Here is a 71,864-nt window from a genome sequence, read left to right on the forward strand (position 1 = left end):
CAGACATGCTCTGCGGTACAATGGGGGGGCTTCGCATGGGGGGGGTAATTCTTTACTTTCCATTGGATTTATAAAATGAGATTATGGATGGGCAAAGCGGATCCTACTGGCTCCAGATCTCAATCAAACTCATGACAGCTGACTTGAGAATTTGTCTTGGCTTTTTGTGCCCCGTAACCCTGGGGACTAACAAGGCTTTTCCCCAAATTCACAAAGATCAGTCCTGGCTCAGACTGAATACCTGAATTACATCAAATGGGTTTCTTCAGACGCACAGATAATCTGCAGAAACCTCTGGGGAATCTGAATTTTAGCAACATAAGAAACCCAGCCTAACCCCAGATCATCTAAATTCAGGAATAGCGTGTCATTATTTTCTAATATCACAGATATTCCTTAAATATTCCTTAAAGTAATTTAGCCGGGGGAGATTTTTACAAAATAATTTCTTAATGGAAAACAAAAGGTGTTTTTTGAAACTAGGGGACAATTCTGGGAGTAAATAGAGGGGACAGAAGCCTCAATCAGGGCTGTTCCTTAAAAACATGGAGACCCCCCTCATCTACATGAGCGGTGACCATCGTACCCGAAAAAAACAATCAATAAGACAGAAATCCCAGCCTGCTAGTAAAGGAGCTTTTCTTCCTAATTATTCGGATATCACAGCAGGATCAGGATCAGGATTCGAGGATCCCTCAAACCTATTGTCAGCTTTGAGACAAACCAACAGCAAGTCCTCATGTGAATGTGCCGCACAGAAGATAAACTGCCCGCTTTGTTAGATAACTTCCCAATATTTCATCAAGTTTTATGGGTGTAAAAACATCATAAATTATTGCTGTTACTAGAAGTGAGAATCACCCCCAGCGCCATCAGATACAAAGTATGGAAAGACAATTTGCTGACGGCTGTTGGCCGTATATCAAATAATCCCCCTTTTTTTCCAAGCTAAGCGTTTGCTTAAAAGGATAGTATGAATGATTGTGACATCATGCGCAAAACATTTGTCCTTTTTTAATGTAAATTCTTTTTTTTTCCACGTTGCTCCCGGTTGCAGAAATTTGACTTTATTTTTTCACTAGACGGAGCAGAACTCACACTCTGTTTGGTTTTGCATTGATCACATTGTGTGTTTTTTCACATAACTAAGAATTCTTTCAGCAGTTCAGGGGCATTTTCAGCAGTAATGTGGCGTTGTTGTAGCAACTGTTTTCTGATACGTGAATAAAGGAGAAGCCGCTCATGGTGGCGGAGAAGTAAAGATCCCTCAGCACTCAGATCTCTCTCTGCCCCGGCAAGTCACTGAGATGATGGCTTGGCTCTCACACTCATTAATTACAGACTGAAAATGCATTTGTACATGTCGCTATTAAAGAAACTGATATGCTTATACATGCTTTGAATTTTTCTGCATTTGCCAAAAGTTTTCTTAGCCAAAAACAAAGAATGAACAACAGTGTAGATTCCTGGAGCACGTTACACGCGCTGGATACATTTATAACTCACAGATACTTTTAATCACCGTGTCGATAATCCCACCTTACAGCTTTCTCTTTGTTTCTTTCTTTTGAACCTAAAAAAACCCAAAATATTTTCTGAAGTCAGGTACTTTTGGTATGGTTCATGGCAATTAGAAGTGGGGGATTATTTAAGAAAGTGAGTTTGGATAATACTGAAGGGTAAAACAGCATGGGGTAAATCCTTAAAGGGGATTGACAGGGGTATTTATAGAAGGGAAGACAAAAGGAAGGTTCAATACGATTTGAGAGCTTTTACGTTAATTGCATATTCATATTTTATGCGGTAGAAGCAGGTGGCTTAGTCTGTGGTCCTGTTGAGGTTGACGAGAGCATTAACATACTCCCGTATTGATTATTGATTGGCAATCAACGTCAGGGGTGAAAAGGCTGGAAGAGGCAAATGCCTTTACAGAGACATCGCTGTTCCTGGCAAGTGGGGAATTTAGGCAAATGTTCCGCAGAAAGCCAAGAGGTGCCTCTTCCTGTGAATGGTTACCGTGCCTCCAATAGAATTAGGACATAAATTGAGATTTGGTTTCTTGTAGAGATTTTGAGGAATATTTTGAGCTCTGGGAGCGCCGCGTGTCCCATTATTCTGTGTGACGGAGCGTGGAACGGGATCACACCACAGACAGAGATGCCAGCTGGACAGAAGGGAGATCTTCAGAGACTAAAGAACAGCTCAATGGCAATATTTCTACTCAGTGTAGCATCACCTTCGCCTTGTAGTCAGACGATAACCTTGTCTGGAGTGTGGACCCAACTGAAAGCCACCAAGGAAGGGAGCGGTGGGTCAGCGAGTCCAGACATAGCCGAGTTCCCCTTCGTTTATCAGCTTCCGGAAAGGTCTCCACCATTCCATTAAGGGGTAACATTATGTACCAAGAGAACACAATAGGAGGTGGGATTGTGCACTCTTTTGGGTTAAAGTAACATTTTGGTTTGGTGCATCAGGCTGCAAATCTGAATTTCTAGAAACCTTCTAGCTTCATCGTTTACGTTTCAATTTCTAGCAACATATATCATGTTCCAGGTGTGAAGTAACACGGTTTTTGTATGTACCAATGTTTTTGTATGTCACATTTCCCTCCAGTGTGTCAATAGAAATGGCCAATAAATATGATCATCTCTTACCACCTTTTGCTCCTGCAGCTTGGCATTGAGCACTCACATCTTTATATATAATACATAATTATATGGCAGATATGGACCTGGTATTGGAAAGCTCCAACACACGCACAATATATATATTATATATAAATATATATATATAACACAGATATATATATATACGTTAATTAATATAGTTATAAATACAGAACAACAACAAAATATAAAAAAGCCAAAAAGTCTTTCAGATCCAATTTTTATTGAGACTAAAATGTGTTGAGGAATTGATATCATTATTTTCACCCAGAATATAAATCTTCACCCAAGAAGAATCCATATTAGTTATTTGATTTATGACTCAAATTTACTGCAGAACAACAGCTATAACCATTTTAAATAAAATATATTTGGGATAGTAATGTGTGCATGCGCGACATTAACCAACGCACCCCTGCATAAAAATAAAATCAGCAGAATATCACAGAATATCGCAATGCTCTCTTCCCAGAACTAACAGCGTTTAGAAATGGCTCTCATTTTCTTACAAAGCTTTTCTTCACTTTTTTTTCCAGTAGTTATCAAAACAAGAAAAAAAAAAACGTTATAAAAATAAAAATAATTGAATTCTTATTTTTCATTAGTTCAGTAGTTGGACAATAAATTAATTTTATCTAAAATCTAAATTGACGCTTTTTACAGGGAAGGATTCTTGTCTAACACGTTTACATAAAAATGAGTTTTTGTGAAATCTGATTTGGATTTTTCTAGATTAACTGTAAATATGGGGGGGGGCGGACAGTGTAAGCGGTGGAAAGAAATCCGTAAGCTTTGTAACTTATCTGTGAGAATCAGACATGCCAGTTTTTATAACCACAGTCTACAGTCTGTCACTGATAAAATCAAATTTGACAGTAACACAATATAGAGGTTTAATGGGTAGCAAACGCAGCACATTTCCAAAATAAGAACCCCCCCGTTTAATGACCGACGTGCGCCGAAAGCAAATTCAGAGGTTTTTTCCAATCTTCCGGGTCGGACCGACGAGCGACTGCGAAATACTAATAATGAATTTAAAGTTTGTAACGCAGTGGATGCTGTGAGTTCTACGGCAAAAAACTGATTTAAGAAAATACACATAAATAGAAACGAGTACTTCATTAAAACAAAATCACTGAGCGTCTGGAGTATTAATCGATAACGCGGGAATCAGTAAAATCCATTTCACTGCCGTAATGCCTAATGTTATCGCGCTAAAGCAGCGCTTCTCTATTTAAAAAGCCAATATTTGCAAATCGAATGTTTTATGTTCAAAAACAGTATGTTTTAGAATGATACAAGCAGACATAGTATAAATAAAATATTCATATAAAAATATTCTCTTACAAAATATACTCTTTTATCCTATGGTCCATTTTCCAAAAGATGAAAACTTTGTCCTTCTACGGAATCCAAATTGTTTCTTAATAATAATAATAATTATAATAATAGTAAAAAAACCTTAACCAATCAAATATTGAAATGATGATGAAATTATTCCAGAATAATAGCAGCAAACAGAATACAAGTATTTAATAAAAAGATGTCTGCTTATCGGCCTTAAACACCTAGAAATACCAGAACAGTCCCACCGCCTACTGCTAGCGCTGATATTCCGTTAATCCAGTTTCCCCAACTGTGTTTAGTGCTCTAATAGAAAGTATTTTTTTACATTTTATTTTCAAGAAGACTTGCAAAATGTAGTAGTTTTCCTCCATAAAATAAATTAATATTAGTTTACTCTATAATAAATTGTTAAATATTGTTACTGTCAACAAAAACAGTCGCAGGAGCTGTCTGTATCCGCGGAGCAAAGTTTTTGAGAATGGAGAAAAAGTTCGAAAAGCGGTAGCTTTTCACAACCTAAATTTGTAAAATTCACACTGTAAGCAGAAATGCATGCGAGCTTCATGTCAGCCCATCCCAGGGATGTGTTAGTCGTAGCCGCAGGATCTTTAATAACGTCTACTTTGTAGCGATACAAGTTCCAGAACAACTCTAGAACAACTCAATTTGTTCTTGTGAACCTAGAACCTCAGCCCAGCGAAGAATCTGTGTTATTATTCCTAGCTTTGTGTCCGCATGACTTTTCCCCCCATAGTTATTTCAGTGAGAGACTTCAGTAGGGTCCATGTATATGAGGGGGGCATTTCTTTGTTGACCCTTTAAGGGGTGGAGAGTTTTTGAAGAGCGAAACGTAGGGGCTGAGAGAGCTGCGAGGTTCCTCGATCTCGCCCTCACTTACAGGTGAACACCTCAGTCCTTTCGCTGCAGGTGTTACACTTCACATAGCAGCACCAGTGGAACTTGCAGTTACACTGCCACACGCGGGAATACTGGTGAGTGTTGTACCCCCTCCCGCAGCACATCAGATCGCAGCCGCTGGTGTGATGAGCCGTTTTGTTGCACATTCGGCCTTGAGTTCCCATGCTGCCGGTCAACGGGTCCTCTTCACAGTAATTCGGAGATTTCTCGATATACACCAAATCGGTGTCCATAGGCTTGCGGTAAGACAGGGGCTTCTTAATTTTGAGGAAGGTTGGCCGCTTGTTCCTGGTCGCCCTGACCGGTTCAACTTGAACGGCCTCGTTGTATTTTTCTTTTAGAATAAAACCCAGCTCTCGGAACTTGGGCAGCGTGGTCCAACATGTCTTTGTGGTGCAGGACCCAGAAACGCCATGACATTTACACTCCAGTTTCATGTTTTCTTCCAGGATCTGAAGGAAGAAGCAGATCAGTGATAGATTTATTAGAGGACTAACCAAATACAGAATGCAGTCGCGTTCAGTAAAAGAAACTTACTTTGTAGTTAGAAAATAGTCAACAATGTTTAACGTATTTTTATTTATTACATTAAGCTACTGATCTTATGTTTATGACATTTACATTTTTCCCAGTTTTTGGCATTAAATCTCACATGTCGACCCGCAGCTCACAGACACCTTCGCTATATAGGTTACGTTTCTTGTGATGTAAAGACATTTATGGAATATTTCTTCAACACACAAGATAAGGGATGGATTCCCCTCTGTCCGGCACGGCGTGTAGATGTTTGGGTGTCTTTGGACAGAATTATTATAAAAAACTTCTATTGATAATTTTGGCAGGAAGACATACCGTGAGCTCTCTACTGGATCAGGTTCTATTTGATCGTTTGAAGAGTCTGAAGGACCCAAAGAGACGAGAGCACATGGGGAGCATATCACCATTCCATCACTAATTGTCAACTGCTGCTGGCAATGACATTATATATCAGCTTCCCGAGTTCATGCGCATTCACACCCATTCAGTGATTACCTTGGAGGTAAAAGTTTTGTTCCCAAGGGAGGAGACACGTGCCGAGGGGGCAAAATGTTGGTCACTGTGGCTACACGTAGCCAAGGATCAATCCACCCAACCCTCTATCCGTCCATCAAACTCTGAAGGCACCACATTTGTTATAGAATTCCTTCAGTATAGAAATACAATCAAACCCCCCATGATACAAAGTTACAGAGTCCAGCATAAATCATTACTGAATCGTTACTGAACCCCCTAAAACATGTTTCTGTTCCTCCCAAATAAAGTCGTTTTGTGCTAATGTTATACAGCCATGCGCTATTAAACTGTAAAACATAATAAAAAAGAACAAACTGCCAAGATCCATCTAATTCCTGGCTGAGCTGCTATTTTACACAATATTTTGTCTGTCGTCCCATGTGTTTAAAAATATGATTCTCCCCAACAGAGTAAGTTTCCTATCCGTGTGTTTCACGATCGGCCAAGTTGCAGACAATGGTAACGAGCCGAGGGAATAAACAGCTCGATTGAAAACAGCTGAGTTTGCTGGTCGAGGGGATCATAAGCCTACGAAGCGGCTGCCCTTGGAGGAATAAAGAATGGATGCACAATATGTCAGCTGACTCAGGAACTGGCTGAGCTGCGAGCATTCTGGTCCTCACATACCTGGCAAGGGCACTCATCTGTGGATTATACACTGCGGCTAAACGGATAACCGGCCGGTAAACCTCAGCCGGCGCTGCCGGTCCCTGCGGACTCACTGGGTGTGAAAACTGGGGGCAAAGTGTACCGAATATTTCAGTTTTAGGGAATATTTGATAACAGCCTAAAACGTGTTGGACATCATGCTTTTTAAAGAGCTGGCAGGATCGTTTTGGCCTGAACAGTCTGACCGATTCCATCGGTCTCCCCAATATCATCCCATTTGGCATAAACCGCTGCTGCATTTGCATGGCCCGGTTTAATGACATTGTAAGCACCAAATGGGTTTAAGCTGGTTTGGTCTATGGCAGAGCTGGAGGGTCTTTGTTAGTTGCCCCAACTACTTGGTTTGGGGCTGAACCCATTGTTTCCACATCCAGTGCATTTTGGAAACCTCTAAACAAAACTATCCAAAGACTCTTCCATCGCTGGACATATTGTTTCCCAACATACTATGTTATACTATATAACCATAGTATATCTGCAAATTTCTGCATATTGAGAAATATGTCATACATCTCCCTTAAAACAAATTAATATTTCTTAATTGATAATTATGAGAATATTAATTCCTTTCATATCAATAGAGAGTATATGAAACGGTCGTCCCGCACCATGCAGGTTTCACATCAGTGGCTATGTAAATCTGGGGCAAAGTCCTAAGTTTGGAGAATTTGTCATGGGATTTGATCATGAATTGATCTGTATAATCGTAGCCCCTGGAATTTACAGTTAATATATGAACAAGCGGCCAGCGTTTGTATCATGTACCCCGCAGCCTATAGGACAAAACCCAACACTAGGCTCGCTGTAGGGTGGATGCGGCTTCGTAAATAAAGGTCTGAACCGTCTGCAATCCTTTCATGGAATCGTATTCTTATATTTCCCGTTCTAATTAGTTTGTTACTGGGCAGTAATACGTGGTTACAGGATAGGTGGTTACAGCGATACATTATAACACATCACAGAGACTGACTCGGGATAACAAATGAGTTTAATGGGTAACATCCCACCTGGAGCTGCAGGCGGTATGTGTTTGATATCCTGGTATTTCCACTCACAGTGTAAGTAGAACACATTGTTCCTTTATTCTCTTATCTTTAAATAAATCCTATCATTCCACGAGGCGCAGGGAGTGTATACGCGCTATAATCACGGCACAGAAGATAAAAGAGCAAATATTAACTAAAGAGAACCGCGGCAACTTTCTCCATCTTACCCATCGCAGAGAGATGTTCCAGACCTGGAGATATATCGCTAGGAAACGCCACTTCCTCAACCCCCCCGTAATTAACGGATTCCCATGAATCCCCTCTATGGATATCCAGGCTTATGCCTTAAAAAACATAAACGTTAACAAACTGTCTTACGGATCCTCTATGTTTTACAAGCTCTGAACCTGCCGGTTTTAGGAAGTATTTTCCACGATCTCCGGGTCTTCCTGCTGGAAAGTGAGACCAAAACATTATGGTTTCCAGCCAACAGAGCCATGCATGTGTCCAGTCGGAGAGAAGGGTATGGGGGGGCCACAAACGACCCCTATGGGGTATCTATAATGTCCTCCCTATTAATCATGGCTGGTGTAGTAGGGAAGGAAGGAGAGATCTGAGCCTTTGTCGCCACATATCTTTCTACTGCCCCATCGGTCATAGTGACCAGTGGCGCGTGTGATGACCCAATGCCCAGGGTCTCCGCGGAAGCTGTGAGTATGTGACCTGGGTGACCCTAATACCCCCTTTACCAAACCACAGGGAGTTCTACGAACCATGGCGTGATTGAGGAATATAAGCAGCATTTATCGGCTCCTAGAAGATACAATGAATCAAACATTTGTCTCCTTATCTGCGCCTGATTGCCGTTCATTCTCATACATACAGAACATTCTTCTTTAAACCTCAACTAAAAGGGAGGATGAAATTAAATGTGGAATATGTGTATTCACTTGTGTGATTAACTGAAACTGATAAAACTGACTTAATGCAAAACTTATCCTCGGGATTTCTGCTTTTGTTCTGTTGAATTCTCATCCATAATTCAGAACATTAATGTCGTGTAATCTTTGGAAAGTGAGAAGACGCAGAGCGTATCTGTCAAAGCTAACCCCGCTCTATAATGCAATCTAAGTGTTCTTCGATAAGACTAATCTCCCCGGGAGATCTCGTCTTAAAACAAAATATATAATGTATAATCAGCGGTGTCAGAATTTTATCTGATCTCACACAAATCCGTCTTCACCACCTTTCAGGGGGAGTCATGGAAAGGTGCGAATTAGAGGCATGTTTGGGCTTAGGTTGCTATGAAGCGTCTCACCCGACACATGAAATACTCTCTGTAAACTTGGAATACGCATTAACCCTGTGCCCCGGGTGCTTTTAACACAACGCAGGACGGAGTGAGATCACGGTGCGGATATGTAGTGAGAGATAAACACTGGTGGAGTATACACTCATGGAGCGTGCTCACTTAGCCTCACACCGGATAGGTTTCCAGCTGGAAACTCAGTAGCTACAAAGTTAAGCTTTTAGAACTCTGTAGACCTCTCTGCAGACTCCTCGGCCGGATCCGCTCCCAACACCTTTTTGGCAGGTTGTAGGTCGGCTGATCCCAGGACGAGAGCCAGCAGGAGGACGTACGTGTTTGAAAATAATTAAAGTAATAGATTAAAGCCTGCGGTGCTTCATACTAATTTTTTTTTTCATTCATGGCTTTTTTGGGGTTCCTGCCATTCAGTCCCCCAGAAAAAGCAACAAAACCAGATATATTGCAGTCGCTATTACTGCCCCCCCAACATATTTCTAAATTAAACAATAAATAGGCATCATTAGTGATATAAAGTAGCATTTCTGCCAATAAAAGCTGTGAAGAAGAGACATTCCAATAGGGTGAGGCATTTATTAGACGTCCCACACATAAGCTGCGTATATTGTTGCGGTCCCGGCTATGGGGGGGCTCCCGCTGGCACACGGCTAAGGGCCCCACGTGTGTTTCATAGTCCCAGCACACAATGCAGGGTAGTAACGTGTGCATCGCGGCGCAGCTTCTGGCGAACGTTTCTGTCACAGAATGATAAATGACTCTCTCCCCGCAGCCATTGTTGAATGTGACTTAGAGCTCAGGAAGCGATGTTCTCGACCCTTAAGTAAAGCCAACTCCCAAACTCTAAATCACTTGGCTTATAAACTTAGCAAGAAAGAAATATGTATTCTTAGTGTTTAACAATTAACATAAAAATATAACATTTTCATTATATGAAAAGTATCTTTCTTTCCTAATTTGGTTGGTATAAAGCAACAATGTACCCAATAAATTTTATATATTTATATATATATATATATATATAAAGTAAAAGTAATCCGAACAACTTTGACCCTCACAGGCACCTTGTGAAACAGAAATGTGGCTGCAGCTTTAAGATAGGACCCTTGCCAGGAGTTTGACAGCAAACATACCCTAAATAGACGCACATTATTTGCCCCCTGCAAGCTCATTCACTCATCATCACTTTAAAAGGCAATGGTAATGGAAGCCGCCCTGCTGGTGAATTGAGAGAATTGCACGTTCACGATGTGTTTGTTTTTACATTTTCACTTTGTAGTTCTGATAACGGTGTTTTTCGCTTGTATCATCTTCTCCCCTCCAACTCCCAATATGGCACCTGACAGCTGACAGCGGTACCCCAATTTACTGATCACTCACTAAGCCCTGGGATGATCTCCATACCTTGCGTCCAGCTTCGTTATTGTGCAAGTTCATGAGCGTCCGCGCATTCTGCTTGATTTCCCTGGCGTCCACAAAAACCTTGGAAAACCCAATTCCGTATCGGATGTCAGCGGAGCAGCCCCCCCATTTCCATCCTTCCTCCCTGTGGAACTGTCCCTGTTTCTCTTTATCGCAGCCGCAGTCGCTCATGTTCCCCTGCGTGCAGGCAGAGGTGATGGAGTGCGCCACGCCGGCAGCGATGATGGCGTATGTGAACGCCGCTTCTCTACTTCCTGAAATAAAGACAAATGCAGAGAATGAAATAATATCTAAATACCAAATTGTTACTTTCTGAGAAATGGATTAAAGAGCACTATACAAATTACTTGTCGGTAACCATTTATAATTTAGATCATGGCTGTCCTGGGGAAGGCCCTGGGGCCAGCTTTTTCCATAGGAGATCCTTTTTTATACTGTCTGTGAGGCAAAAAACTCAGCTTGAGAACCGATCATCAAATTTTGGGTGAAATTGTCTTTGTGACTTAATAGAACTCCAAAAAGTGGGCAATTATGGCCGGATGATGCCGGAACGATTTCCATGACCCTAAAGCTACTTACGGTAAATGATACAGAAAAACTATTTGGGTGTGTGTGGGGGGTCACAGGTATCCAAAACTAGGTAAAAATTTCCAAATTTGATTTCAATAAAACAAAGAGAAAGGGATTAAAGGCCCAACCAGTTCAGACCATGAAATCCCAGTATTATATATTAGAGTTCATGGGGAAGTATCTGCACCTCTGGAGGGTGAGCATTTTAGTAAAAAAGAAAATCCACAGAATAGAAAAATTGTTATTGATCGCGCTGCGTTCCACTGGCTGAGTACTCAGGATAATCACCAATGATTTCCCAAACAGCTATAGTGAAAATTAACAAATATTCATTTAATTTTAGTGAAAAGAATCATGCGACATTCACACCGAGTCCACCCAAGTTGTACCATAATAAGTAGCACAGAATATATTTTACAGAAAACATTCTCAGGCCGTCTGTTCAAAACAAGTTTCAGGAATTGAGTAGAATTACCAAGAAATGGAGCACAGAAAGGATCAATATCACATTGAGCCTTTATTACTGTAGACGCCCTGGTGGTTACATGTGGAAATGCAGATAAAAAAGCCTTTAGGCACTGGCCCATAAACTTTAAAACAGGGCCGGAGAGAGGACAGCTGCTCCCCAATGTTCCCTTGCCAGTCCTGCCCTGAAAAAGGTGTGATTCATATGCAGGAGTGATCCTAGGGTTAATGGTACCTGAGCACAGTATTTCTGACCCCCTCCCCACCCGTAACAACACACACACACATACTAACACATATCTAACTTGCTCTAACACAGGCACAATAATGCATGCTCACAACATCATACATTTACACACACGCACTCTAACAACATACCCTAACACCCTCAAATACTCTTTAACCCCATATGCACAAACACCCACCTAACACTGTTCATTAACACAGTCCATATATTCATTCTAACACCATACATACATACACACTTACACCAAACACACACCATACATTATCTCACACACATGCTAACACTAACACACCATACACCAACACACAATCAAACATCATACACTCACAGACTAACTCTACCTCCATACCTTCTCCTTAGTCAAGGACTCCCCTTCCTCTCTCTCTCTCTCTCCCTCTCTCTCTCTCCCTCCCATCACTCACCATTTCTATCTCCTTTTTACAATGCAGCTTCCATAGTTCTCACTCTCTGGAGTAGTAATAATATTAATAATTATACTGAAAAGTTTCCCCAAATAATCATTTGTAAATAAAAAAAATGCTTCTAAGATTTACAAATACAAAACTTCCTTCAAATACTTCACCGGTTCTGTCTATAACGATATCTTGTATAAAATGTTTTATATGAAGCCTCCGGCTCAGTAAGGATTATCACTCACAGGGGTTCCCTGGTTCCCTATTATTTTCCGTAATATCCCAATCTGTGAGTTCTGTATAATCTGGAGTCTGCTTAGCTTTTCAGAAGCTCTCAATAGCGACGGATAAATGAGGCTATTTAAAGCTTTATCAAAATGCGAGAAAATGCCTTAAAAAAACATTGGGCCAAAGACAGCAAAAAAAGGATTGTTCTGAAATGAAAATCAGATGTCCAATGAACCTTTGTGGTTTGTATTAGAAATTATCCAGCAGACTCGGTGGCATTATTACAAAAATTAGACAATAAGATGAAATCTTGTTAAGATTGGTACAGAAGGAGACAAAGGCTGTTCTTGGGAGCTTACAATCTATTAGGAGCTTCCAGCAGATCTCGCTAACCATTACTACTAATCCATCAATGATCAGCTCAGCCTATCCCGGCTGGGATCAGCAAGAAGATCGGATAGGCTACTCAGCTGCGTCCGGTAACGAGACGCGTCCAATGCCAACACCGGAGAGACTGCCAATACTGGGCCCGTTTTGCTAAAACAAAGACATAACTTAGAGGATTCTAAAACCTCTGAACCTCACTCAAAAAATGTAACATTTCTTATCTGGAACAAATGTAACCATTTCATATATCAAAGAAACAGAGACTTTATCAGCATCTAAAAAGAGCCACAAACACAATGTCCCAACCACTCAACTGACTTAATTAGAACCTGGTGATGCGTCTAAAGGTTCAGACCAAACCCCTCTTGGTTTTGCTGAAATCTCTTTTCCTTAATAAAATATTATTTTGTATTTATTTTTTCATAAAATCCCCAGGATTTTAAAGGCTGGTAACTGAATGCAAAAAGAAAAATACAGTAAAAATGACCACAATTGGTTTGTTGATTTCTGGTATAAGCCGATTATTATTTTTGTGGTATTGCCGGTGCTGTCCCATTACCCAGACCCAGTTTTGCATTTGATTGACAGGACAGACCTTGTTTATTATTCTGCTCTTTGAGGGTCCCGGCCGGGTTAGTACAATGTGTAGGGGCCACAGCCCTGCGCGATGCAAACACGATGAACGTACCCACTTTCAGTTCTTTTCCAAACACCGTTCTCTCTCCCAGGGCCGAGCAGTTCCACCTCCCGTGCCGAAACTGGAACTGACACTCGTTGATTCCCATCTGAGCCCCCTCTCCGATCACTATGATAGCATCAGGTCGGCTGAGACAGATCGCCCGCTGTCTGGGAGCCAATCCCGGGATCTTGCTGCAGATAACGCTGGCCCCCAGAGCCACCACCGAAGAGAAACCTCTGTTATAAGGAAGACACAAAAAAAAATGGAAAACAACATAATTACTGGGAATTTCCAGCAAATTTACAATCTTTATAAACTCCACATAATTTAAACTGAACGGGGTATATTTGCATCGTCGCAGGGTCTTTCTAGCAAAGGATCCGAGGTTTTAATCTTATTATAAAAACAAGAGTTACCAAATGTTATTAAATATGATGCAGATATCACGTAGAAGAGGTTTCTAAAGAAACAAAAATATCAGCTGCCTTCCTAACAAGCAGAATATTCACTCGCCGGTGTGTGCTGGGGAGGGCCAGCGATGTTCAGCCCCGGGGTAATTCCAATGTCCCAGTAATGAAGTAGCTTTAAAAAAATGTTCGGCAGACATTCTAATGCAATATTCACCGCTTACAGAACAAGACCGAACAGAAAACTCAGAAAGGGACCACAGAAAGGATCTGGTCAGTGGGCGAATGTTGGCTATGGTTCTTGCTACATTAGACGCCCTGGAGGTTTTATGTGGAATTAGATGTGAAACAGCTTTGGTTGGGGGGGGGGTGTGATCTAACTTGTGCTGCAGTCCTAATGAACCAGCATTCACTAGCCGGGGGCAACTTATTCTGCTATTTACAGACACAAGTAATGAGCGATTGATGCCTTGGAACATTCTTCAGACAGTATGCAGAAGTATTTGCAGATAATTTCTATAAGCAAGAGTATTTAAAAATCTAAAAGTAAATCTTTGTGATGATGCGCAGCGTACATAAACCCCCCCAAATGTGCCTTAAAATAATTCCCCCGGAGAGAACATGTAGCGCCTGTGGCCGGCGGCATCGGCCGACTTACCGACACGAGCTATAAGTGAACCGAGTCATAGAAACAGGAACGTCGGAGTTTATACGTTAGAAGCTTATCTCTCCGTCAGCCGCATCTGCCAAAACTGATCCTATTTACCTAAAAACCGTCCTTCTTTCTGTAACTAAATCTTACAATTTTAGGCTCGAGCGTCACAGACCACCTTCGTTTATTTCTACGCGTTTTACGTGTTATTTTCCCAGATCATCGTTCTTTGCATTTTAATGGCTGCCAGGAGATATCTGCTAAACACACAGCCAGGTTAATCCCTAAACCGCTTCCCGTATCGATTGCCCCGAAGCCGAGAGGTTAATTGACAATACAAATATTCGTGCCCGGTGCGACTCCGCGCAGTGCTGAGTATCTAAGCAGCCCCGAGGTGTCCCTTTCTTTCCTAAACACAGACCCTAATAACCGACACGTGACGTGGAAAGGAAAGATTGTGTAAATTCTGTGGCCTTAAAAACCGCGCCTTTTCCTTATCGGGTTTTTTTTGCTATAATTATAACAGAGATAAAAACCTCGCGGCTTCTGCCAAAACGTGTCCGAACATCCCGGGCCATAAATCAGAGCTCAGAAACGCAATGGAATGACAGGCTCGTCGGGGGAAAGTGGACAGGAGATTTCACGGCACCCCACGGGGCGAAAAAATACCAAATCTGCTGAAATCACCAATAAAAAACATTAAAAACCAGTAGGAGACGATGATTAACGCAATAAAGCGAAGGCTGCTGGTATCAGATACACTTTAAATGTGATATTCCTGCCCCGACGAACACCTGATACCGTATCGTTTGGACCAATGGTTGGAGGGGAAACAATTTAGGGAATCTATGGGTCGTCCAATCCGAGGTTTATAGATCCCCCCAAAAAGGGACCCTCGCAATGTCACACTAGTCACGTGTTTACTATAGGACCACTCAGTAATTGCCAAGTGAGACGCGAGTGCGACAGAGAGGAATCCACCGAGAGAGATAAGCAGAGAGTGCGAGGGAGAGAGGGGGACAGGTGAGGAGGTGCAGAAACCTACTAACCAGAAGAGCTGACATTCTAATGCTTAGTATATAAGAAGAGGATTCTGTCTCTGTAGAGATATTCAGACATGGACGCTACACGATGACGGTGGCTCTTTGGCCGTAATGTGACTGCATCTCCCCCATTCTGTCAGACGGACCCCAAAGCACTGAGCGAGCCAAAACGCAGCGTTCCCCGGTCCCCAGCATGCGGTGCCCGGACTGTATCTACGTTTCCATCCAGTCATTCATATAAAGTGTTTTATATACAGCGTTTTATATACAGTGTTTTATATACAGTGTTACATATGATCAGATACAATGTTATGTTTTAAATGAATTTATTCTCTCACTGACTCTCCCTAACCAGAGGTGGCCAAGACCTTCATTCTGGCCCCTGAGCGTGGCCCACATCAATGTCCCAAAGTTCTTGGCTCCTTTTGACTGGTCCCTGTCACAAACCCCATTACTAGCCACTTCACTAGCTCCATACTATTGCTTAACACTGACCGCCATCAATAGCCCCATCACTAGCCTATGCTGTGTGGCCAGTGGCCCCGCTTGTCATGTTACTCACCCAATCTTAATGTAGACAATCCCCAGACTGAGAATGATGTGGAGTATCCAGCGTCTTGTCTTCCTGTTCATATTCCTGGATTGCTGGCTCTGCGAGAGCGGACAGATCTGGGGGGTCCTGCTGCTCCCAAACAGGGGGGTTCAGGGATCAAAGGCGAGCGCCCCCTGCAGTGCTGTGAGCGGCCGGGTCAGTCACTGAGTGTTTGTAAATCCCAGGGGAGGGTGAGCATGTCCGGCCGATCCCTCACACCCCCCGATCAGGGGTCCAGGGGATTAGTATGCGGGTCACACGGGGACCTCGGCGCTGGCAGCAGCCACCAACACCCCGCACACAGCTCCGTGGCCACGATCAGCAGAGTTTGGGTTAGTAAAATAAAAACTTATTATAAAAAGTAATAAAATAAAAAAATATGTAAAATGCCAGCACAAGAACCGCAAATTCACCTGTTACCTGCAGCGAAGGCAGAGGCGCTTTGCGGAGCCGTCATGGCGCGCAGGCACACAGCAGCCAGCAGGAGATGGGGTGCAGCACCCGGAATGCCCCATCCTGCTTCACTCGCCACCATGCCTGCGCATCTCCCTGCCCTGCGAATCAGTGGGAGCTGTGAGAGCCGTCAGACATGGAGCTGCAAACTTTAAGCTTCGGATGCTTTTCCTGTTTGATTCTGCATTGTGCTCGCGGGGGGGGGGGGGAGGTTTTATCAGTTTACCACCCAGCTAACTGCCCCTCCCTTTTTTGACTACTGTTTTACCCTTTAATTTTCTGGATACATGTGAAGGATGACAGAATGTGCCCTGGTGGCAGAGGCAGGGTGGGGAGGCTACCTACCCCCCCCCCGGACTGTACACATCTTATCACCATTTATTAAAAATGGCCAGACTTTCGGACAGCTCCGTACAGAACAGACCATTGTTGTCTAAACCACTTGGTTTTTATCGTTTAGTCGTCACTGATTTATTTAGGAATCAAATGAAAGACCATTTGAAGTCCCCCAAACACCCCTGCTTCGCACCTTGTGCCCCCGTCCCTTCCCCAGCGTCAGGCTGAATACCTGGGCAGGTAATTAGTGGGGTGGGGGTGTTCAGGTACAGTAAGCGGGGATTATTCCAGCCTCTGACCCTCTAGTGTCAGATTCCGGTCTCTTGTAACTTTTCTCCTCCTTTGAAATAAAATCGTAACAAGAAATTCTGTTTATAAAAAAACTTACAAAAAAAAAAAACACAAAGCGAGAACAAAGAATAGAGAAGACGCGGGACTGGGGAGTCAGCGGAGCTTCCAAATTAAAACTAAAAACGCTCCATAATATTAAGACAAGTAGAAATATATATATATATGCAGCTTGGGGCAGCCGTGATATTCAGGGGTGTAAATTGTAAAAGAAAATGAGCCGTTTAATATAAAATATATAAAGTATAAAATAAATAAAATAAAACATTTTTATTGGACTAAATTTCCATTTTAAGGACGAGAGAGAATCATCCTCGATTTCTTAAGTCTAAAGCAATACTTTATAAAGAGAGGATGAGTCTCTCGAAAGTTAGTCCTTAAAACGGGAAGTTAGTCCAATTAATAGGTTTCATTTTATATTAAATAGCTCTCTCTCTCTCTCTCTCTCTCTCTGTCTCTCTCTCTCTCTATATATATATATAAAATGCAGGATAGCCTGACCTGAAGAGCTTACAATCTGAAAGGGTATTTGGTATCTTAGAAAGAGAATTGTGTCTACATCGCTTGGTCACCGATAATAATATTTGCTGAAGGAACCTGCGCTGCGGGATAGAAGAAAATGTTCGTAAATGACAAAATGAAAAAAAAACCCTCAAATTAATGTTAAAATAGATAAAAGATAATTACACATTTTGTATGACAGATTTAATGATTTCCGCAGTTTCCAGTATAGATATATTTATTGATTATTCGCGGACGGGCAGCGCTGCAATTTAATGCCAATTTAAGATTTTTTAAAACAATCCGGATTACAAATTCTGCGGTCATTAAGATTCTCGTATTTTCAGACCTGAGAGTCGTGTGTGAATGTGAGCAGTTCGGGCAGCCGAGACGTCCCAGGCACAAAGTGGTTAAGTTGTATTGTCTTGTCGGTGCGCCCCCTGCTGGAGACGAGGGGGGGCTGCGGCTTCTGAAACAATGGGAGGTTTGTAAGAGTGTCCGGAGCCGTCACTTTCTCCGCATTGATCGCTTCTCTCTGTATCCATGGCTCTCGGCTGCAGGAGTCTGGAATGTGTTTCATTGTTGAACAAACATTGTTGCAAAAATAGTTACTCGCAACAACTCAATTAATGCGATTTCTCGATCAGCAATAACATATCGTCATATAATAATATATGAGAGGCAGGTCCCGGGCCGTCCCGCCGCTGATATGTTTTTAAACCATTGACCATCCTGAACATATTTTAATTACAGATTTTTGAGGCTCATGATGCTCTTTGGGCATTTTGGGAACTCATTTAAAGCTCCTCCTCCTTCCTGTATTCTGCACCAATTATAAAACAAGATTTATTATTATATAAAAAGGTGATGATGACCCGGAGAGGCCAGGAGGATTCTGGGAAATACTGGGTATTGGAGACAGGTAACAATGTCACAAAGTGAAAAATGCATTTAGTAGATCCTGTAATGAGACGCCGATCACATCTGCTTTATTAATAATTCCCCCCCAAACCGGGCAGAGAATTCACACGGAGACTCCGTCCCATTCTACTGCCCCGGAGCAGGGCCGTCTCAGGCATTCATTGTTACCCCCCCTTCATCGTGATGCTCAGGTTAGGACTGTAGGGCAAATAGCTTACTATGTGTTCTTTTACCATCATGAACATTCACACATACATGTAGCACATCCATGTATCTATACATACACACGCGCATACACACATACCTACATACACTCAGACATACACATCCTTTCATTCATTCTCGTTAATAGGACCATAAGTTAGATATTATTTGTTAGCCATTTCCTTTTAGACAAAGAGAGATCAGTTCTGTAGGATTTCATTGAAACAATTAAAATCAATACATCACGTTACTATTTGACTTAGTGAAACAGTTTCCGTTCCTGTAGATTTCATTTGAACCCAAGATGTTTATTTTCAGATCAGAACTTTAATGATCTCCACGTCGGGTTCTATACATGGATACGGCTTGAAGTTGTTCAGAATCGGATTTTTTACCGGGATCTTCGTGCCGCGAACACGTGGGCAGAATGGTGCGCCCCCCCCCCCGTTCATGGTGCTTGTACGGTGTATTTTGGGCAGTTTTGTCAGTTGCCACTTTGTGTCTTGTCCACCATCCTAAGACAACATGATCAGTTTCTTCATTTCTGTGACAAAGTCCTTGTGACGCGACGACGCGAGACGATAAAGCGGGTCCCGGACAGAGCAGTTATGATTGCGTTGGATTTTGGCCAAACGCTCCCCAGTCTGGCCCACTTTCCTGCTGAATGGCTTTTGGCACCCGTGGAACCCGCGGCCTTCCCGTCCCAAAACCGCACAGACAATGAGGATGATCCGAAACAGTTCATTCAGCTGATTTTCCAGCTTATGTCCATCCATTGTGTGCCTCGTAACCGGAGAATCAAAAAGGGATCCGGCTAATCCTCATTCAGAGCATCATCCTCTCCGTATCTCGCCGCCGCTGCAGCGGATGTGAAGCCGCACTCCCGCCTCACGAAAAATCATTCGCTTGTACTTTCATTCACAGAATTATGCACTTTATGGTAATTCATGAAGATGAACGGATCGAGGCCGAGGAGATGCGGGATCCGTCCCCCAACAAGCATCCAAAAGGCTCCTTCTGGGTTCCAATTCCCTCTCAGATACATTTTTATTTATCGATTGATAAGAAGCTTAACGTTCTGTGCGTCGTTTGGCCATTTTTAAGACACAAAAACATCCTGATATTAAACTGCAGCCGACTCCGATTTCTACAAATTTTTACATTGAAAACGCAGGAAAATAATTCAGGATTTTGTCTCCTTTTTTATATTATTTAGAAAACAAAATATCTTCTCAGAATTCTGGCAGAAAATTCCAAACCCCAAATGAAAATGATCGCACCCGATTACCGGAAAGCCGGGGCCGGCCAGCGCTCGCTCTTTAGGGGTATTTTGTGTATATCGGCCCCTAAACTACTCACCGAGGTCTGTGTAAAAACATCTGAAGAAGCAGAACCATAGGAAGAAGCTGACACTGGTCTGAGAGAATAGAGTGTAAAACACAGAAAATGGTGCTTTTAACAAACAAAAACCCTTATTTTAGTGTCCCTTTTAACCCGTTAACTGCCTTTCTAGAGTTCCTGTCAGCGTATCGAACTCCCTGCTATCTACAATCTGTGTCATCCCTTGCGATTCCACCTTTTCGCTGTGTTTTGGTCGCTTTGCTCAAACATTTCCTATAAACCTGACCCGGCGCTGACTCCGCAGACAGGAAGTTATGGAAATAAAGATCATTCCAGATAGAACTTCAGACTCTTTTTGCCAAGTTTTAGGAAAAGTAATAATTGATCTTCGCTGTGATGCGTGTCGGAGCCGTACGCTCCCTGTTGGACCGACTCGTTAACTCTAAAAAAAGTGCTAAAAAGTCTGCTACAATTGGACCCGGAGCTTAAAGAGTTAAATACAAATGAACAAAATTCTCATCATCTGGATGATTAAAGTAAAAACTGTTGGGTTTCTCCTTATTTCTGCTGGAAATATATTCAGTTTTTATTGAAAATTAAAGGGGGGTAGATTTTTTCAGAGTGAGGGGCAGATTCTTGGGGTTGAGGGGTAGATTTTTTCAGAGTGGAGGGGCAGATTCTTGGGGTTGAGGGGTAGATTGTATCGACTCACTGATGTTGGAACACCTTGGGCACTGCAATTGCCCGCTCAGTACAGACCCTCCATGTAATTAAAGGGTTAACGTTGTGATCGGCCCCGGTAAGGAAGTCCCGTCTGTGTAAATGATCCGGTGGGGTTGAGGAAATCATCTTAATGACATTAAATGAATTGTTAAACCTTTTAGGCCTTAATAATGGAGCCGAATCCCATCTGATAACCGCCGCTGGTATCCTGTGGATCGCGTCCAAACTGCGCCGTTTGGGAAACCTTCTGCGCCTGTAAGTGGATTCGGCCCGCGGTAACAATACGCTCTTTATTCTGTAAATAAACTTATTCAGATTGGGGCAGATGTTGGAAAGTCACTAAAACACTCGGTTATTTTAAGGGAGACCCGAGGAAGACCTTTGAAAATCTGAGTCAAAACATTGGCTCGATGCGGGGGATGAGATGCCCGTCTAATAACCAAAAACCTCACCCTTCACCCGGAAGACTTTTTATCCGTTTACTTTCCGTTTATCAGAAAATTCTCCTGTTGGGAATAAATATAATAAATGAAATAAATAAATAATGAACATATACATCTGGAGCTGGTAGAGAAGTGGAACAGCCTCCCAGCAGAGGTGGTAGAGGGTAATACAGTGAGGGTACAGCAGGGGAAACGGGCGACTGGACGGGGGCCCCCGGTGCCCTAAAGAAGTCCGCACGGAGATCTCAAACCTATTGTTATCCATGGGGTTGTTTAATCGTTAGAATGAAGTCAACGTTGGATTCGCTTTCCCGTTCACCGCAATTACTTCTCTTCCAAATGATCATTTTCTGCTTCGTACATTAAAAAAATATGCAATTTCTATTCATATGAACTAAAAATATATCAAGAAAATTGCAGGATATAAAAGCAACGCCGGGAGGAATCACAGTCTTTAAATAGTTTGCCTCTGTATTTACAAGTTAAATTGTTTTTGAGGGTAAAAAAAGGGTTCGTTTTGGGAAAGAAACTCCAAATTTCATGCATTCTTGGCTTACGTTACTTTGCTCCGTGGAATATATTCCGTGTGTCGGTCGCACGTTGGAAACCCCAGCCGGCGGACATCGTTTCTGCTCCGTGATAAATGGTGTTTGAGGGAGCAGCGGAGCTGGCGCGTCCTCGTCGGCCTCCATGTGACCTCCAATTGGCGCTTATTTCAAAGGCGTAATTTTAGGGTATTTCGCGGGGAGAAGCCTTCGCGCTTTAGACGTAATCCCTTAAGTATAGACTATAAACAGCTTGGCTGAGTTTAAACATGTACTTCGAAATAAAACAGCATTTTGGAAAATATTTGTTGGAATGCAAGCAATGTATTTAACAGCAAAGCTGCGGCCTCGGAATGCAGAGAAGTGACGGCGCGTTTCGCTGATGATATATTGTGATTCTGATGTAATGAAACATTATGCAGATCTGCCCCACCACACAGAGGGCCGGGGGGTAATTATTATTAACACAATGTGTTTATATAACATGATATACTCTGTCGCGTTTATTAATTAAGCCGACAAAAAGATGAAGAGGAAATTATAAAAAGAATAAAGAATCGAGCAAAAAGAATTTCTGCTCCTGCCAAGCGCACAGGTTCTCGGTCCGTCACATGACAAAAACTCTCAGCCAATCCCCAGTCGGCGTATAACCAGGAGCGTCAGGGAAAGGAAAAGAGACGATCACAAGAGATCTATAATGTGAGCACCGGCCGGACAGCAAACAGTTAACCCTTTGAGATGCCCCACAATTCAAAGGTTAAAGTGCCTTCGCATTGGTATCCATAAGCTGTCATTTTGTAGCCCCGTTAAAAATCGCAAACCTTAATGAAGCGCGAATTCTTTTCAGGACGGCGCAGGATTCAGGTAACTTTGTATTACTTTACTGGAAAAAGTTGTGAGTTTTGCTCCATTTCAGCTTTTAAAGAAATGAATAAAATATTTTGGACGTCGGATGTTATATTTCAGGCCATTATCTGGATGTTGACAAAAGGAATGAGAGTCGGAGCGTCACCTGCCTGCAGATACATTATTAAGGGTGAGAGTGATCATTCTCACATACTGAGTGCGAGACAAGCAGAGTATACACTCAGTAAATATAGTTACAGACAGCTTTATGTGATGGGAGTTATCGTTCTGCTTTTATGTAAATGAATAAAATCCAGTGCAAGCCGAGTGACTCGGGTTTAACTTCTTGGAATTTATACTTCTTACCAACTCTTTAATCAAAGAGTGACTCAATATTGACAATATTCAAAATGACAATAATATTAACACATGTTTATTTAGAGCCTAATTTGAGGGGCACTCACACTAACACACACAGACATTCATACTAACACACACAGACATTCATACTAACACACACAGACATTCACACTAATACAGACACTCACAATAAAACACAGACACTCACAATAACACACAGAGACATTCATACTAACACACAGACATTCATACTAACACACACAGACATTCATACTAACACACAGACACTCACAAATCCACTCACACACAGACGCTCACTAACACACACGTAAAGACACTAGCACTAACGAAGCAACGTTTACATGACCCAGCTGAATCTCGTCTCCTCTTTGAAATTAGGGACATAAAGAGGTAATTCCAGGACTCTGAACTAATCCTTACCCCTCCCTTACGAAAAAATTACTGCAGTTTTTCTAAAGTAATACTGCAGTTTTTTGGACATGAAAAAACTGCAATACTGCACTTTTACTGCAGTATTACTGCACATTTACTGCAGTTTTACTGCATTTGTACTTCACTGTACTGCAGTTGTACTGCAGTTATTTTTGTACGGAAGTACAATTGCAATAAAGCTGCAGTACATTGAAGTACAATGCAGTATAATTGCAGTAAAAAAAAAAAGCGCAGTAAATGTGCAGTAATAATGCAGTACAGTGAAGTACAAATGCAGTAAAACTGCAGTAAACGTGCAGTAATACTGCAGTAAAAGTACAGTATTGCAGTTTTTTCATGTCCAAAAAACTGCAGAAAAACTGCAGTAATTTTTTGTAAGGGCTGGAGCATGTTGCCATCTTTCTTGGTCAGAGGCAATTGTCCCTTTGCCCCCCGAATCGCCCCATGGGTACAGAAGAAGAAGAGGGCACAGAAGGAGTTTACTGTCTATTAGACTGCGCTGGAAACTTGTCGCAGTATCTGGTAAACACCAATTTACTGACCCTGATGTCTCAGAATTATGGATCTTTATGTGTCCAGGAATGAGATCTCATCGGCAAGGTCTGCATTATGGTGCTTTTATGGGGGTGGGTGGATCTTAAAAACTCAAGATGGCCACCTACACGTTGGGATTCTGAACTATCATATTGTTTGTTGAAAAAAAAAATGATATATTTTATTTGCCCCCTAGAGCGCCGCTGTGCATATGGTCTCTGTTGTGTTAACTGTTTCAGTCCTGGGTCCCTGGGGAGACATGCTGGTTTTTATCCTAGATAATTGCCACTGTCTCTCGGCACACCCACACCCTGATTTTTGGTCCGCCATCCCAGGACCGTTTCACCGACGGTTCACTGGCCGCACGTTAAGCCTCCGCGAGTCGGGGATCAGTTACAGTTTATATTGTTACTCTGAAAGGGCAGTTATCGGAGCCGATCCACCCTCAAGGTTTTTCCTCAGGATAATGTTTGTTGCGATGATTCATCTGTGCAGTCCCTGCCCTTCCGTATTCTCACAAAATACCCTACTCCCTGCTCCATTTCTAGGTCAGGCTCGTGCCACACACGTGATTTCCTTCTGGAGCGGAGACAAAATGTTACAAGCCAAGGGTCATACTTCCCTCTCCTGGGCTGTGGCGGAGGCTTGTAGGTCACTTCATGCGCAGCTAATAGGATGTTATCAGATCATTGATTATATTAAAGGCTCGGGATGAACCTTCCTGTCTTGCTGGAGGTCTTCAGTATCTAGTCGGGGCAGAATCCGTGCTGCAAACTCCCCAGGTCCCTGCGTTTTGGGAAGGGGGTACTTATCAGCGGCACATCCTGTCATGTTACCCTTCTCATTAATTACTAAGAAACGCACCATAAGCATGTCGCGAGCTCGGCGAAGGACGCAACCCTTGAGGAAACGAAATACACAGATGTTGGCGAAATCCTTGAGGACTTTGGCCCAGTTAAAGCCAATAAAAAAAGAGGAGAGCGTTATCAGATAATCCCACCGCATCCTCACAGTCACAAATTCAGCCCTTTTTACTGGGAAATATACTCTCGCTAAGAACGTTATGAGCCGTGAGGAGGATTTTCTTGTTCAGCTTCCGTCGGTATCAGAGATTAGTAGATCAGAGACGCAGCAGATCCCGCATTATTCTACTAGCCGATGATCCGCGTAACAGAATCGGCCCCGTTTTAGGCATCTTGCTCAATGTTTTGTGATTGGTTGTAATTCACAGAGGGGTACGGACAGGCCAATCACATTCCTGCAGCGGCTCCAGGACCTGTGCCCAAAACTTTAGAGCAAACCTGAGGCTTCGAGACCCAACATTAATTTAAGCCGCCTCATTTTTCCTCTCTAGATCAGACACGATAAGCATTTTCTGGATCAGCAAGGGGGAACTTGATGGCTCCATGTGTTGCCTTTAATGGGGTCTCAAGGTATTTCGATCGTTTCAGAATGACCTCCGGTAATAGTTATGGAACAACGGAGCGACTGTGCATTTGGCTACTCCGTGGCAGGGCTGTCGCTGGAAATGGTCGCCCCACGGTGCCGGCTCTGAACAAACGTCATTGGTGGGAATAATTATATAAACGCTAGAACAGGAGCATACATCGGAGTCCACGGGGGGTAATTCTGCCTGGATTTCAGTAAAAAGTACAAAGAAGTAAAGTGTTAGTATTTATAGGGGACTGAGAGGTGATCGGATATTTAAAGGTAAAATATTAGAGAAATGTATAAATAAGGGTTAAATGCAGAATATATATAACGCCTCCGTGGTTAGTCGAGACTAAACCGCTATAACATTTGTCCGGTTCCATAAATGTGACCCGTATGACATCTTATAAATATCTTCTGGAATGGAAGCCGTCTCTTTAGGTGGAATCCCAGTCAGCGGGGACCCATCACGAGCCGAATGCTGGAGAATCCCCGGTGTGAGGGTCTCGTGAAGCCCCTCCACGGCTGGAATTCACTGTTATTCTAGCCTCGTACAGAATCCTGTTAAAAACGCGCCGTCCGTTCAGCTACAAAGTGATTGATGGTCAGCGAGGGGCAGCAACGTATAGAAAGCCCCCTGCCCAGGCCTTAATTACAAGCCTTTAAACAGCCCCGTTGTGTGAGGACGGTCTAAACCGGATACTATTCTTTTCACTGCCATGAAACGGTCTAATAAAGCGTTTGGAGAGGAGGTCTCTACATAAAATCCCACCGTAATTGTCTCGTGAATGAATCGACAGAAGTGTTTAATAATCTCGATACGGTAAGCGGGGGGTCTTGTGTGGAATTAAAACCCATCATTCACAGGGATAAAATAACATTCTTTTCCTGAAGGCTGCTGAACGTAAGGAAGCCCTGATTCTGCCCTTTCTTTGGGGCAGATACCATGGATTTCCAGACGCTTGGTGGAGGGCACAGGGGGTAGTAATCATCGGTTGCCAAACTCAGTGAGTGGGAGCAATAAAACGCTGGCGCCGACTATCACGCGGGGGGGGCATCAAATTATAGAGGGGGAGGGAAAAGCTGGGTGGGCAGGTATTGTCCTCTATATTAACCCCTGTGTTCCCAGGCACCCCCATCACTCTGAAGAACTACATCAGCTAATATGGTTCCCCTGGAATTAGGGGGCTTCTCAGAGGGACATATATGGGGATCATACATTTCCGTGTTTTCTCGGGGTCTCTACTGGTGCGTTTAATGAAACGCTGCTCCCCAAACTTAGTCTGCCCCGACCTCCAAGTTCATTAAATGCTATTAATTATCCTTAAAACACAACCCGTAATTCTTCCGTTTCTGCCGGACCTGACGAGGATAAACGTTGAAAAGATCTGAGGTTTATTTTTACTGAGCGTTGAACATCGGGAGGAATTCTGCAGCGATCCTTCCCTGTAAGGATTTAACGTCATCGCTCGGAATACGACCCGTTAATCAGCGGGTTTTGGTGCGATCACCGGAGTTCCGTTTGTCGCGTGTAAGCCCGGGATAATTTATGTGATTGTAGCCAGTTATCCATCCTAAGAGCCGGGAGCCGCTGATCCAACGCGCCGCTGGTTTGTGTACCGAATGTTAGCGGGTAATGAGGTAGAAAATGTTTAGATAGAAAGATCTCTCGTTTCATCACCCGCCGGCCCGGCACACAACGCTCCGCTTCCTAACATCCCAAGTGCCGGAATCTGGAAAAAGCGTAAGCGGCTCGACGCTCGTCACCGGCCCGCGAGCTCGAGACAAAAAACTAAACAAAAACCTAACATTGGAGCACAAAGAGCGAGTCGCGCAGACCCAAGAGTCGCTCCGGCCGCCATCACTGAGACAGAAGGAGACTAATTATACCCCGTTTGTTATTCTGTTTATTACTATTATTATTACTATTATTATTTCTTACGGCCCTCACAGGGACAAAAACCTCCGTTAACACAACGTGGAATTTAGCGTCACAGTGAATCCAGTGTAATGCAGATTATTCAGTCGATATCACTGATAAAAACGAGCGACGCTCCTTTTACTGGTTTATTGGAGTAAAAATGTCCTGAAACACGGAAAATGCACATTTATGACACAAAACAGGCTTATAAAACACACAATATACTGAAACGGCCTGAGAGTCACTCCGCTGCAATAAGAGAATCTAAGAAAGGCAGCGGGTTGTATAGTTACCTCCTTTTGGGCAAAATTGCTGCCCGAAAACTATGCAACCTACTACCTCTTCCCAGAATCCCACGCTCTTCAACATTCCAGGCACCTGGAGAACTGGCAGATAATGGGTTAAATGACCTGCTATTAATGCACAATGTGGAAAAGTGATTCATGAAACCAACAGAGCGTTCCTCCTGCACATGAGTGACATTTCCACCAGGGGGCGCCATATATTTCAAGCGATGTTCTCGCAATATGCACACATATATTATATATTACACATTATATATATATATATATATATATATATATATATATATATATATATATATATACGTGTATATGTAATATATATGTGTGTGTATATGTAATTCCACACACATATATAATATCACATATACACACACGTTTTATATTACATATATACACACATATATTATACATACACACACATGTAATATCACATATACACACACTATTACTGATAATGTAATAAAATTGAGAATAGAATAATTACGCGTTTCAGAGCTTTATTTATTTAGCAGGTTATGCTGCCGCGCTCTTTGTATTAGGTTTCATATTATTGTTTTTCCCCCCCAAGAATGCTTGTGTGATTATAATATTATCTGCTATATAACATTCATTATTATATTATTATATAATATTCTTCACTCGGACATGGAAACCGACGACCTTTACATTTACTGGCACTAAAATCACACGTCCAGCAGAGGGCGCCATAACCCAAACGCAGAGAGGCAGATTCATTCGGCGTTGGCCTCCTGTCCTCTCCCGATGGTCGGTCATAATTATAAAATGTATCATCTGAAGAAGGTAAATTTAATGCCCCCACCCCGGCAACCAGGGGCAGAAAAAAACAAATCGTTCACAGAAACCACAGATTAGGGCATTTCTGCTCTTTCCACGTCATGAATTTGATCCGAGGGCCGACGGCTCCCAGCGGAGAGGAATTGTGAAGCTTTTCTGCAACTCCAGGAAAGACAGTAGATTGTATAGTTATCTCCCAGCGGTGGGTGTCCCCAAAAACTAAACAACCTACTACCTCATCCCAAAATCCAGAGCCTTCCGCGGACCCTCTCGCTCCGCAGCGGACTTTTTCCTGCGATCCGGAGGCCTCAGCGGTCGCCACGGATTACCAGCCTCCAAACAACCGGAGTCTGCGGGATTCCCAGCGCCATTTTATCCGAGCCGCCGCCGGGAACGCGGCCAATTCCCCCGGCAACAAACGCTCCGCAAAAAAAATATAATTCCCTGCGAGGCTTTTCCTGATTCTTTACTAAATATTGTCTGAGACGGTAAAACGATCTCGCGTTCTAACGGTTCCAGAAACTCCCGGATTATTTCTCTCAACGGGAATCTGTGTTTATATCTCGGCAAAGGGCTGCGTAGATAATTAAATAAATAAATTAAATAATAATTAAATAAATAAATAAAATAAAAAACACAAAACGGAGACAAAACGGCCCGAATTCATTAAAATAATTAAAAAAAAATAAAAAAGCGGAAATACCTGCCACGAGCAAAACGAGCAACGGCGGCTCCAGCTGCTCCTAAAAAAAAGAGAAAAAATTAAAAACCTGAATATGCGTCACACGGAATGGCTCAGTAACCGCTTCCCGCCGGTATCATTCGGGTAACGCCGGGTAACGCCGGGTAACGGGGGGGGGGGACACCGGGTAACGGGGGGGGGTGAAACACCGGTTAACGAGGGCTGGAACTGTATTCCTGCTTTTTTTTCCAGCCTCAGACAAAAGCAGACGGCAGGAGAAATCCGCAGAGGGCCCGTTACATCTGCGCTGAACAAGACGCTGAATCCAGCACCGCCGCCCCGCTGCCGCCGCTCTCCGGATTTCGCTCATTCTGCCAGCGATTGGCTTTTATCCCAGAAGTGATTTCTCGAGCCGGGCGCCCATCATCGCGGCCCAGGCTGCTCCGGCACAGATGGCTACCGGCGAGGGGCCAAAACAAGATGGCACCGAGACAGAAATGTGCGAGCTGGAAGGGGCCAGCGGGGGGCCGACGCGGGATCCGAGAAACAGATTCAGCAGGGTGGCCGTAAAAACCCCTAAATACAGAGAGTGCGAGCTGTCCCGAGGAAACCCGGCAATGCCCAGCGCCTGCTGATTGCTCCATGACTCAGCCTACGTCACGAAACACACGGCTGTCACATGTCCGGCCACAGGATCACGGCTACTTACTGCCAGCAGCTGCCAATCACAGACAGCGACATAAAAAAACACTCCAAAAATACTAGTTATTTTTCATAAAAAAATGCAAAATGATGATTTCAAAATTAACAGGAAAAAAACAAAAGACGCGGAAAGAAGATTCCGTGAAATTCTCCACGTTTGGCCATTACCCAAGTGTGACATCACAGCACCTGGTGCAATAAAGGTGACATCACACAACTGGATGGGAGGGGCAAAGAGCTCTGTGTGATAAAAGACAACCATGTGGCAAAGGAGTGATTACATTATAACTGGGGGGCAGTGACTGATACCATACGCCCCGGTACCGACTCCTGTGTGATGTCATGAGCACCGCATCACTAACGGGTTCCGGGTTCAGACGGTAAAGTTGTTGCCGTTACCATCGTCACCGGCCTCAGAGAGAAGCGGACACCCCTACCAACCTCCATGCCACTCCACTACACTCATCAATCCCAGCCGCGCACAGACCAGGAACTGCTGAGCACCTGCGCTTCCCTGATCACGGCGTATTTAGTAAGCACAACGAACACTTAAGTAGTGACGTCTGTTGAGGCTTTTCCTCTCCCGTGTGAATCATTATAACATATAACATTCTGTCCCAAACACGTTACCTTTAACCGGAACACGGAACAGCCGGCTCCAGGTCACGGACAGAATTCCCGCTCCGCTCGCTTTTCGCAATCTGTGTAGAAAAAAAAAAGGAATTATCAGCGACAAACGGCGGGACATTCGGCAGGTATGTAGCGAAGCGCTGACAGCTCCAGGGCTCTGCGGGTCGGGGTGTCACCTGGTGATGGTAGAGCGGCCCCAAAAAATTAGGCCCCAAATGAAAACGCTTCGGTTAGAACCGGACCCCCCCAGCGGAGCGGCAGGAAGGGTCTGCGTCCAGGCAGGGGGTCACTTTTGAGTTTATTGTTGGAAGGAGCAGCCGGTGATTAAATAAAATATCTCATTGGCGTGAGGCACTTGGGGGCTGATCCCTGCCCCTACTACTCCTGGGGCATCTGCTGGGGGCTGAGCCCTGCCAGTACTCCAGTTCAGCTCTTCCAGTCTCACACACTTGCAGAGCAGAAAGTGACGTCGTCCAGGCAGCCCCGCCTCATGTATAAGCCAATGAGCAGCCGTCTGGTACAGAGAGCCAATGGGAGCGCAGCAGGCAGGTTCGGCTGCACCCGGGAAATGAGTGACAGTCACAGCATTAACCCCTTTACCGCCAGGAGGAGCCCAGGCTGAGCCATTAACCCATTCAGTGCTGGAAACATTAACCCCTCACAGTCCCTGCTATGAAAAAACACAGCTTCATTAAATTAACCCCTTCACTGCTAGACTCCCATACCCCTCATTAACTCGTCCACTGCCAGACTCCCCTACTGACACATTAACCCCTTTACTGGCACACCCCCCAGATATTAACTCCTTCACTTCTCAGGTTAACCCCTTCAATGAAACAACCTCTGCATACTCATACATTCCCCCCCCCTCGACACACATTAACTCCTTCACTGCTAAACCAGCTATACTTATACATTAACCTCTTCATTGCTAGGGAGTGTTAACTCCCTCACTGCTAGAGACCCATACTTGTACATTAACCCCTTCACTTTCAGAGCCCCGCACATTAACCCTTTCAGTATGAGGCTCCCATGTCCATACACTAACCCATTCATTGCCAGAACACCCGTGCGGTTACATTAAGATGTACCCCATGATGCCCCCGGCCCCACTCACCCCCTTCCTGTCAGACCCGGCGGCCTCCGCCTGCAGAAGGATCCGAAGCCACTCAGGGCGTGGGAGGAGCCGCGTGCCTCACACAGCTGCGGGGGGAGGGGCCGGGGCAACTCCAAGCGTGACCCCAGCGGAGAATCTGCAGTCTATGTGATGTAAGCACTGCCCCGGGGGAGGAGCATCACCTGGGGGAACCCCCAAAGTGTGGCCCCCACACGGCCCGCTGGGCTCAGGCCTAAAACGTGTTCTGGGGCAAAATTGAAACGAAAACCAATCCATAGAACTTGGTTACTATAGTGATAAGACTTTGCACCAGAATCACTTCCTCTGTATCACCCCCACAGTCTCATTAACCCTTTGCTGTAGCCTTCCCCCAATTTATATTACCCTCAAGCTGCCCAATTGCCCCGGCTCCTGCTGAGGAATCGCTGAAGAGGGATGTTACTTTTTGCCCCAGGCTGTAGGCAGATCCTCCCTCGGATTCATGGTGAGTAGTTGGCGTTGGTACATGTTGGGGCAGATGCCCGCGCCGCGGGGGTTTCTAATCGCTGTAAGTTTGCCACATGATGGGTCCAGAACCCAAAAAGTGCCTCAGCCGGCCTCCCGTGGCGGTAAAATTAACGTTAAGATCCGAACGTTTACGGGTCCCTCCTGCCGCCGGCGGCATGCTGTTTGGCATGAGGGATGTGTGTGGGGTATGTGGGGCGCGTCCATCATAGAGAGGATGTGAGATGTGGCATTTTCTCTCTTAATTCTTTGAGTCTATTCACTAAGAAGTTGCTCCCTCGCGCACTCACACTAACCTGCGAGCTGCTCCTGACTGAGCATTTTGTGCGTTTCAGATGAGGGGGTGTGACGCGTGAACTCGCATGTCCTCTCCTGAAGCCGGCAAAATACCCCCTTCCTGGGAGGTCTAAATAATGCGAGAAATAATGAAATAATTACTTTCTTCGTCTGAGTGGAGATTTGGTGCCTTCTGTGACGTCTGGGGGGGCATCATGTTCTACGAACGCGTCCCCCGCAGGTCCCCAAACATTAAAATAACGGCCGGAGACGCGGTTCCTCTGATCGCTTTTATTGCTGCCTCTCACAGGAAACGTTCTGTACGATAAACCCGTGACCCCCCTCGTGATTCTGTGACATTTCAAATCATTCTCATGACATAAAATCACACATTTCTGGACTTCTGCTTCTTTAAATAATTTGCCCCCAAGCTGCGATATCGGTAAACATACTGACCCAAATGCAATGTTTTCACAAATAAATCTCTTTATGAAACGATCGCGGTAACAGCCGCCGTCTTGTGGTCTGGCTCTCATGGGGTGGATCATTACGCCCGACATTTTACCAACAAGCAGTCCCATCAGAGAGCACGATCAGGGCAGGGGCCACATTTATACCCCTACATAAATGGGGGGCAATAGAGATAGCTGATGGAAAGGGACCCCAAACACATGCGCCAGGTCCCCCCATACCTGAGTGACATGTATTCACCCTCCAGCTACTGACGTCCTGCCCCAGTACATCCAGCTTAAGATGACAAATGGCATCTCACTGACGAACTATAAAGAAGAGCCCCACGTGGCTTCCCGTGTTATCAGACCGCAGCAAGCCCGAAGACCCACTTAAAGATTAGCTGAGGGGGGTCAGAGGACATGAGGGGGCCGCAGAAAGTACAGTTTATATGCCAAGTCACAGACTGAACGGGACTGGATTCCTACTGACACCCGGAGCACGGATGGAGTGGAGTATCAGGAACCTGCACCCCCCCCCGCAGAGCGCCCTATAAGTGGCCCCTGAGAACCGCACGTGGGTTAGAAGGTCACAAACTGTAAGGAATGATAGAAACCGCCGTTTATTATACAAAGCAGACAATATTATCCAACATTAGGAATGAAGGCAGCGCATGTGCGGAGAGCGCTCCGATCACAGTGGTTATTGAATATCCCTCGGAAATAAATCTGCTGTTATTGGCACCGCTGGGTGTAGCTGCCTGGTAAAGACAACTAGCATTTCCCCATTACACGTGGTCTCCTCGTAGGAGAAACTCGCCCCCTTATAACAAACCATGAATGAGCTAACGTGATTTTCCCTCTCACCATTTAGTGAATAAAACCCATAAACTCTTATTCAAACCCTGGCTATTCCTGGTTGGACACTCCTTCGGGGCCACGCATGACGGGGGGAATCACGAAGCGCATGGAGTTGGGGGGATTCAAGGCCATCGTCTTCCTGTGATGGGCCCCCACACCCTTCACACGCTGGCGCCCGGACCGATGAAATGGACTGCGATGCGTTCTGCGGGATTGTTGGGCTGCTTGGAGGAGAATAAAACCCGGAACTGGATTATTGCTAATAGTAATTAACCCTTTACACAGTCCTCAGAGGGTGCAAAGCCCTTAGTAGTAAAAGTACAGTAAAATGTCATCCCTGTTATCCCTGATAATCAGACCTTATCCTAAAACCGATGGCTTAAAATGGGCGGGGTTATGTAAATGAGACGTGCGTGAGGACAAAAAAATGATTCAGGCGAATTCTTCGCTTCGGATAAAATTTGGGGGCTTTTTTATATCCAGAAACGAAATCTGTTGTCACGGTCACTCGCTCTCAATGATTCTCTACCTTCTCCGAGGGCCACTCCGTCTCCGCGCCACGGGAAAAGCTTTCCGCCGATCGGAGCTGCAGAGGAGGAGAGGCGGAAGTGGCTGTTGTAGAAGGGAGAGAATGAGAGATGTTTTTTCCTTCCTCGTTTTTGGGCATTTGTACGAAATAAACAAATTTAATGAAATTCCTTAAAATTTGTACGAATTTGCACCGGTGTATTTATCATCGCGAGACCACTAAATAAATACTCCCTGCGCCTAATAACTCTGCAGCAATCCGTGGGTTAACGTTTATATGATTTACCTTTACGGGGTCCGTAAAGCCATAAAACACGTCACAGTGCAGCGTGAGGGAGGGTCCGGCGTGAGCCACGAGCCGCCTCCGAATCATTACAAACATCGACACAGAGAACAAACCAACGAGGAAACCACGAATCACATTCAACAAAACGCAGCGAGAGAAATAAATAACGAACGCGGAGATCCGACTCAGACGCGGAGCGAGCCCTTAACTCGGAGAGAAACGCCGCGGGCCGGACGCGGGGTCTCCGGCTCTCCAGCCGCTGCGGGTCACGAGTCCCACGAACGCGGCCACCGTCCACATAAAGAACTCCGGTGACCGCCAGAATCCTGTTTTGTGTTTGTCGGTGAAGTCGGTTTGGAGATATGGGGGTATTAAGTCATATTCTTGCTCAGGAGGCCTCCCCATCGTCACTCAACTAATCACAATGCAGCTCTCGTATTATTCCTCCCCTGCAGCTGCCAGGAGTAAATCCATGGGGAGCAATAACTTAAAAGGAAGGGTAATTGCACAAGACTGGGTCCGTTACGGGGGCATTTTGGAAGGTGACAGATTCGCTTTCAGTCCGTGTGATGCAGGGGGTATGATCGTCAGACGATTGGCTGCCACGGTTTGCGAGAAATAATAGCAGCGCTTTTGTCGACTTCCCGGGGCCTGGAGTGCGAAGACGCGGACGGCGCGGGTTCCTTCCCTACTTCCGAATGTCGGCCAGGATCTGCTGAAAGAGCCGGCTGAGAGTCCCGTGAACCAAAGGACCGTCGGCCGAGTCTTCTGTGACCTTAAAGAAAAACAGTGTAAGCTCAGCACTGAGAATACCGACAGCGTCTTTAGCATTCCATCCACTGAACAAAAGGCTGTCCCTTCTTTAGATGTCCCATACGTAATGATGTCTTTATATCTGAAGAAGGGACGTCTGTGGTCTGAGAGGTTATGTGGCTGCAGCTGACTTTTATCTGATTTTCCCGAATCATGGTAATAAATACCATGCAAAGCGCCCTCCAAAAAAAAAGCAAATGCTGATCTTACCATGGAACTTACCCCGGCACAGAGCAGAGGGGTACACGCACACCCACTGGAACTTACCCCGGCACAGAGCAGAGGGGTACACGCACACCCACTGGAACTTACCCCGGCACAGAGCAGAGGGGTACACGCACACCCACTGGAACTTACCCCGGCACAGAGCAGAGGGGTACACGCACACCCACTGGAACTTACCCCGGCACAGAGCAGAGGGGTACACGCACACCCACTGGAACTTACCCCGGCACAGAGCAGAGGGGTACACGCACACCCACTGGAACTTACCCCGGCACAGAGCAGAGGGGTACACGCACACCCACTGGAACTTACCCCGGCACAGAGCAGAGGGGTACACGCACACCCACTGGAACTTACCCTGGTGAAGGCTTTAATGATCCGCGTGAACACGGCATCCCGTAGCTGCGGTGGCACCGGCTGCAAGTTAACGACACACTGCAGGACGCACAGCGCGGTCTGATGTTGGGCCTGCGGGTAACAAACAAACGATGTGCGTGACCTGAGGCAGACCGACCCAAACACCAAGCCCAAGGCTTAGAAAAAAGCAACTTAGTGTCTGCACTTTAGTAACTCTAAACTTTCTTATCAATCATTAAAAACGTACCTTTTCCAGCAGGTAGAGGGCGCTGTCCATGTCACGGCCAAAGTTAATCAGCAGATCGACGTCCTCCCTCCTTATTATCGGCTCCTTCAGCTGCTCGATCCACGACCACATTAGGCCAGCCAAGACGAAGGGGTCCCTCTCCGCGCAGAGCCGATCCCAAGCGGTCTCCCGGGAATTCAGCTCCTTCTAACAAAATAAAACACGCAGATAGTATGGCAACCCTCGGCCCCCTCTCCATGTTTAATGTTCCTCCAGATTACGAAGGATAGAAGCAGCTCTGCACGGGACATTTTCAGGCCTAACTAGTTCCAGGCTGGACGGCTCATCTTAGAGATCAATGTGCGGGAGAGCCGGACGTGGCGGGAGAGCCTACTTTATCTTTGGGAAGCTTCTTAAATAACCATTTAGTTTTACCGACACAAAATGTCACTCAGAAAGAAGGCGAGACCCTCCGCTTACCAGCACGTAGGGCTGATAATTAGTACCCAGTCATAAGTCACGTGAGGGGCTCTGTCTGTGAGTGGACTCACCTGCCAAAACTGCACCTTCTCAGTCACCCCTTCCACGCCATCCATGTGAAGTCCCGCGAGGGCTTTAGCGGCCTGCAATCTTCTGGCCTCCGCGCTTAACTCTGACTGCGGGGCGGCCTCTGATTTCTCATCCTGATCTTGGCTTCCATTCCCCAGGTAAAACATGGCTTTAGGCAACATGTAGTCTTTATCCTGCGGGGAGGAAGCACTTCTCTCCTCCAGCACATGGATGTTCTGGGGACCCCCTGCGCAGTCCCTGGCACTTTGGGCACCAGCGTCTGACTTAACCCTGCTTAGTAACTCAGAATCAGGTAATTGTGTTTGGCCGCTGTCTGACAGCGATGAGTGCCCCAAAGAGAAGGTATGGCTGCGCTGAATGTCCCTGGGGAGCTTCCTCCGGTGGAAAAGCGGAGAGCCTTCCCGCTGCGCCTCGATGCTGCCCAACTTACTTTGGGTCCAGAACGAAAAGGCATTGTGCACAGAAGGCTTGTTCTCAAAGTTTGGCTGGGGCGTCTGCTGAGCTAGATCGTTACTTCCTGAGACGAAGCATTGTTTAACGGTTACGTACTGATTGAGTTTATTTAAGAAGGATATTTGGGTCGGTTCTGTCCAAGGAGTCTCCCCTTGCTCTAGAAGGAATTCCGCCTTCTTCAGGTCGGAGTCGCTGTAGCTTAAACGCTTCTTCAGGTGGGACAGAGGCTGAAGACATTCCACGTTCCTCCTCTTCCAGAGAGGGTCGAACTCCTGCTCGCTGGATAACACCGAGTCCTGAGTCAAGTAACCGGTCGCGGTGGTCGCGGAATGGCAAAGCGGATCTGCTGGCACGATGTCCAGCACTTTATCCAACTGGACGGTCGGCAGCTGAGACACCGTCTTCTCTATCTCGGCAGAAAGATCCGGCACATCCAGGACCTTCCCCTCCACCACCTGCTTATTTTCAACCAAGTCCAAAATTAACTTACAGACCAAATGGATGATTTTTGGCACGTATTTCAGATATCGGGCTTCGTAGCCGTGGAGTAAATGTTGCTGCCGGATCAAGTATTGGCTTAAAGTCACGGCGTGAGCTTTAGGATCGCAGCAGGCGAACACGTTACGCAGCGGAGTCAGGAACTGGGTGAACTCGCGAACGCAAAGCAGCTGCACCCGAGTCTGGATGGCGTTGTGACGCTTCGCCCGAACAAAAAGAATCGCTTGGTCTGCCGTCATTCTCGTTGCAAAAATTAAATAGCAGGCGATCAAAACACCTGGGAAAGCGGATACATTTCTGTTACTATTCGGATATATTGGATATTCAGCAGACGTTTAATACGTGGGGAGTAAAGGGAGGCAGCCGTGGTGGCAACGACCAAACAGGTTTAGGAAACACATTGAAAACATCCAAATTACTTCGGTGGAAAAGGTGTTGGTTTAAGTTACGTTTTCATTATTTATGCGGGAAAAGCGATCATTTCAAGTCGACTTTTCTATGTACCCCACGATCTGTATTTCTAGTTTATTTTTTTAATGTAATCCGTTTTTTATTCTATGAATTTATACTTTGATTTCATATATTCTTTAAATGTATTTGCAATAATACATATTTTTGATGGGCATACATTTTTTTACTGAACATGTGATCACCCAAACTGTAGGAAACCGGGTGAATTTTTTCTGCAGAAAAGTTAAGTTATCAGGCGTTACCCGTCCGGCCGAGGCCCGCGTGGCAGTGAACGGCTACTTTGCCTTCTTGCAACGCAAAAGCCATGACTTTAACCATATCGAGAATTGTTGTCAGAGAGGCGACCCCATAATCCTTCCATCCAAAATTATAGAAGTAAACTAAAAAAACGGGAAAAAAGCGTTAACATAGTAATTAGAGTAACATTTCCACGTCATACAATAATCCAAAAAATAAATTAAAGCAGGCGGCAAAAAACTTCACATTAAAAACTAAAATATTCAAATAAAAACAAAACATGAAAAATCTGCTAAATCATCAATAAAAATCATTTTCAATAAGTGCAAGCAGCTCGTCTGTACAATGATGGCTGTTACCGGCAGGCAGGATATTTAGAGCCGGAATGTTATGTACGACCTGCAGGAGCTCAGCGTGGCGTCTGCGATTCATTTTAATTACTGTTAAAAATAAGTGGCCCGACCTACTAAACGCCACCATTACACCCGAGTTCAGGGTCACCCAGCGCGCCCTGCTAGGGACAGCCACGGGGGCCCATTCATAATTAATAAGGACAAGCAGCAGGTTACACTGACTTTCAGCCTCCATAAAGACCTCGGGATGGTAGGTGAAGCCGCTGTCCTGCTCCAGAGGATTCCCGCAGCTGGCGTGCTCCCCGGGACGCTGCAAATTAATGACGCTCTTTATACCGAGCCTGGAAAGAGAGAGTCCGGATTAACCTGCTGCATTTTATCACCATTTAACCCACAATCATTCCCGGTTGGCACCCTTGCAGACATTTTCATTCGCTTTCAAAGTTTCTAAATCTTTGTCGCTGGTTAAATTACTGGTGCAGGACTCAAAAAAAGCCGTCGAAACATTGTGAATCCCTTTGCACATTAGCTTGTTACCCCAGCGGCACGCGCGCTCATCATCCAGCCCGGGGCAAATATATTTAATTCACAATGTGACCGTTAATGGTGCCAATAATTACCTCTGGAACTGTTCAATGATATGATATCTCTCAATGATTTCTGTTGAAGGCCGTGCCATGGCCAGTATGTTGTCTGTAATCCTGGAAACAAATAGTTAAAAAATGGCTGACGTGGCTTTCACAGAAATTCATATACAGGAGGTATTAGAGGACATTACCAGGGCTACCGCTTATTACGGACATTTTCATGGATATTTAAAGTGCTTCTATAACCAGGAATGACTCCGGGGCATCACCACAAACACTCTTTATTCCGCAATCTACGGCTCGGGAGATACTTTGAGGTTTAAGGATTTTAACGCCAAGGAACAGGCGATACGTTTTGGCCCAAATATCTTGTCATCCGTTATATACATTGTGCGCAATCAAAACACAACAACAGGCAGAAATTCATCTGTTATCATCTGGTGATAATTTGTGACCCCGGCAGCCGTTAGTCCGGCCGGTGCATTTATTTACCAGGAGGAGTAAAGTCCTTTTACGGCTTGATCCTCGTCGTTCCACCGGGACGGGTTCTCGTACTTACAGGCTCGCCCTCCGCAAGTCATGGAGCACTGCATGTGTCCTGGGATAACGTGGCGCAGGCGCTCCCCGACCTTCGTGTACTTTGAGGTCGGCCGTCTGCTGCTTCCTAACAAAAAACAGACCAAGATTTAGACTGAAACTCTCTGATTAAAAGCCAACAGAACGTCCCCCGATAATATAAGGGAAGTTAACACTCACAAGGCTCCTTGCAACGAGCAGAACATCTAATAAGTATGAAAATGAATGGAGCCGGTTCATCCCTGCATCGGACTTTCAAGCCGCATTGTCTCTTTAAAAAGGAGCTCGTCAGACACTGAATAATGCGGGTTAAGAGACTCATTTTTCTTGTGCCCATCCAAACCCTCATGGGTCCTAGTGCCACCAAAACCACAGAGGGCCACGGGTGTGCCAATCCCTCAGCCCACTCACAATACATTTTCCACTCCCTGCCACAGAAAGTAAAAAGCATCTCATTCTACATTTACAGAAAATACAAATCACCCAAAATGCCTGAAACCGTAAATCAGGAATTTACACAGAATGTTGGCGTCACAGTTAAAAAAAAAAAGAAATGAAGCCCCTAAAAGAACAAACACACGGGGGGACAGTTCCACTTCCCCTAAATTACACGAAACAGTAACTGTATAACGGGGAGGAAACCTCGGAGATTCCCAACTTATTCTACGACCGCTCAGCACAGCGTTCACAGAAGGCGGCTCCCGGTGATCTGCGCCGAAGGTTACTTATCAGCCGGGGAGAGACGAAGACACTCTGATAAACCACTGAACCCAGTAAGAGACCTTCTGCCTCTCGCCGAGACGCTCCAGAGGAACAGACGCTCCATCAGCCGCAATGCAATTAACCGACGATAACTCCGTTTCTACGAGAACAGAAATGTGCAGAATAAAAGAAGGTCTTTACGTGTTGTCGCAAGAAGGTTTGGATTCGGGTCGCTTGTGCCGACTGCGGCCACGGCCACCATTACCCTCTGCGTGGAGGAGGACAGCACTTCTACCGCTGAGCTGCGCCTGCGCTGGATACGGCTGAACACGTCGGATGCCGAATGTCTCCGGCCATGGAAAAATCTGCTTAGACCGTTAACGGCAGAAAGTCGCCGGGGGGGAGCCTGCATGGCAGGGGCTGCGTTGCCAGCTGAGTAAGGATCAGGTCTAAGCGTAACCAAACCCGCTGCATGCGCGGGGTGCAAATACAACTTGCTCTGCTTTCAAGTTGTACAGATCTATGTGGCTGAGTTTGTAGCCTCTAACGGTGCGATAGGCTGAATGGTTACTATAGAAACAAACAGCGTAAGTCACCGATATTACACCGGATACAGCAACAGACGGATAACTGGACAGCTGCGTAAATCAATTAACCCTTCCAGTGCTGCATGCAAAAGGGGAATAGCAATTACATTTTTTTATTTTTTTTTTGTAAAAAGAAAACTGGAATTGTGATCAAAAATCTGTCTGTCGTTGGCTGTCGTCTCACTCAACATTTCTGATGTTCGGAGGAGCAATGTTTAGGTGAAACAAAGCCATTCAGCGCTGGTGATGTTCACACGATAACCCTTTTTATTATTAAAGCATGAATCTAATGATCTTAAAGGAGCCTGACGTCCCGCTTCTCCCGGGAGCTGAACAGATAAAGCGGTTACCTGAGCTGGTGGCTGCCGGCTTGGAGACGCTCGCTGGCGGGTAGTTTGGGAGCTCATTCTGTATCAGCAATCCGGACGCCATGACGGGACCTGCTAGAAAAACCCAGAGACAGAAAGCGTTAACCCCATGGTGCTAAACGGCATGCAGGCGGCTTTATCAAACACTCGCTGCCGGCCCTCCAGAAACCACCACCTGGCACTTTACTGCGTTTATTAAATTACAGTTCACTTTTAAAATGTTTTTGGGTCTTCCTACGTTTCAGTCTCTTCTTTAAAACGTTAGAGTGAAGTTGGGGAGAGAGCGGATTCCACGAACCGGGATCCTGTCTGGACCATTAATCCTAAAGGAAATCTCCTAAATCCTATTAAATGTGTCGCCCCCTGCAGTGCGATGAAAGAACTGAATCCGCATCATCGAGACCCGGCCGAGGGAAGACATTCAAAGTCTTTAGTGTTCAGCGAATCCCATCCAAAAGGGGTTATCATCAGCACACGAGGGGTAAAAAGGCAGATTTCTATCCGCAAATGTTTAACAAAATGTTACAAAATACATGAAAATTCGGTTACTAAAGAGCACGGTCAGACATATTTTATGTCACTTTATATCAGTCAAATTAGAATAAAAATAGAATACAAAGGGACCCCAAAAGCTTCCAGTAAACAGACCAGAATTGTTTTGGCGTTGGATCTATTTTTCTCCGCAAGCCACGTTTCAGTAAATCACAATCATTTGCCACCTAGAGAATAATTCTGCCACCACATCAGCAAATACGCCTCACTACACGACGAACCCCTTCCCATCTCCTGAGTATTTTTAAAAGCTCCCGCTGAAAAGAATAAATACATTTCTGGATGTGCGCCGCCTCACCCGACTGCCTGCGCTTTGACGATGACCGGCAATTCAGCGGCAGGAGTTTTGAAGCCATCGCTTGACGTGTCTGGTGCTCAGAAGATTGAATTGCATTTCCAATTCAGAGAGTTGGAAGACGCTTTTAGCCCAGGAGGCAAACAATCCCGCTTTTGTCCTCAGCCTTTTCGCAGAGGAATCAGGATTTTTCTACCCAAATGCAGATTTGAGTGGATGCAAGAATGTGACGTTTGGGGCGAGAGGTAAGCGATAACTCCTACACTCCGCGATGGAAATGTCAGAGCCTGCGCTGAGGCTACCGGACCTGACCCGGACTGCGAATGCGATCAAAAGTCAGATTCCAAAGACTCCTTTCGTCTGCACTTTACTGCCAAACAGTAAGTATGATGGCAGAACCGGAGCTACCCCGGGGCAAAGCGATGCACGCAAAGCAATAAGAAACCCATAGCCGCGGCCAACAACCCTCCTCGGCCCCTTCTGGGTTATATAGAGCTTGTTACAAAGACTTACAAGCAAGGAGGCTGTCATGTCATTGACAGCCATGTCTCTTTGTTTGACCTAAATTACTGTGTTACTATGTTACTACGATACAGTCGTATGTTCTAAACATGACGCAAACAGGAAAGAGCTTACGAAAAACAAACACTTTCAAACAATGCCGCCACCATTTTCTTCACAGCTATTTCATGCGGTTCGGAATTCAGTTCATACAGAAAAGGCACAAACCAAACTTCCATTCACAAAAATATTTATTTCCAGCACAAAGTAATTTGTTGCATTTTCATACAAATCACACAAAAAAAACACTTTATTAGAAATCCGAAAAAAATGAAGCCCAGCTAATTTGCCGATATGCGATTGCGGACACATTGAGACGATATGTTAGGTAGTCTACCTGCCCGCAGACAATCTTACGGATTCTAGGAATTGGAATTCCTTTAAACGGTTCCCATCGCTCAGACTTTTCAAATCACCTTTAAAAGCAAAAATACATGCAGAGAAAAAAAACCCCACAAGGCCTCCATCTATAAATGGTTCAATGCTCCCGTTTTAATGCCCAGTTCCACTCACCGCAAGTCAAACAAACCCTTACGTTGAGTTACTAAGACCCCCCACCCTAACTCACACCTCGCTACCCACTAACGTCGATGCCCCACAACGCTAGCCTCTTTCAGTTTATTGTCCTTTACACGTAAGCCACATGGAGGCAGTTTAACGGCACGGTCGACAGTTTCTTGTGTATGGACTTTCCTCCTACGAAGCCCCCTGAGATGGCACCGGTGGGTCCTGCTTCTCGGGCTCTGGTGGAGGGGGTGGTGGGGTTGGCACCACCTCCTCCTCCTTTTGAGCAGCGAGATACTCATGGATGGCCTTTTCAATCTGTGGGCGGAATATATGATTGAGTTTGGGGTCTACAACTTGGGAAATGATCCGATCGACCCCGGCTTCCAGCATGCCGGACTGGATAACGCTCTGCCTGAGTCCGTTGCGCAGCTGGTTCTTGTTCATACTTGCGTTCCATTCCTGCTTATCCAAGTGAGTGGATACAAAGTTATCCACTTTCTGCCGAAGGTTTTGGTAAGCCGGCTTGGTGTCAACGTCAGCCAAACAGTCTCTCCGAAATCCGTCAAACAGCCCACGGCTTTTCAGCTGCTCGACAATCAACGCGATAAGCTGCGCGTCGCCAGGCGGGAGAGAGGCCGGATTTGTGACGCCGCCAACCGAAGAGGTGCCGCTGCCACTCTCTGCCATAGCTGCTTCTTGTGTCACGAGGACTTCGATACTTTGAATATTCCAGAAATCTACAAAACAGAGGGAAATTTACTCAGCATTGTGAAAAATGATAAATAATAATAATAAAAAAAAATGATAGGTTTGAAAACTAATGAACACTCTTCATCTTTGTGCTGCGGGGTAACACCAGAAAGCACGGGGGGAGAAGAGCAACTTTCAAAGTTCCTAAGATAAAAGAAAAATATTTTATAAAATAATTAAAAAATGAAGTTATTCAGAAAAATAACTTATCACACAGTTATGGTGTCCTGTAGATATGAGGTTTATGCGATTCCTGTGATTGCGCAGGAGATCTGTCCCAGGGCAGACACCGGGTTCTTGACATATCAGGTTCTTGACATATCGGGTTCTTGACATATCAGGTTCTTGACATATCGGGTTCTTGACATATCGATCAGCCTGGACTGTAATGCATCATCAGACTCCAAAACGAGCCCCACAGAGGGTATGAGCCGGGAATGGAGGCTCCAGGACCAGCAATCGTCGCTTTCGGGCATGTTACAAAAATCCTAGATTACTGGGCCCTTTTGAATATGCGGCCGTTTGGTAAAAAGATGTAAAGATCAGGAGGAGTCTCCATTTTGTAACAAAAAGGTCAGTTTTTTTTTCTCTCTCAATTTTATGAGGCCATGAATGAAGAGTCAGTAAAATGTATTAAACAAATTCACAATAACCCCAACGTCAAAACAAAAAGGAAAGCACGGCCAGCGTGGGGACACCCAGCGTTATCGACTCTCCAGCTTTATGCATTTCATAGCCAGGAGGTCCATTTAAATTCACTTGCTGTTACCCTTGCAAATACAGGGAAGATGCTGAAGAACAGCCCCCCGTATGCGTTTGCTCTTTTGCCCCCCGTTTAACTCACCTGTGGTCAGACCGTGTGCAGTTTCTGAGCTTTCGATTGGCTCAGCGTTCCTCCAAACAGAGAACGTCGAAGAACATGCTGACATCTGGAAGAGAGTGGGGAGAAGTGACTTCACAGATCCGAGGCACAGAGGCAAAGGCGGCCGGCGGAAACTGCAGGCAACAAACGCTGGTGGCCGGCGCCGAGGTTTCGGAAAGCCATATTCTTGCAGAGATCATAGAAACGAGTGAGCAAGGACTGCTTAGCAAGCGAAAGAGCGAAACATCAAATAAAGCCACGTCTTACTCATTATCCATGCATCGCTGAAATCGCATCCAACTAATGATGCAAAAAGAGCTCCATTGTGGTCCTCGTGCTGCCTGAGAGTGCCGAGGGTGGCAAATGTCATATCAGACAGAGCTGAGGGACCATGAAGGAGCTCAGACAGACCTCACATTTTGGGCTCCGGCCCACAAAAGAGACGGCACTTTCTGTGATAAGAGCTAAGCAGGGAAAAGCATAAAGCAAGAAGAGGAGACGATGGGGGCGAGTGAGTTTAAAGACTCGTATACGATGGAGGTAAATCAATGAATGGTAATGTACATATATAATGACTGCGTGGGATCACGTGCAGCAAGAGCTGTCCAATCAGGGCCAATTCAGATGATCCGTCCCTAAAACATCCAAAATATCGTTGATAACTTGTGAAGTTATCCCAAAACCGGACAGATCACTGGAGGTGCAGACAGAGGGATGAGAGCCTTAGAAAGGTGACATTTGTCGGTCCCGCAGTAAATTCCTGTCCCCGAGACCCCCAGTGCTGGACTTATTCTGTGACAGCGAGATATAAATCTAAGTGCATCACAAAATGAACCCCCGTTATCCAGACAATGCAAGGCGGCTAGAAACGCAGAATATTAAGAGCTTTGTGAGAAGGAAGGAAACTGAAGTGACAGCGAAGAGAAAGCTCGGTTACCGCTTCTAACACACGAGGTCACGAGGTAACCAACACAAGTCACGCAGAACCCGGCACAAGCCAAGCGTGGATTTTTAATGAATACGCTGCACATGGCGTGACAATGTTGTGTTAAACCCCAAGACGCACCTCGGCTACGGGTTAGATATCGCTTCCCTTCATCCTTCCAATTAAGCACCAATTAGCACCGTGTGGGATAAGTGCCTGTAATCCGGGGTAAGGGCAGGGGCTGTAATAAGGACGAGCGACTCAGCACATGCCTTACGCTCATTTTACCACAATTACTTCTAAATACACCTATTGTATATTTTCGGACACATTTTTAGAATCTAGTGGGGGGGTTTTAGCACACTGGAGTAAGAGGAAGTGGCTGTAAGATATCAGGAAGTAGCCTGTGTAACAGAAAATGGCTTCCCTCATGCTACCAAAACCCAGTAATTCCGAAAAATTTAATTTGTGGAAAAGAGAGACTCTTACCTATTATGGAACGATATAACAGGCTATTACCTTCCTGAAGTTTAGATTTAAAGAGAATTTTGGTAATTACCGGCGCATTATGGGGTGGACAATAGAAGTTGGTTACACAGTAATTTAGATTAAAAAGAAGAAGTCCATTAAGTCTCACCCCACTCATCCAGAAGACTACAAAACCCCCACACATTGAAGTGATTTATAATCCAACCAATCCTTCCAGACTCATAAAACAGCAATGATTTCTCTCAGCTACTCGTCTCGCTGTCACATTAAACACTGCCCCAGAGCCAGTAAAGTAATCAAAGCAGCATTCAGCGGGATTATGGTCAGAGTAGTGCAGTCACCATAGCAACAAATGTACAGTTCCCACTGACTCTGTACATCACCCCATAATATAGATATCAATGAGCTGTTGACGGAACCATGTGAACCCCATGGGCTCTTCGGCGCCGTCAGCACTTATGGGTGATGGCAGCTTCTCCACCCCACGATGTGACTTTAAGACAGAGGATTACACTTGATCTTCTGGGTAAGCTCCTTGTTTCAGGAAAGCTATAATTAACCTCTGCGCAGGGCTCTGGGTCTCCATCAACATCAAAGTATAAAGTCATAGCGCAGGACGGTATATCTAGACAGACCCATTTCTTCATCGTCGAAACCTGGAACCAACACTAATAAACCGACCAAGACTTCTGATATCCATGAGCCGTCGGCGATGCTGCCGTGTGACCGGCCATTGAAGGTTCGCAAACAATGCATGCGCTTTTCAGATATTTCTACGAGATGAGACATCGGAAATTTACACGGCACGATGCGGAGCACAATGCGTTATTGTTGAACATCTACATTGTTCTCCGACACATGAATTCCATAAGTATTTAGAGCTGAATAAATACAGAAATAATGTCATAAATCAAAACGGTTTATGCCCCGGCTCTTACCCACCCCCACCTGCCTGCGCGGCAGAGCCATCTGCACCTGTTCCACACATCACACACATTGTTCACTCTGATCAAGAGCCAAGCAAACGGCTTTCAAGACACACTTAATTCCGGCAAGTAGCCGTGACAGAGGAGCGAGGGACACATGCGCGTGACGTGAGCCTTTGTTACACTGGGACAAAAGGACATTGATCCGTTGGCTGTTCTTCGCTTCTCTCTGAATCACAGTTTCACGGAACGCACGTGAATCATGCTCTGATAAGAACGGCTCCGGCACACGCAGCGACCTTGACTGTTCGGAGCCATCGCGAAAACGCTTTCAAGATTGCGCTCAGGTGGGAGAATTTTATCGAGGCTCCAGACAAGCATTTAGGGATTTCAGGGACCTTTGTTTTCCAGGTTACTTCAGTAGAAATTTAAATCCAAACATCACAGACAATAAATCATACATTTCAGTCTAAAAGAATCAGCAGAATATTTACACGATTCGCGATGTAAACAACGTTCTAGATGTTTCTTCCAATAAATAAATGTTTGAACCAAGCAAATTGTTACAAAGTATCAGAGGTTTATAAAGGCGTCGGGATCAGGTAGGACCCAAAATCTGGATGGGATTGTTTTGTGAAGCAAAGTCACTCCCGGGGTGTGGAACACCTACAGCTAAATTTATCTAGAACATCCCGCAGGTTCCGTGTTCCGGCCCAGAGTAGAAACATTGTAAAGAGGAGAAGAATAACTGCGACCAAGAAATAAAAGACAGAAAAGACCACGGACTGGAGGCAATTATTCAGGAAGGTTTAGAGACAATGCCGCCTGTCACCGGGATCGCACAGGAGACGCCGCGTACCGCGGAACACATCCCTGACAGCTGGTAACTCCGGTTTCACATCTTCCTCCCAACAGTCCTATGTTTACTTTAGCAACACGTATGTTGTGTAATCACCTGAAAAACCAGGTAACACGCGGACTCCGAGATAAGCGAGTCCCATCCAACCCGCTCTAAATAGCGATTTAGGATATTATGCAATGTTTTCTCACTTCCACAGAGGACGCCATTAATAAACCTGCTATCGAGCGGCATCCGGTTCTCGATCAATTCATTTAGTGAACCAAATTTAAGGTTTCACAGAAATATAATAAAACCTAAATCCTGAAAATACGAAACCCCCTCCGGAGAGACGATCGGCTTGTTGGGTTTGCTTTTTGTGTAGTTTGAGTGCTCGGGGTTGAAGGGTCACCAAAGAGTTACTTTTCTAACAGAATTGCAAAGTAACTTCTTTAGCAGAGGGTTGGCGGCCCTGGAGACATTGTTACCGCGAACATTATACATTCGTAACACGCTGGGGTTTTATACGCAGAATTTACTTATCACAACGCAACATTTTGCGCAATTTTTTTGCCTTTAGAGCAAAGCGACGGCAGCACCAGGATTCTGCGGTGGCAAATAACGGCAGACAGGCGGGTCGCACGCAGGAGCCCAAGCTGCACATTTCAGCAGAAAGAGGAAGGACGTACCTATCACCAAAAGCAGCGTCCAGACCCCCGACTCAGTCACCGTCCCCTGGCACCGGCTGGTCAGCTGACATTCCGGTAACGGCTTCCTGAAAAGAGTAAGGGAGCTTGTGGTTACCCCGGGCAACGGTACAGCCCCCCTATTAACCAACCACCTGACCTCAATGGGCGAAGGGGCTCAAAAAAACGCAGGGTGGGGTAAAAATAAAAAGCTTTAAAATCTTCCATAAAACTCAACGTGAAATAAAGCGGATGCGGCGAGACGAGAGGTCAGCATCTCCCGGCGAGGCGGCTGAAGCACTTCTTTATACGCGGATCTATAGATTGACTCATTAAAGGTGACCTATACATGGACCTCAGACGGCGTAGCATGATGGGAGTTGGACCCCACAGACTCAACGAGCACCAATTATGCTCCCAATTCGTGTGCGGTATACGGGAAGCATGCATGGCCTGCAGACCCCAGCGCCGAAGAGAAAGGGGTCCCCCTCATATTGTGTTGGCCGCCAACAAGGGGGCCACTCAGGGCGCAGCCAACCCCTCGGCTCAGGGACGTGTCCGGCGACACATTACAAAGCCTGGGCTTCCGCCGCCTCTCTACAATGGCTTCCGAAGGGCTATCATTGATCATAAGCTATTTGTTATTTTACCAGCCTGTCTGTGAAATCCCAGCCGAGGGGCAGCATAAGCCTGAGAGTGATGGGAATGAATCTAAACACATACAAAACCAATACGAGAACCCCACAGCCCCTCCGAGCCGCGGCGGCTCGCCCGTTACCTGCTCCAGGCTGTGTGACCCGCACCTCCTTTCTTCTCTCATACACTAGCCGGCCATGTGCAGGTTGGGGTGGGCCCAGCTGTGTCTCCGCCCTCTTACTCTGCTCTGATTGGCAGCCCAAACCTGGACAAACATAATAAACCCTGGTCAGTGTGCTCCGTCTTTACACGCAGGGAAAGCTCATGACTGGCCCATGAGTGCTATGATAGGGAGGGGGGCTGAATATTAACCCAGTCAATGCCATTGGGGAGCTCAGGAATAGCATTCCTGAAGGAGAGACCTAAGTAGACTGAAGAGCTTGCAATCTAAGGCAACGCAGTCAGACAATAAAGGTGTCATCTTTACCAAATGTGCTTATTTTCTTTCCACGGGGTGGCTCGGAATCACGTGACACACTTAGCCCACATTTAACCCTTTCACCACCTGGAGGTGAGAGATGAACCACATAAGGAAGCAAGACAAGAGGATTAATTAGACCACCTTGTCTGCTTGTTTAACACATGGGACCTGATTATTATTTATTTACTATTTATTGATTTATTATTATTTATTGATTTATTATTATTTATCGATTTATTATTATTTATCGATTTATATAGCGCCATCATATTCCGCCGCGCTGTACAACGGATAAGCAGGACGTAAGTAATGCATCACAAAACATCATAAGACAGAAACAAAAGGTAATAAGCCGTTGCATTCACAGTGCTGTACAATGGAAATGCCCTACCACCTCCACTGAAAGGCTATTCCATGCATGCATAACAATATGGAATATTTACATTCTTTCTTAATTTCCCTCTTCTCCAAATTCAGGGCAAGTGTTCTAATGTCACCCTCTTTGGGGCAATAACGCTATAACCCTATCATAGTTTGCTAAGGTGGTTTCGTGTCTGATTATTAGGGAGGTGGAATCCCTCAATTCCTAAATTTCAGAAATTACCGTAAAATTACTCTTTTAATTTCCCGGATGTGTCCACAGTTTTTAATCATTTAACTGCTCCGTTACCCAGAAATGCTGGAACTCTGGTCGGAAATCATGTCTCGGTTGTGAGAAAATGTTTATATTTTCCCAGGGAATGCATAATTCCAGCCTGAAGTCATGTGACACAAGGAAAGTCATTGATGAATGGTTGCCATATCAGCAGTTTTATCATGTCTGGGGTCCTGTTGACTGTCAAATTTACCACTTAACACTTTTGTAACTAAATGCGGAATCAGAAACATTATTCCCAGTAACTTCCCACAAACAGTTCTTTAATCGTATCCTTTTTACTGGGGACATTTGTCATTTGACACGAAAGCAGGTGATAGGCTGTTGCTATAGAAACTGAAAACCCTTCTTAAAAATGTTTGTGTTGTTTTAATTTGATTAAACGTCAGAGAAAATAATAAAATGGCGGCGCTCCTCGAGGGTCGTTGCCTTACGCTGTGGGGAGTAATTAATGTGCATCTAAGTGGAACTGCACCTTTTACAAACTCCTCGGGGGAAGGCGATCCGGCCCGGAACGAAATGCTGCTCGTCGGAAATCTCACACGATGGCTCAACGGAAAAACTCTGACCACTGACTCTCAACCAGCTCCACCGAAAGACTCGACTCGATCCACGAGACTTTCTGTGAACGGGCGACGTGCCGCTCGGGCACCGATCGCACCCGGCAGGGATTGGATGTCTGCACATTGATTTAATGTAACAAGAATATCCTTTAACCAAATGCTTCGCACACACGCTGAAGGCTTATGATTGGTGGATATTTGTGCGCAGTCGCTGGGTGCCTTCCCGGCTGCTTACTGTGTCGTGCGCATAGTGTGTGGTGTGTGTGCGTGTCTGGTGTGTGTGTGGTGTGTGCGTGTGCGGTGTGTTTGCGCGTCCTTACCTATCACCCACAGCAGCACGCACACAGCACATGCTCCAAGATGGAGGCTGCAGGGTCACATGACTGGCTAGTCACATGATAAGCTCCTGGCAAAAAGCCTCTGGAAGTCCTGGCAGAAGTGAAACACATCAAAGCCCCCTAAAACCCACTGAACAGCAGCTATTTTTATTATAATAATTATTATTATTTTTAGTATTATCAGTAGTAGTAATACTATTATTATTACTATTATTAGAAGTAGCATTATTTTACATTGTTATTATTATTAATAATACTATTTAAGTTTAAATGCAATAACAGGAAATACTGCACATATCTTGCTTTTAATAATAAATAAGCTAATGTATATTTATATATTTGTGTGATTATTACAGGTTTTCATTGAGAATATTAATGTATTTTTGTGGGTTTTTCCCCTATAAAGTCACCTGATTCAGTTAAATCTGTGGATTTTGGTTGCTCTGGGGTGCTGCTTCTCTGTGTTTAGGGGCCAGACGGTGACCCCAGCGGATAAATCCGGAACGTTCCGCGTGGCTCCAGCAGCCGAGGGAATGGAAATTCCAAAACCTCTCTGGAAAAACGAAATGCGCCGGAGGAGATCGGAGCGAATTTATTGGGTTTAATCGTTTCCGGTAAATCTGCGCAAGCCGGCGAGCGCCTGAAAACCTTCCTTCCTCTATTTATCTTTCACGATCTGCTCGTTGGCCGATAGATTATTATCGATGAATTATTGGCGGAGTGACGTCGGCCGCGCCGGGGTTGGGGGGACACGCAGAATGGGATCTCACCCTATTCAAACAGTGAAAATCACCCCAAATCTGCAGAAGAAAACTTTAAGTATCTGCCACTAAAAACTGTCAATAATACGATAGTGAATTTTATATTTCACATTGTAACTGAAATAATGCAATTATTATTATTATTATTGTTATTATTATTATTATTATTGTTATGGTTGTTGCTGTTATTATTATTATTGTTATTATTATTATTATCTTAAAACTGTGATTTATGGATTCATTAGGAACGTTTATTTGGGGGGCTGATCGCTCCAGGGTTTAATGTGTTTTAATAATATGAAAACATTTGTAGCCCGAAATTTTTTTTCTGAAAATTAACCCCTTTGTATATTTTACAGGCGGCAGCTCAGCTCTTATGTGACCGCGCATGGAGACTATTAAAGCGTTAGACTGAACACGGATCGAGGGACATTCCTTTAACGAGACAGCCTGACAATCCTGATTATTTAGTTAACAAAATGCAGATCCGCGGCCTTGTAGATCAAAGCGTGAAGTTTGAGCCTTAATCAAAAATTCCATTTTCAAAAATCAAAATAGCGTTGAAAATCTGAGCAGATTCTGCATTCCTTAGTTTATCATTTCTTATATTTTATGCCCTTAAAATCCAAATCCCAGCGATAGACAGACAGATGGACAGACAATGTATTTAACTACGTGCCGCTTGCAACATATTGGATAATGTATCACCGATTCGTTAATTAGTTCCACTTTAGAGTTTAAATAACAAGTATTTGTACAGCGCTGCGGAGTATGATGGCGCTATATAAATAATAATAATAACACACATTGTACAGCGCTGTGGAGTATGACGGCGATATATAAATAATAATAACACACATTGTACAGCGCTGTGGAGTATGACGGCGATATATAAATAATAATAATAACACATTGTACAGCGCTGCGGAGTATGACGGCGATACATAAATAATAATAACACACATTGTACAGCGCTGTGGAGTATGACGGCGATATATAAATAATAATAAAACATTGTACAGCGCTGTGGAGTATGACGGCGATATATAAATAATAATAACACATTGTACAGCGCTGCGGAGTATGACGGCGATATATAAATAATAATAATAACACACATTGTACAGCGCTGCGGAGTATGACGGCGATATATAAATAATAATAATAACACACATTGTACAGCGCTGCGGAGTATGACGGCGATATATAAATAATAATAACGCACATTGTACAGCGCTGTGGAGTATGACGGCGATATATAAATAATAATAAAACATTGTACAGCGCTGTGGAGTATGACGGTGATATATAAATAATAATAACACACATTGTACAGCGCTGCGGAGTATGACGGCGATATATAAATAATAATAACACACATTGTACAGCGCTGTGGAGTATGACGGCGATATATAAATAATAATAAAACATTGTACAGCGCTGTGGAGTATGACGGCGATATATATAAATAATAATAACACATTGTACAGCGCTGCGGAGTATGACGGCGATATATAAATAATAATAATAACACATTGTACAGCGCTGCGGAGTATGACAGCGATATATAAATAATAATAACACACATTGTACAGCGCTGCGGAGTATGACGGCGATATATAAATAATAATAATAACACATTGTACAGCGCTGCGGAGTATGACAGCGATATATAAATAATAATAACACACATTGTACAGCGCTGCGGAGTATGACGGCGATATATAAATAATAACACACATTGTACAGCGCTGCGGAGTATGACGGCGATATATAAATAATAATAACACACATTGTACAGCGCTGTGGAGTATGACGGCGATATATATAAATAATAATAACACATTGTACAGCGCTGCGGAGTATGACGGCGATATATAAATAATAATAACACACATTGTACAGCGCTGCGGAGTATGACGGCGATATATAAATAATAATAACACATTGTACAGCGCTGCGGAGTATGACGGCGATATATAAATAATAATAACGCACATTGTACAGCGCTGTGGAGTATGACGGCGATATATAAATAATAATAAAACATTGTACAGCGCTGTGGAGTATGACGGCGTTATATAAATGATAACACACATTGTACAGCGCTGCGGAGTATGACGGCGATATATAAATCAATAATAACACATTGTACAGCGCTGTGGAGTATGACGGCGATATATAAATAATAATAACACACATTGTACAGCGCTGCGGAGTATGACGGCGATATATAAATAATAATAATAACACACATTGTACAGCGCTGCGGAGTATGACGGCGATATATAAATAATAATAACACATTGTACAGCGCTGCGGAGTATGACGGCGATATATAAATAATAATAATAACACATTGTACAGCGCTGCGGAGTGTGACGGCGATATATAAATAATAATAATAACACATTGTACAGCGCTGCGGAGTATGACAGCGATATATAAATAATAATAATAACACACATTGTACAGCGCTGCGGAGTATGACGGCGATATATAAATCAATAATAACACATTGTACAGCGCTGCGGAGTATGACGGCGATATATAAATAATAATAATAACACACATTGTACAGCGCTGCGGAGTATGACGGCGATATATAAATAATAATAATAACACATTGTACAGCGCTGTGGAGTATGACGGCGATATATATATCAATAATAATAATAGGTATTTTCTGGTTTGATTTTTTGATATCTCTTGGTGTTTGGGAATTGTTTCTTCGTCCAATAAACCGGAGGCGAGTATAAAATGAACTCCACAAAGAGCCTCTATACACAAAGTCACATTCGTTTATTTAAATTTTTACGCTTTGTGAGAATTCTGGCTGAGAATCAAGGAAATTCTGAAGATAAAATTGTCGGCCTTTGCCGGTGATCCCGGCTGATTATCCCACAAGAAAGATCCCGTTGATTAGACAGGAGGTTCCGTCGGGGCGGAATGCGGCACGTTTGGGAAATTGATGGATAAATAGTGGGGGCTATAAAATTCTACAACTGAACGAGGATTTTCAACCTGCGCGCTGATGATCGCTCAGTGAGAAGGTCGGTTTGGAGTCGGTTTGGAGTCGGTTTGAATACTTTCCAAAAATCACAAGCAGAACTCAAACGCTGTGAAAATGTCAAGGATGCAGCAATTAAGCGTCCGCTGATCCTAATTAGAGGTTTTGGGATCGGAGCGGATGCCATTCCAGGATCTCGCTTTCATGCTCTGCCAGCCGCACGATGGAGGGCTTCCCAAAGTCACTGCGACTTCATCTAAAGTGAAATCTTTGGAGTCGGCCTGCAGGACCTTGGGGTTAAATCAAGGAGCGTCTGGCGGGTGTCTGACACTCGGACGGTGAATACGGCAGACACTCCCGCCGTGTCAGTTGCATTAAATTGTTGTTGGCGTGCGGGGATTGTGCCGAGCGGGAAGAGTTAATCCTCAGTGGTACCAACATCCACGACCCGAGCCCACTGCTTATGCCTCGTAGCCGTTGCTCATGCTTGGGGCATCTGTGTCCCTGTTTTGGGTCCCTGGAAAGGTGACAGGGCAGCCCTGGCGAGGAGCGGTGATCTAGAACCACATCATTGTCTTGTTGTTCTGTGAGTCGTTTGCTTCTCCTCGGGCCGTGGAACCTGACGTTTATTACATTTTATTTATAAAGCGCCAACAGATTCCATAGCGCAGTTACATGGAGAGGAGAATCCCAGCTTCACCATCACATGATAATTAAACATGCGCGAAGATTCCAAATCCTTCATAAAGAAAGATTAGACAAAGAAATAGAAATGTTTTCTGCAATTTCATCATTTCACGGAGATGCCATTTTTTGTGTGCAATTTCTGTCAGGATGTTGTTTTTACAAATTGTGACCACAAGAGGGGGCTGTAAGATTACCCATAATAATAATAAGAAGAAGAAGCCACAGACTGCTTTGGGACCAGTTCCTTTATTGTTCTCAATTCATGGCAAGGCAGGTGTTAATAGACATCATAAGTGCAGCTTCTATTCATCCCGCTCGCGTAGATTGTAAGCTTGTGGGCAAGGCCCCCACTTTATTCTTTTATCTCCGGTAAATGAGTCTTGTATTTGCCTGCTGTTAATATAAATTATCTCATCGCCCGTTTCTCCTGCTGTAAAGACTAAAACATTTATCAGTCGTTGGTCTCGTCTTAGATTCAGGAGCCGTATGTCTATCCCATGCATGTTTAATCCCCTCACTGTATTACCCTCTACCACTTCTGCTGGGAGGCTTTTCCACTTATCTACCACCCTCTCAGTAAAATAAGATCATTGACATACTTTGGCAAACATATTTCCATTCCTATGGCCATTGACATAAAATTTTGCCAAAACACTGCTTCCTCGCTGAATTCAATGCATTTGGCCGCATGATGGGGCGCAGCTTCACACAAAGTAGCCGAAATGAGCACGAAATGGCATAAATGGCTAATTTCTCTTTTCAGATGCCCCGCAGCACTTTCAAGTGGCCAAAAATAGTACGGGGTCAGTAACAATTACACCCAGCTGCAGGTCCGGTAGGGAGAGGAAAAGCAGGCGGCGGTAACCACCCTCCTGCAGTACCTGCCAGGGTCAGAGCTCACGGCACAAGAGCCCCCCCAGCTCACAAAACACATTATCCCCTCCAACTGCCCCGTGTCTGGGGTCGGGGCACAGAAATAACCCCAATTACTAAAAATCAACAATACAGAACTTGGCTATTTGCATGTTTAATGTTTCTGAAAAATCCGAGTATTTTCTTTTAAAGATTCAAAAACAATATTAACCCTCGTGATGAAAATAAGTGGAAAAAGTGCAACCGACCTCTGTGCTGTTTACTTATTTCAAGAAAATCTCACAAAAGGATTCACAAAAAAAGTCGATCTAGCTTGGCTTCCCAGACGCTGAAAATGCATGTTTTTAAAAGGTTTTAATTGATTTCCTGATTTTTCACTGAAAAAGGGCATTTATTGTCTGCGTTTTAGGTCACTCGTTACGCCCGCGATATTCATAATTCAAAATAAAATACAGAGCTGGACTCAACAAAACGTAATTAAACGATGTGTAGAAAAACGTTAAACTTCTCTAAACCTCCTGATCTGTCGCGTAGGAGATGGGCGATACTTGTCGCTTTTAATAGATTTTATTCCCAAACATTTTAGTGGCTGAGGGTGATTAGAGCTAAATCCGCTGATTCTCATAGGATGAGTGGACTTTGTGGGTAATCAGTCGGCATTACGCAGGGCGCCGTGTCTCCCGTACCCAGGAATAACAGTCCCTTTTTCTGGGAAGCGGGATGCGGTGTCGTTATTTCTGCCATAAACACTCGGCGTCTCCCGGATAGAAGCCGTTCACGACGTCCTCGGCAAAATGGCCCAACTTAATGAAATGTTCTTGGAAAGTGCAGGCGAGGCGCTGACTCGAGGTCCGGTACCTGCGCCGGAGCCAATTTATGGCCGCAGCTCTTTCTGAGACAGACCGGCGGATATTGCAGTTTGTAGCCCTCGCTGGATAAAATAATATTATTCCAAGCGTGGAGCTGCGGCCACAAAAACGCTTCACAGAACCGGCCGTGCCGGGAAAGCACTTAATCGTTTTAGCAGCCGTCAGAATGAGATCTTCTTCCAATAAAATATTGACTTTTTCCGCTTTCTGCTCAAATCCAAGGAATATTTGCCCCAGAAATGTACCCCCCCCCCCCGTAAGAACCCTGTTTGCTTTAACCGTGAGATGGCGGCTTGGGACGTAAGCGCCCATAATCGGCTTCATCAGGAATAGATTCGATCTGCGGGGTGAACGTCTTTCAGTGAAACTCTTCTGACGTCATTTTCTGCCACCCAACATTTAGGAGCAGAGGAGTGGTCGGCGGGGTAAATTAAATGCCCCAGCGGGGCGGACCTCACACGCCACCAGAGTGCAGCTAAACTGCTTCATGACCCCAATGTGCGAAGCTCTCTGTGGAATCTCATTTCCAACACAACTGGAAGGGGGTCCTTACAGCGAGAGCAGTAAAGATGAGGAATCCACTGCCCAAGGATACAAACTAACGGATATTATCGGCGGAGGGTGCACAAAATTCTAAGAACTCTACGAATTAGCAGGTTTTTTTTCCTGTCGCCCCATAGCATCAGCGGCCCTTGGGATTTTGTGGCCAGACACACTCGATCCCAGCTGCACCCCTCCAGTGCATGTTCCGGACCCCCCATCTTCCCAGGCTCCTTTTTCCTATGCCGAGCTTTTTTCTCTGACTCCAAACTCCTTATGTCCTCCTTTGTATTTCTAGAGTTTTATAATAATCAAAAACAACACATCCTAAAAAAATAAAAAATTATATTTTCTGAGACATCTGGACAAATTCCACCCAAACAGACGATTTTCAGCGTTTATTTTTATTATAATATTTTTCATTATCGCCATTATTTTTGTTGCTCTTAGATATTAAAAAAACTCTGGAGAGGAAGTCTTTTTTTTTCCTGCACTTTATAAAAATCGAATTAGCGGCCCTCGGCGATGATTTGGTGGCCGAAGCCGCCTGTATTTTCTGCGGGTTTTTTCGCGGGTTTCTCTACGGGTTGAAGAGTTTCCGCGGATGAATAAGCGAGTTGTGCTGAGATGGGTCGGTTCCAGACAGTAATTTGAATAAAATTTCTTCTTCGTAAATAAAACGTTCGCCGCAGAAGTTATTTTTAATTTGTTTTTCGAGGACTTGCAATAATATTTCCTTTTGGTAAATAAACCCTTTGATTTTCCACTATTCCTCTCCCTCTCTCTTTCTCTGCCTGCCCTCCTCTTTCCTCCTTCCCCGTCGGACGACGTCTCCCTGCGTCTTTCCTAACTTTTATCTGAAGAAGGAGCGCAGATTTTTAACCCTCCATGTCCCAGGCAACTGTGGGTGGCAGAGAGCCCCCGGCTGTGCTTTCAGTCACCGAGCCGCCATGATATGACATCATGAAATAAGAAGCTACAGAAAAGGCAACATTGGCTTAGATTTGAGTTCTAAATATCGATAAAACTCAGTCTTTTGTTTATACGCTCTATGACCGTGCGCCATTCAGTTCCTGGAGTCCAAGCGTGGCCCCCGGGAACTCGTGGTTCAGCTCACAATATTTCAGCTTTTGGGGCCGATACTCTTATTTTAGTGTAAAAGTAATAACAATATTCTCAGATATACTGAAAGCTGCACGTTTTTTAACCCCCCCCCCCCATCGGGGTAGGTGCCTGAAAGTCGAATGTCCGTATTACATCATTGTTCAGTAATACATCACGGTGCGGCGCTGAAAGCCCACTGGGCTGTGTTTTTGGATGCACGGGCAGCTCCGTCATGGGAAATAATACTGTTTGTATACCTCCTCCTGTTACTATATAAACTCTGATCAGGAACCCATTGAGACCTGCCAAGAAAAACCATTAATCTATTTAATATTAGATTTCATCTCTACCTCTGAACCCCTCTGGAAACATTTGGATAATATGAGCGTATGTTCTATAGGGTGGGCTCGCGGTATGTGCCAGGCGGTCCGTGGCAAGGAGGCCATGCCGGAGGAACGCGCTCGCTATGGAGGCCAATTCCTGTAACAATTCCTCTTATGATATTTACGAGAGGATCAGAACCGAATGGAAGAAATGATTGAGTTTCCGATAAAAGCCAAATGACCTCAGCGCTGTTCTTCTTCTCGGGTCCGTAAATGAATGAATAATCCCCCGTCAGCTGCTTTGCTTAAAAGGTCATTCATCAAATGGTTCAGCGCAAAGCCCCCCGGCCGGACACGTTCATGGCGGTAACTTCGAGGGGCCGCGCAGAGCTCTAAAGCGCATCTTAAAGATATACTTTGCTGTGCGGATGAAAGACTTTATCTTTGTCGTTAGAAGAAATGGTCGCGGGCTGGAAGATGATCAGGCGGCCCGCGTGCGCTAAAAAAACGAGGATAAAAACGTTGCAATGGGTATTTTGAACGGTCGTTCTACATGTGTATAAATATATATATAAATACATAAATATATAAATATACATGCCATGGGGTTACGACCCTTCGAACCTTTTATCCTATCAGCTATAAACGTCTTTGGGTGCGCGGACTCCCGAAACACCAAACGTTGGGTTTGCTGCCCTCCAGACTTTGTGTGACTTCGACCATGATTTAAACGCCGAGATCGCGTCCGCCTTCCTGCCCCACCGTGCCGGTGTCATGACAGACGAGGGTGCTGGGGCTGGGGACAGGCCCTGGGCAAACGTCCATTGAATAAAGAGACACTGGATAGGGTCTACAAAAAAATACCCCTCTGCCCTTCTCCTCGCTCATTCCAACCCTCTTTAATGCATCCAGCATCTGTCCCTGCCCTGCTTTTTCTTTCCCCTTTCCCTTCTCTCGTTCCATCATTCTGCCCCCCATTCTTGCCCCTTTTACAGTTCATGTCATTCGCCGACCATCAAAGAAAATCCATTTTTGGGTTGATGTTCATGTCTTCCCACCAAGATCAGAAAACGTTACAGAATCAAATCCGTTTCACGTAAAAGAATGCCCAATAATTTCCAAATAATATAACTTTGTGTCTCCATTAAACTCTACCAAGTCTCTCAGGAGTTTGTGGCAAGTCCTGATCATTCACAGAGGAGGCGCTTGTAACTTGTAAGTGGGGCATGGAAACAAATGATTCCCTTACTGGAGAGGATGGACCACTCGTCAAATGTGCACAAAATGCCCCGATCAAAGTCCCAACATCTGGGGAACAGATGCCTGACCAGGGCTGAGGCTCCGCTCAAAACACCAGACATTTGACAGAAGGCAACCCAGGGGCCCTTGCCACCCCTCCAGAAATCCTCTTCCTGGTGCCCAGGGGTAAGTTTTCCTCTACAAAGGGCGTGTAGCGGGGCATTAACATTACACTGGGCCAGAATGTTTGAGCTTCTAGTTATAATCCCAGCATCACCGTGGACACCATCTTACCTGTCTGTGAAGAGCTCTGGTCACATAAGAGTTAAATTAATTATATTGAATATTTGTGTCAAAATATATTTGTTTTTTGGGTGATGTCAAAAAATGGCTCCTGAATTTGGGTTGATAAACTGCCTATTGAGTTTTACTAATATGGGACTCGCTTTGAGGATTTGCAGGGATTCTCTTTACTAAAACTCACATTTCTGAACCATAAAACGCAGCATTAGATTCCTCCCAGATTTTCTGGTTTTTTTAAAGATGGTGTGGGCCGGCGGATACGCCAAATTACAGAAAAATAAAGCTTTACAGAAACATTCCAAATAATCTCAGCCGCTTGATACAATGAACCGGACGCAAAAGAACTCTTAGTAGCGAAGGACGAGAGCGTTTGCCAAAGTTCACATTTTTCCAGCGCTGCTCCGGCTGAGGTTTGACTCGATCCTAAATATCAGGAAGCGGTAAATGCCCCTCGAGTCACCGCTCGGAAATCACAGCAATGAGTCCTTTCTCCTCGATAATCGGGCCGCGGAATCTGCAAAAATCACTACAAAAATCACAGCGGAAAAATGGAATTTAGGCAAAAGGTAAAGTTTTAGCAGATGTGTTGGTGGCCCAAAGGGTACAAGAAACCAGGGCAGTGCCCGGGGGGCAGAAGGTACTCCCAGGAGGGGATCTTTACCCATCGGGACAGCTGTCCGGCTCAAAGGCCTCCATACCATGGGTATTATTTCTATTATTAGTGATTGATTTATATAGCGCCATCATATTCTGCAGCGGTGTACAATGGTAGAGAAATGATACAAAGAGTGGTTTTGACCACAAAGTCCCGGCGCAGGCAGTCCTGGTCACCGGAGCGTGAAAAAGTAACCAAATCTGCTCCTCTAGAACTTTATCACCAGAACACCCAGAGAACCCAATAATTCGCTTAACATTCTAAGGAACAGGAAGTGGCAGTGAGTAGAATTCTACCACTTCCTGTCTTCTAGCACTCAATGTATTGGCAGATCAGCTCACACACCTGGCATTAAGGTGACTGAACCTGCCCTGTTAGAGGGAAAACTAAAGTTATCTGTCCAGGGTAACCCTCCTGGAATACTCATTGTGATATAATTCGGAGAGAGTGGTAGATAAATGGAACAGCCTCACTGCAGAAGTGGCAGTGGATAATCTATTCTGCCCTAATACCCTTGGGTGATCTTCACCAGTTCTTTAATGTTCAGAAGCCCCAGAGCGGGGTTACATTATGGGGGGAGATGTCTTACCTTTACCTACTACTTTTCCCACATCAAATGAGACACATGAGACTCCTTTAAATGCCAACTCCCATCACTCCAGCCTCTGTGCAACAGCCCAAATACCTAATAATCCCTTTAACAATTATAGTGCCAAAATATAGGGTAACAAATCATTTTCTGAGATGCAAAGAAATAACCGGCTTTAAAATGAAATAAAATTACAAAATGTGCATTTAGTTTTAATTTTTATACAAAAATGTTTAATTCCCACAGAATCAGCATCAAAATAAAATTCTAAAAATTCAGTTTTTGAAATTCTTTCTAATAAAGGAAATTAATTATTTACCCTTAATTCTAATTTATCTAATTAATTTAGTTAAAAAAAACTGTTTTTTAAACAGCCATAGGGGGTCCACAGGGGGCATTTATCTTATCAGAGTTAAAAATCTCATTTACATCCGAAATTTGGCCTCTATTTTTTTTTTACTTGGGTAGATTTTGCGTTTTCTTTGCTCATTAAAAAATTAGTTTTTTTGTGTGTTTTCGGTGATTTTGTTCAGCCCCAGAACAAACTGCTGCCTGTGTTTAACCTGTGAAGGGTTAATTAGCGGGGTCACGGGTCACCCCTGAAAGGGCACATTTCAGTTGCTTCTATTTATAAGTTAATGGAGGTGGAAACGTTCAGCGGGGCTTCATTTCAGAGCCGTAATTGTTTAATTCCGTTACATTAACGAAAGACGCGTCGGGATTCACCTGCCGGGCGTGAGGAAGAAGCGAATCGCAGCAACCGGGGGCAAAGAGATCACCCCAGCAACTAATGGGTTAACACATATTTTTGGGTTTTATATAAAAAATAATAATAATGGCTGGGAGTTTATTTAATAAAATCAAAATCAGCCAAAAACTGCAGCATTTACCGGGAGCTTAGATCGGGGAACATTTAATGCACATATATTACATATAATACGGATACTCTAAATATATAGATACTATAATAGTATACACTCTAATACAGATACTATAGATATCTAGATATTTTCACTAATACTATACATACTAACACAGATACTATATGTATAGAGAGAGAGAGATTCTGGTACTATGCATTCTAATATAGATAATATAGATATCTAAATACTATAACTAATAACTAATAACTAATACATATTATAATATCTCTCTCTCTCTCTATATATATATATATACAGATATAGATGATATATAGATATTCTAACGAACACAATATATTACAATACAGGCATAGATGTGAATAGAACTAATAATATGTGTATTACAATACTGATATAATACACATATTATAATATAGATATAATACACATATAATACACATATGAAACATATATAATATACATATAAATAATATAGATACAATACAAATATAAAACACATATTATAAAACAGATATTAGATATATATATATATATTATAGATATAATACACCTAAAACCCAGATATAATAGAGATATAAAACTCATATTCTAAAACATATATACATATATACTATATTATACAGATAAAATAATATAGATATGATTTAGATATAATACACATGTAATGATAGATTTTTTTCCACGCTATTTCCTCGGAACTTTCACTTTGAGTTTCTTCATTTACCCCAATCCTGGGTATTGCCTGATCATTTTGTGTCCTCAAAATCTGTATTTATTTTTGCGAGCCTAGATTTGGTTAAAAAGTAACGGTTTCCATAGTAATACCGAATACAAAAGGGCATTTCTGACTTGTAACTTGGCTTTGTGGTTTAAATAAAACAAAGTAAAAAACATCACAATACATAGAAAAATACAATTCCCCAAATTTAAAAATCGAGCTTTTTTAAAATATGTGTAAAACGAATAGGTGCATAAACCACACACACTTACACATACAAGCACTCACAAATACACACACTCATACACACACACACACTCACAACTACATACACATATATAAAATGACATATGTTTAAATAAAATCGAACTTGATTTTTTACACTTTTTTATACTTGATTTATACACTTTAACGTTCTTTTTGTGTTATAATTACACACACATATAATCCGCCAACGAACAGTGAGGCTCCTGGGGGCCCATGCTGTGGCCCCTACATTTTTCTAATAATATTAAATAGGAAAAACGCAGCCGACGTTTCGCTCTCCCTTAAACCTTCACCGAAGATGCCCCAGGCTTTCCTGCCCCTCCATACAGACACCTGTATACACATACTGTATGTTTCAAGGGTTAAATCGCTGAAAAGAACGTTTGATTGTTACTCCACTTTAAAATATATATTTTTCTTGTGGAAATCGTTCATTAATTAAAAGTAATTATGCAATAATCCAGATATTTCCCCCAAAGGCAGCCTGCTGGTGATGGGAGTCATTATAAATAATAAAAGCCAGGAAATGATTATTTGGAGAGTTAACTCATTAATGGACAGGTTTATCACAGAAAACTCATTATAATATTCTGCTATTTCTGTAGAGTAATTAGAAAGCTAATTTTCTGTGAGCTGTCAGAATAAATCACGCGTGACGTGTTATTTAGAGGCTTGAACTGATCTGTGAGTTACAGTAAATCACATAATTGCAGCTTTTTAATCAGTGATCAGTGGGGCTCTGGGGTAAATGAGAAGTGCCCACTCTCTGCTAATTGCCCTCGGTGGGGGGGTGATCAGTCACTGGGGAGTGCAGGCTGGTGAATTTGGGATGTGGGTCCTGCCCCCTGTCTGTCTGTCTGTCCTGCAGGGATCGGGTGGGCGGAGACAGAGATCTCCAGCTGAAAGGCCTCCGAAACACCCTCCGCAGAGTCAGTCCCCAGCAGCCTCAGCACAGCTGACTTACCCCGGGTACCAGAGGCAGGATCTGCCCCACTCCCTGCAGCACCAGAGGCAAGATCTGCCCCACTCCCTGCAGCACCAGAGGCAAGATCTGCCCCACTCCCTGCAGCACCAGAGACAAGATCTGCCCCACTCCCTGCAGCACCAGAGACAAGATCTGCCCCACTCCCTGCAGCACCAGAGACAAGATCTGCCCCACTCCCTGCAGCACCAGAGACAAGATCTGCCCCACTCCCTGCAGCACCAGAGACAAGATCTGCCCCACTCCCTGCAGCACCAGAGGCAGAATCAACCCCACTCCCTGCAGCACCAGAGGGAGGATTTACCCCTCTGCCAGGATCTGCCCTCTCCATCACCAGAGGGAGGATTTGCCCCTTCTTCAAGGCCTGCAAAGAGAGGGGATGCTGAGCTGCCCAGGCAGAGGATTGCTTTTACCCCAAGGAGAATGAGCAGGCAGTTTGCAGACACTGAGCGCTCTCTAGGGGGACCCCACTCTCTTCTCTGAGAATCACTGGCTCTGTCTGTTGGGGGGCACTTGGTTTTTGGATTGTTAGAACCCCCTGGGACGGTGACCATGCAGCACCCCTTGGAGATAGGGGCACATTATTTGCCCCCTGAAGCCTTTGCTGATCACAGGTCCCATCGCTACAGAAGTTTTATGATCGAGGAGATTCTGACTGATCACCAGGACTCCAAAGTGTCTCCGAATTCTGGGGATCTGCTGAAATTCGGGGTACAAGCCCTGCTGTCAGCCAGACCCTATCACAATCACCTCGGTATGTACTTACCCCTGCTACCTGCCCCATGTTCCTGCCCCTGACAGCTCAACGTATAGGCCCTGGTTGGCCATTCCCCGTACTGTCTGTGTGTATGGTGGCACTGTGTATCTGTGTATAGTGGCACTGTGTATCTGTGTATAGCGGCACTGTGTATCTGTGTATAGCGGCACTGTGTATCTGTGTATAGTGGCACTGTGTATCTGTGTATAGTGGCACTGTGTATCTGTGTATAGTGGCACTGTGTATCTGTGTATAGTGGCACTGTGTATCTGTGTATAGTGGCACTGTGTATCTGTGTATAGCGGTACTGTGTATCTGTATGTGTGTATCTATGTATCTGTGTGTGTGTGTGTGTGTGTGTGTGTATGTGTGGTACGTTACACTATATCAATGTGTGTGGTGAGTGCAGTATGTATCTGCCTGTGTACATTGTTACATTGTATTTGTGTTCTTGCAGTGTTACAATGTATACCTCACTGTGTATGTGTTGGATACAATGTTACAGTATGTGTTTCTGTGTGTGTGTGTGTGTGTGTGTGTGTGTGTGTATAATGCTCCAACGTATTGGATACTGCTTCTGCTGTCTGTGTATAGTGTGTGTCAGTGTGTATCGGTATGTGTCAGTGTGTAGTTTGTGTTGTGTTTGTATAAATCTGCTGTTTTTGCCCCCTTTCCCCTGTGATGTTTGTTATTATTTTATTTTTATATTTATATCTGGAAGATTTTTCCCCAATATCACAAACAGTGAAATTTAAACAAAAACCTGAATTTTGGTCAATTTTTAATTCTGAGATTATTTTTTTGAAATTCAATTCCGATAAAACATAGAAACATTAAACGATATATATATATATCTGGAAAAAGCTCCATATTGTGAATATTTTTCGCAGCCTGAAATAAAAGGTCCGGTTAACAATTTCTGCGCCATTTATATTTAATTTTATAAATCCAGATTTTGGAATTTATAGGAAAAAAATCGTAACATTCTGGGGAGGAGAAATGAAGTAAAACCACAGAGTTCCCAAATTTGCTCCTAAATTGCAGAAATTTCATTTCTTGCTCTGTTATTTTCGAATAATCTCGAGAAAAAGAGAGTCGGGACCACCGGGCTGTATTTCGGGGTTTACAGCTGTTATAAATGTACACATTTTGCGTCATTTTGAAGTATATTCGATTTTTTAGTGTAATTTGTAAAATTATTGATAAAATGATTTCAAATACCTAGAGCTAAATCCGAAATCTTCGCATCAGTGTGAGTGGGGCCCCTGTGTTATTCATGCATGTGGCCCCTGTGTCTATGTGTGAGTCATGTGTGTATTTAGTGTGTGACATTTTATTGTCACATGTTACTTGTTGTCTCAGACCCAGCCGGTTTTGTACGTCGTGATCTCTTTTCCCACTCGTGACTCCCTGGATTTATTTGTTCAGTTTATTCGGTTTTTTCTTCTCCAATTGTCGCCTAAAACCTAATTAATTAATCCGAATTGGAGGGGTTTGTTAAGAAATTTCTACTTAGTAAATCTGGATCCCCTCTGTCTTCAGGTCACAGAAAATATTTCGTACAAACATCTGATAAATCACAGATAATAAAGCGAATTATTCGTGGAATCGGAGTCCAGGGATTCACCCACTAAAATAATTTTATAAAATCCAAAACCGTTAATTTTCACCCAAAGTCACCTTTTTAATACTGATTTTGAGGCTGATTTCCTGCGCAGATGGGGAACGAAATTGTCCCAAATTTCGTTTACTAAAGTGACTAAATCCCCTTCGTGCTGCGCATGGATTAACCATTTGACTGCCAGGTCGGCCTTCATCAGAGCCCAGTAATACATTTCCTGCTCAGCACCGTGCATACTGCATTCCAATGTACAGCACCGATCACTGGGTATATAAGTGATAAAAGTGATGTGAGATGTTATATCAAAATGGCATAAATACTTCCAGCACTCACTGACCGTGTGATAATAGTAATATTAATATAATAATAACAATAATAATAACAATAATAGTAATAGTAATATAATAATAGCAATAATGAATAATATTAATAATGTGTTAATATTAATAATATTAATATTAATAATGTGTTCATGTGCGTTTGTTGCAGCCCTCCTGAAGGCAGAGCAGGCCTCGGTTTTCAAGTTCCCTCTGACCCCTCTTTCCTGCCCCGGACTCGGCTCCCCCATCAGCTCTGCCCTGCTGGCGGCCGGCTCCGGACTGCAGGGAGGCCCAGGCTCCCCACACCACTTGCCTCTTGAGCTGCACCTCCGAGGGAAACTGGAGGCCGGGGTATCAGAGCAGGGCAACAAAGCCAAGAAGGGCAGAAGGAGCAGGACGGTATTCACCGAGTTACAGCTCATGGGGCTGGAGAAGAGATTTGAAAAGCAGAAATACCTCTCCACCCCCGACAGGTAAATCCACAGCATTCGTGGAAACGTCACGCACCCACTAACACTTCATCTTCTTTATGGAAATCCCACTGACCCGCTGGCACAGCTCTCACAGTTTGCAATTATTATTATTATTATTATTATTATTATTATTGTTATTATTATTATTATTATTATTATTGTTATGATTATTATTATTATTATTATTATTATTGTTATGACACACATTGTTAATTATTTGTATGGATTATGTTATTTTCTTCTACATGACTAATTATTATACAGCAGAATAACCAGGGTTTTTATCTGTAAATCATACATTTGTAGAAGAACTGCCACAATCACAGTTTCTTGAGTTAATGTAGAAACATTTTGAGGGATGCGTATCTGTGACATATATTAGGGAGATCATCGGATATCAGGGGGTTAATCGGATATCAGGCCCAAATCTCTACATAAAGCACCCAAACTGTACCCAGGGCCCAGCATTAACTGACCCCCAATAGGGCCCAGCATTAACTGACCCCCAATAATTATGATACCCCCCCCCAAATTTGACCCTTCCCATTAAACCATTTCATAAGCAGGGTAACCCCAGTGGGGTGAAGTCATCCCTCAGCATACTCATCTCCAGCCTGGGGGCCCCTCTCCCCACTCAGAGGAGCCACTGGCCCCAGAGCTTTAACATACTTGGAATGATTTCCGTGGGGCATTCCCTGCACGTTCCCGGAGATCCTGTAATGTCTTCTCCTGTTTGTTTTTACTGTTTATCTATTGCTGATGTCTGACTGCTGTGTGAATAACTCCCATCAATCTGATTTCAGAATAGACCTGGCAGAATCTCTGGGTCTCAGCCAGCTGCAGGTTAAGACTTGGTACCAGAACCGGAGGATGAAATGGAAGAAAATAGTAAGTACTGGATCTGTCTGTATCTGCAGGTCAGGAGCCAGGGGCCAAAACAACCAATGGGAGACAAGCGGGCCACCACCACACTTCCCGTCGGCTGCCCAAACACCAACCAACCATGTCTATAAATATATGTATTATCTGTATGAACCCAGACTCGTTATTAATACATGTAATTATTACATATTATTATGACATGTTTTTGTTACATGTTATTATTACATGTTGTTACATGTTATCATTGTATGTTATTATTACATGTTATTATTGCATGTTATTATCCCTGTGATGTGTGCATGCTACATGCTTGCAAGGTAATTCCTGTAACATGCCCTGGATCACTGCACATGTCTCAAGTCAGATAATTATTAGGCAAATTATGACATCATTACATCCACTTCCTGTTAATTAGTGACACGCGACTTAATGACTAATCAAAAATAATATAAAGTTAGAGTAAATGGGAAAATGTCTGCATCACCAGGAGTGCAATCATAATATGTCTAATTATTATTAATAATGGATCTCTGTAATCTGATTAGAAAGGGGGTCGATCATTCTCACAGATTCTATTCTACTGGCCCTAAAATTAATTATAATTAAATTATTTACATTTCCGAAATTTCGCAGTTTATAACGTTTGCTTTCCCCCGTTTTTCAGGTTTTACAGGGAGGGGGCCTGGAGTCCCCGACTAAACCCAAGGGTCGCCCCAAAAAGAACTCGATCCCCAGCAGCGACCAACTCAATGAGCAGGAGAGGGCAAAGGGGGCAGAAAAGCAAAGTGACAACGAGCACTCACCACCCCAAGTGACACAGGAGGAGTAGCAAACAATTGCCCCTGGGCACAGATACTTACCCTCCTGGAGAGAGACTCATCCATCTGAGGAGAGAGACTTACCCTCCTGGAGAGAGACTTACCCATCTGAGGAGAGAGACTTACCCATCTGAGGAGAGAGACTTACCCTCCTGGAAAGAGAGACTCATCCATCTGAGGAGAGAGACTTACCCTCCTGGAGAGAGACTTATCCATCTGAGGAGAGAGACTTACCCTCATGGGCACAGAGACTCATCCTCATGGGCACAGAGACTTACCCTCTTGAGGAGAGAGTGCTACCAGCTACACAGAGAGACTTACTTGTGCTCAGAGACCTCCCTTGGGCAGAGAGACACTCACTTTGCAGGATATGTTGTGAGGCTGAGAGTCGAATTCGGATAAACTGTTTTCTTTAATTATTCTGAGTTGCAGAATTCGGATTATTATATTGGGACTGAGGTCACCAGGAGCAGCCGGAGTCCCGGGTCAGTACTTTCATTATTCCTGATAATTTGCGAATTTTATGTATTTAATTTCTATTTTTCCTGTAAATATGAAATCACAAACATTTCGTTTTTTTCTGTATGTCTCCTGTAGTTATTCTTGCATTTTATCTAAAAAGATATTAAACTGTTTAAAAAAATAAACCCGATTTTTAAAAAAATAAAAGATCTGAGTAACATTCTGGTTTTCAGCTCAGGATCCGGGGGAATATAAAGAACATTGAAAAAGGAAAAATCTACGAAATAAAACTAACGAATTATTATATTACATTCATTTTTTAGTTACTTAAATAGTTTTCCAGCAAATCGAACAAATGGAATGTATCTGCACTACACCATGTGATCCAAAACAATATGTTTTTTTTAAATATAAATTCACTATTGCATTTTGAATAATTCGTCACAAACTGTTATTGGATATTTATTTTTTGGGAAATTAAATTCACAATTTGCACGTTATTTTTTAAACCAGTTTGATGTAGATTTTCAGGGAATATCCAGGCAAATAAAAGAGATAAAATGAAATTATTTACTGATGAATTAATCTCATTTATACATTCAGTATATCTATATATATCTATATATATCTATATATATATATATATATATATTTTAAATAACACTTTCCCACATTGGGTATTGAGAAAATGCTTCGTGGAAGTGGGCACACTTAATCCTAACACACTTTATTTATATTTATAAAATATATTTATTAATTTATAAAATTATTTATATTTATACTTTATTTTCATTCTAAAAATAATCCAAGAAATAAATGATATATATATAAATATAAAAAAAAATCCGAGAATCTGATTTTTTAAAAAATAATAAAAGCCAGAGCTTCAAGCAAATATGATTTTAAAGACGAATTTGTTATTTAAATTGATATAATTAATCTGAAATTATAACATACGCCATGAATTGTGTTGTGAGTAATCGCTATTAAATGATCATTTATAATAAATAATCCAAATTAGAATATTTGGGTTAATTCGATACGGATGAAAAACACACTGAATTATTCACCGTTAAA

General features: G+C 43.9%; 4 protein-coding genes across 7 annotated transcripts; 1 reads left to right on the forward strand and 3 right to left on the reverse strand.

The window, feature by feature from the left end:
* Positions 1-4,903: 4,903 nt before the first annotated feature.
* Positions 4,904-16,684, reverse strand: LOC128500696 (protein Wnt-7a-like). Its single transcript, XM_053469946.1, has 4 exons — positions 16,039-16,684; positions 13,384-13,610; positions 10,368-10,639; positions 4,904-5,383 (listed from the first exon to the last, which is right to left on the reverse strand). Exons 1-4 carry the CDS (start codon positions 16,107-16,109, stop codon positions 4,904-4,906), a joined length of 1,050 nt encoding a protein of 349 aa, XP_053325921.1. The 5' UTR covers positions 16,110-16,684.
* Positions 16,685-35,162: 18,478 nt separating this feature from the next.
* PTPDC1 (protein tyrosine phosphatase domain containing 1) lies at positions 35,163-49,807 on the reverse strand. 3 transcript variants are annotated; one of them, XM_053469884.1, is made up of 11 exons: positions 49,756-49,807; positions 48,981-49,066; positions 41,569-41,661; positions 39,846-40,017; positions 39,387-39,467; positions 38,989-39,107; positions 38,419-38,556; positions 36,736-37,982; positions 36,206-36,391; positions 35,959-36,069; positions 35,163-35,338 (listed from the first exon to the last, which is right to left on the reverse strand). In XM_053469884.1, exons 3-11 carry the CDS (start codon positions 41,648-41,650, stop codon positions 35,252-35,254), a joined length of 2,223 nt encoding a protein of 740 aa, XP_053325859.1. In that variant the 5' UTR covers positions 41,651-41,661; positions 48,981-49,066; positions 49,756-49,807; the 3' UTR covers positions 35,163-35,251. The 3 variants fall into 3 exon arrangements, with proteins under 3 accessions (XP_053325859.1, XP_053325858.1, XP_053325860.1); XM_053469883.1 differs by lacking the exons at positions 48,981-49,066; positions 49,756-49,807 and adding an exon at positions 42,437-42,497; XM_053469885.1 differs by lacking the exons at positions 41,569-41,661; positions 48,981-49,066; positions 49,756-49,807 and adding an exon at positions 40,833-41,163.
* Positions 43,178-49,858, reverse strand: BOD1 (biorientation of chromosomes in cell division 1). Of its 2 annotated transcripts, XM_053469887.1 has the most exons (4): positions 49,756-49,858; positions 48,981-49,066; positions 45,096-45,180; positions 43,178-44,238 (listed from the first exon to the last, which is right to left on the reverse strand). In XM_053469887.1, the coding sequence occupies exons 3-4, from the start codon at positions 45,178-45,180 to the stop codon at positions 43,691-43,693; spliced, it is 633 nt and encodes a 210-aa protein (XP_053325862.1). In that variant the 5' UTR covers positions 48,981-49,066; positions 49,756-49,858; the 3' UTR covers positions 43,178-43,690. The 2 variants fall into 2 exon arrangements, with proteins under 2 accessions (XP_053325862.1, XP_053325863.1); XM_053469888.1 differs by lacking the exon at positions 45,096-45,180.
* Positions 49,859-65,810: 15,952 nt separating this feature from the next.
* BARX1 (BARX homeobox 1) lies at positions 65,811-70,592 on the forward strand. The gene is made up of 4 exons (XM_053469835.1): positions 65,811-66,208; positions 68,322-68,625; positions 69,429-69,513; positions 70,172-70,592. Exons 1-4 carry the CDS (start codon positions 66,007-66,009, stop codon positions 70,334-70,336), a joined length of 756 nt encoding a protein of 251 aa, XP_053325810.1. The 5' UTR covers positions 65,811-66,006; the 3' UTR covers positions 70,337-70,592.
* The last annotated feature ends 1,272 nt before the right edge of the window (positions 70,593-71,864 follow it).

The sequence above is a fragment of the Spea bombifrons genome, chromosome 6, assembly GCF_027358695.1.
Source record: "Spea bombifrons isolate aSpeBom1 chromosome 6, aSpeBom1.2.pri, whole genome shotgun sequence".
NCBI classification, from domain to species: domain Eukaryota; kingdom Metazoa; phylum Chordata; class Amphibia; order Anura; family Pelobatidae; genus Spea; species Spea bombifrons.

Bases quoted from the DNA above. Each gene is read 5' to 3' on its own strand.
- LOC128500696 (XM_053469946.1), bottom strand. From the start codon at position 16,109: ATGAACAGGAAGACAAGACGCTGGATACTCCACATCATTCTCAGTCTG. The intron at 13,611-16,038 runs GTGAGTAACATG...TCCTTATAACAG, and splicing joins ATTGTCTACATTAAGATTGG to AGGTTTCTCTTCGGTGGTGG. The intron at 10,640-13,383 runs GTACGTTCATCG...TCTTTATTTCAG, and splicing joins TGGAAAAGAACTGAAAGTGG to GAAGTAGAGAAGCGGCGTTC.
- PTPDC1 (XM_053469885.1), bottom strand. From the start codon at position 41,043: ATGCAGGCTCCCCCCCGGCGACTTTCTGCCGTTAACGGTCTAAGCAGA. The intron at 40,018-40,832 runs GTAAAGACCTTC...GTTTTTTGTTAG, and splicing joins AAACCTTCTTGCGACAACAC to GAAGCAGCAGACGGCCGACC. The intron at 35,339-35,958 runs GTAAGTTCCAGT...TTTTTCTTTAAG, and splicing joins TCATTAAAGCCTTCACCAGG to GTCACAGAAGACTCGGCCGA.
- BOD1 (XM_053469887.1), bottom strand. From the start codon at position 45,180: ATGTCAGCATGTTCTTCGACGTTCTCTGTTTGGAGGAACGCTGAGCCA. The intron at 44,239-45,095 runs GTGAGTTAAACG...TCTGTTTTGTAG, and splicing joins TGCACACGGTCTGACCACAG to ATTTCTGGAATATTCAAAGT.
- BARX1 (XM_053469835.1), top strand. From the start codon at position 66,007: ATGCAGCACCCCTTGGAGATAGGGGCACATTATTTGCCCCCTGAAGCC. The intron at 66,209-68,321 runs GTATGTACTTAC...CGTTTGTTGCAG, and splicing joins ACCCTATCACAATCACCTCG to CCCTCCTGAAGGCAGAGCAG. The intron at 68,626-69,428 runs GTAAATCCACAG...ATCTGATTTCAG, and splicing joins TACCTCTCCACCCCCGACAG to AATAGACCTGGCAGAATCTC.